Consider the following 72,089-nt stretch of genomic DNA (forward strand, 5'->3'; position numbering starts at 1 on the left):
CATTCAGCACGCATCGACCCAGTATCGCCGTGTAAATGTACTCAACACACTTGAATTCAGAACACAGACGCGTGCATTAATATTCATAAATATTGATTCAAAAGAGCATATCGTGACCTAACCCAAATGCCGATTTTGAATAAGATTTGGTCATAGTCCGTGATATAGTCTTACAATTCTTCCAACAGCAAGAATGAATGCCATATTCTACCCTAAGTAGAGAAGAAACGGCATAAGCCTATAACAAAGACAAGTAGCTCTGCAAAACTGTACTAAGAGCAAACGAGACAGACAGTAAAGTGCACATTGGGATTGGTTTCATTTCTCGGAATTCAGCCCCCATGAAGAAATTGGATCAATTTTCTGAGAGCGTGGGTGTTTCAGCAGAAAGCAACTGACGGATATGTATTCTGGGTGAATTGATATTACACAAACATAAGTTTCTTTAGTGGGGTCTCTGTGTACTGTGAGCTGTTAGAAAGTTTCAAGACGTGTGAATCCATAAACTAAAACTGGACACACTTCCCTCCGTTTGTACTGTATATACAGATCTGAACCAAAGGAAAGAGGGAAGATAAAAGGACAATGGCACGCTAGTGGATAGAATCACATTTAACTTAGGAACCTCTCGTTTGATGCAGCCCCTCCCCCAACACTGACAATATTCAGCAACCATTGGGGATGGCAGTTACCGGTTGGATTCTAGGTGGAATATTGGTGTGTACCGCGAGGCTTGTTGTGGCTGGTGGATCCAAGGTAACTGGTCAGAATTCTGTGGGTGGATCAGTGTGATGGAGGGGCTGCCGCCCTTTGTGGCGTTTGGCTTCGGTCTATTGTTCGGGACGCTGTGTAAGTTCGAGATAATGCTGCTGCCCAAAGACCTAAGTTCACGAGTAATTTTCCAGAACCTGACAGGGCAGACAGTGGAAGATCTGCCTGTCATCAGCTTACTGGTGAGTCTCCGAGGTACTTTCATACTTGCCCAGTCCTGTTGACGTCGACTTTATGGGAGACACGAAGAGAAGCTGGCGGAAAATTTGGCTGCACAGATTGAAGAGAGATGCGAAAATATTGATGAGAGTTCTTCCGCTACAATGGAGAATACCGGCATGGAGACATCTCTAGAGAATACCAGGCTCGAAAGACATTCATGAGGCCTACTGAACCTCTGTGATACTGGCAGAAACATTCGGAGTGTCAACGTGCACTTGAGAAAGTCACTCAATTCTCTGCTCCAAGAACAGCTCCACGATTCCTGACGTCTAAAAGAGAAGAGATGGCAGAGATGATAAAAGCGCTCATGTTCTTGGAAGAGGTCATGAGAATCCACAGGTCCCAAGGGGCATTTACAAACCATTCAGACCAAAATGCACCAAGCCCAGGTAAGCCTTTTCCCAGGTTTGGGCCTTGCTATCAAGCACATGCTCTTCCCTCCCCTCCACCAGGCATCCATTTTAAAGGATGAGAACCTGAGCTGCAATGAAGCCAGTAGGAGAAGAGCAAGCCCCTCCTAGAATCAGAGTTCCTCCATCTTCACCCTCTGTGAACAATAGTGAAATCTTTAAAGGTCAAATACTCTCGCCTAAAATAGTTAGGATTTGGATACTTAGGTCACACAAAGAAATGATGACCTTCCCCTAGATGCAGCATATGCTGGGTTTATGTCTTGTCTGGGGTGAAGGGAGTGTGGTAAGTGAGAGGAATCTTTGACTGAACTTGAATATGTACTAGCCCTCAGTTTTTCAAGAGAGTATATGTAAACATTATGTCAGACAGTGACCTGAACTCTAAAAGTCGTGAAAGACTTTAAAGACACAGGTTTTGTGGACCGTCTTACTCTTCAGTCAAGCACCGGGTGCACGATATTTTGGGGGTGCACACTTGGTTGTGTTAAATTGCTTTACCCAACATGATCGGAAGATTAAGCGTTCTCATCACTGATAGAAGAACACCTGCTTTTCAATAGCCTAGCATAGCTGCAGCAGGGTTCTCATAGCTAAAATGCCTGTATGTGCTTTGGAATCAAGCCTAAATGTATACATTTTGTTTGGTTTTTCTTGTACTTTCCTAGAGAGGAATGTTACCCCTTGAAATGCCAACATTGGCCAGTATGTGTCATTGGGACTATAGGTCACCACATGCACAATGTAAACCCAGGTTCTCGGTTATTTCATGGTTTCAATAGGTACTTCATGTTTCCTGTTGGTGTTGGAGGCTTCAACAATAAAGAGTTGACATGTCCCCTTCAACATTTTGGACTGCGATTTTACTTTCTATCTGTCTACATTTTTCTTAGAGCTGACGTGATGTTACAAACATTGACAAGTCTGACTTCTAGGTTAATTTAGTACGTTTCAAACACTAACTTCATTTTCATATAAATCCCAAAACATGTAAATCAATTCTATTAACCTTCCTAAAAACTGCAACTGTGTTATCAACACAATGTCAAAATTGGAGTCTTCGGACAATCCCTCCAACCATGGCTTTATGTAAAACAGAGCTAAACAAACATCACATTTCTGTGAATTACATCTGGAAAGTGTTGATTTATCGATGCCCAGTTGGCAGAGAACCAGTGCAACCTGCGCTCACTCCCTCCCATGTACACAGCAATGTAAACTTCCACTCACCCAGCCCTTGGCACAGGACACTTTCCGAAGAGTGGTCTGTTACTTCCAAAGACAGGCTGAGGCCTCAGATAACCTGGAAGCAGGAGAAGGCAAAGTAGAGAATGGAAATCTGTGCTGGATCTGACCTCTGTTGATGGAGCAGCAAAGGTGAAACTCTGTTTTACTTGGACGCACACTCTCAAGCGGACAGCACACATGGGACTGTAGGTAATGCGCTGAGTGTTAGAAGAGTGCACAGCAGATGCTTGGCTTACATAACTCATAGAAATCAGCACAAAATATCCCCACAATTGATTCTGAGTCCAAGATCCGATCTGCCAAATTTGAGCTAGCAGAGGCAGCGGAAAATGAGGTATAGAGCTACAGATAATGGCACACGCTGAGTCTCAGGGATCTGGAGTTCATTGTGGGGTGTGGTGGGTTCTATCAAGAGAGCAAACCGACCTGTTACCCCAGTAAGAAAGCAACCACATTGGCGTGTGAGGTTGAGTTTTTCGATATGTGCCATGGCCACATCCACTGCATCTTGCAGGCCCAGGATCAATTTGGCATTTTGCCAATAGAGCACGTGTGGGGCTCAACTAGAGAAGCCGTGCATCTGGTCTGAGGGATTCAGTGGCCCTTGGGTTTGAAATCAGTATTAAAAGCTTTAGGATCTGCTACAGTCAGAAACTGGACAGGGATTAAGGATTGGTTTGAGGAAGAGAATTCGGTACAGCTCTGTGGTTGCATTCGTGCACCCATGACCCAAGGATGAGGGATCAAGGAAGAGTGGTCAAATTCCACAACGTGAGAAGTTGAAGCATTTCTTTCAGCATTATCTCCCAAATGCAGATGCTACATTTCGGATGGCACTGACATGGTACTGCCCAGAGGACACAAAGATCGGTCTGCGGGATCATTCCAGCAGGCCCTGATGTATGACATCCATACATATTTTTCCACTGGTGTTTCTTTAGACAGAGAAGCTCTGGGAAGAACTGGTAACATTGGGACATTCCCATGGCAATAGAAAGCAGAAGCGCACTCTCAGTTTGCTGTTTTGGATAGACTCCAATATGACGTACAGCAGAATGCCGAGCTGAAAAACTTTAAGCTTCAATTCCAGGAGAGGAAATGTACTCTGCACTTTCAGAATTGTGAGGTAAGTGCAATAAAACGAAGTTTTACTAATTGAAATAATATGGTGTGCTCATCACAACAAAGGAAACACCAGCAATTAAAGATATACCAGACAACACACACAGGAACAGGACATGGCATCAATGCCTAGGGAAAATTGTCCTCACAGTAATATCATGGAACTTTGTACACCCAATGGTCTAAAATTTTCACTTAACAAAGCCCTATAAATCTACATTAGATACCTGATATTACTTGACCAGTAGAGATAAAGAAGTAGAGTAAAAGAAACAGGAAGTACCATTTTCAGTTCCAAAGAGTTTGAAGGCCCAAAAAATAAGCTTTCAAACATCTAGAATTCAAAACGCTACCAGAGCAAGTATTGAAAACAAAGGGGAGGAAAACATGAATACAACAGTGTCTCAGAATCACAAAAGGCAGTATACCAGGAAAGGGGAAGAGATATTCTAAAAACGAGCAAATAATATCAGAAAACCCAAGGATGAGACAATACCAGGGCTAAAGTCAGTCCTAAGCAAACTTGATAATGCAGATGGACTCGTGAAAGGCTGTGAATACAGGGGAACAAAAAACCCTCGATCAAAACAATACATAGAAAAAGTAGTGCAAACCAATGCAAACATTGCTGTTGAAGCCTGGGGTAAGACAAAGCATGAAAGAGTATGATTCGTAAGAGTCCCAGATGGAAAAGCAAGATTAACAAAAAAAAAGCCTGAAAAGATAATTGTAGAAAAGTGAGACTGAAACTTGCTGAAAGACAAGAAAGGATCATCTATACGATTTCAGGAACTACACAGCGTCCAAAGGAGCTGGAATACCAATAGACCAACTTGCAGCTGTATAATTCAAATCAACAAAGTTCATGATCACCCCAGTGATTTAAAATGCATCTAGAGGAAAGCAATTTAGTCACAACAGAACCTCCAGTGGGCTTTCAGCTCATATCTCGGCAGAAATATTGCAGAACAGGGAGGAGTGCAAGGACATAGGCCATATCCTGAATGAGAAAAAGCTGTAATCATGGGTAGCCTATGCCACATGACTGCCATTTCTAATAACGGCAGACCTAGGGAAATTCACAGACCAGCAAAGCTTAAAAGAATTCAGCAGTTCAAAACATATCCTAAAAGAAAGATTGTGAATTCTACCCTGAATAGAAAAGTAGCAAGATGAAATGGAAATAAGAAAAACCATTATTGGAAGTGCACGAAGAGCGTTCGTTACAAACATGAAACAAGAAGGCAAGGAGGACATCAAAGCCATAAGATGGGAGAGGGTAGCAGGAAATCATAGGTGATTTTAAGCACTATCTTAAGTGATTCACATATATGACTCTCTGATTGAAGCAAACCAAGTGATGCATGGCCTAATGTGTTTGCAAAACCAACCACAAGCAAACAAACACACAATCAAACAAAAAAACCGACACCAAAACGGTACGGTTGGCTGACATATACCAGAGAAACCATGAGTATTCAAAACAAAATACTCAAAGTGATGTCAAGGATCATTCAGCACGCATCGACCCAGTATCGCCGTGTAAATGTACTCAACACACTTGAATTCAGAACACAGACGCGTGCATTAATATTCATAAATATTGATTCAAAAGAGCATATCGTGACCTAACCCAAATGCCGATTTTGAATAAGATTTGGTCATAGTCCGTGATATAGTCTTACAATTCTTCCAACAGCAAGAATGAATGCCATATTCTACCCTAAGTAGAGAAGAAACGGCATAAGCCTATAACAAAGACAAGTAGCTCTGCAAAACTGTACTAAGAGCAAACGAGACAGACAGTAAAGTGCACATTGGGATTGGTTTCATTTCTCGGAATTCAGCCCCCATGAAGAAATTGGATCAATTTTCTGAGAGCGTGGGTGTTTCAGCAGAAAGCAACTGACGGATATGTATTCTGGGTGAATTGATATTACACAAACATAAGTTTCTTTAGTGGGGTCTCTGTGTACTGTGAGCTGTTAGAAAGTTTCAAGACGTGTGAATCCATAAACTAAAACTGGACACACTTCCCTCCGTTTGTACTGTATATACAGATCTGAACCAAAGGAAAGAGGGAAGATAAAAGGACAATGGCACGCTAGTGGATAGAATCACATTTAACTTAGGAACCTCTCGTTTGATGCAGCCCCTCCCCCAACACTGACAATATTCAGCAACCATTGGGGATGGCAGTTACCGGTTGGATTCTAGGTGGAATATTGGTGTGTACCGCGAGGCTTGTTGTGGCTGGTGGATCCAAGGTAACTGGTCAGAATTCTGTGGGTGGATCAGTGTGATGGAGGGGCTGCCGACCTTTGTGGCATTTGGCTTCGGTCTATTGTTCGGGACGCTGTGTAAGTTCGAGATAATGCTGCTGCCCAAAGACCTAAGTTCACGAGTAATTTTCCAGAACCTGACAGGGCAGACAGTGGAAGATCTGCCTGTCATCAGCTTACTGGTGAGTCTCCGAGGTACTTTCATACTTGCCCAGTCCTGTTGACGTCGACTTTATGGGAGACACGAAGAGAAGCTGGCGGAAAACTTGGCTGCACAGATTGAAGAGAGATGCGAAAATATTGATGAGAGTTCTTCCGCTACAATGGAGAATACCGGCATGGAGACATCTCTAGAGAATACCAGGCTCGAAAGACATTCATGAGGCCTACTGAACCTCTGTGATACTGGCAGAAACATTCGGAGTGTCAACGTGCACTTGAGAAAGTCACTCAATTCTCTGCTCCAAGAACAGCTCCACGATTCCTGACGTCTAAAAGAGAAGAGATGGCAGAGATGATAAAAGCGCTCATGTTCTTGGAAGAGGTCATGAGAATCCACAGGTCCCAAGGGGCATTTACAAACCATTCAGACCAAAATGCACCAAGCCCAGGTAAGCCTTTTCCCAGGTTTGGGCCTTGCTATCAAGCACATGCTCTTCCCTCCCCTCCACCAGGCATCCATTTTAAAGGATGAGAACCTGAGCTGCAATGAAGCCAGTAGGAGAAGAGCAAGCCCCTCCTAGAATCAGAGTTCCTCCATCTTCATCCTCTGTGAACAACAGTGAACTCCTTAAAGGTCAAATACTCTCGCCTAAAATAGTTAGGAATTGGATACTTAGCTCACAGAAAGAAATGATGACCTTCCCCTAGATGCAGCATATGCTGGGTTTATGTCTTCTCTGGGATGAAGGGAGTGTGGTAAGTGAGAGGAAACTTTGACTGAACTTGAATATGTACTAGCCCTCAGTTTTTCAAGAGAGTATAGGTAAATATTAAGTCAGACAGTGACCTGAACTCTAAAAGTCGTGAAAGACTTTAAAGAGATAGATTTTGTGGACCCTTCTATCTCTTCAGTCAAGCAACGGGTGCACGATATTTTGGGGGTGCACACTTGGTTGTGTTAAATTGCTTTACCCAACATGATCGGATGATTAAGCGTTTTCATCACTGATAGAAGAACACCTGCTTTTCAATAGCCTAGCACAGCTGCAGCAGGGTTCTCATAGCTAAAATGCCTGTATGTGCTTTTGGAATCAAGCCTAAATGTATACATTTTGTTTGGTTTTTCTTGTACTTTCCTAGAGAGGAATGTTACCCCTTGAAATGCCAACATTGGCCAGTATGTGTCATTGGGAGTATAGGGCACCACATGCACAATGGAATCCCAGGATCTCGGTTATTTCATGGTTTCAATAGGTAATTCATGTTTCCTGTTGGTGTTGGAGGCTTCAACAGTAAAGAGTTGACATGTCCCCTTCAACATTTTGGACTGCGATTTTACTTTCTATCTGTCTACATTTTTCTTAGAGCTGACATGATGTTACAAAAATTGACAAGTCTGACTTCTAGGTAAATTTAGTACGTTTCAAACACTAACTACATTTTCATATAAATCCCAAAACATGTAAATCAATTCTATTAACCTTCCTAAAAACTGCAACTGTGTTATCAACACAATGTCAACATTGGAGTCTTCGGGCAATCCCTCCAACCATGGCTTTAGTAAAACAGAGCTAAACAAACATCACATATCTGTGAATTACATCTGGATAGTGTTGATTTATCGATGCCCAGGTGGCAGAGAACCAGTGCAACCTGCCCTCACTCCCTCCCATGTACACAGCAATGTAAATTTCCACTCACCCAGCCCTTGGCACAGGACACTTTCCGAAGAGTGGTCTGTTACTTCCAAAACAGGCTGAGGCCTCAGATAACCTGGAAGCAGGAGAAGGCAAAGTAGAGAATGGAAATCTGTGCAGGATCTGACCTCTGCTGATGGAGCAGCAAAGGTGAAACTCTGTTTTACTTGGACGCACACTCTCAAGTAGACAGCACACATGGGACTGTAGGTAATGCGCTGAGTGTTAGAAGAGTGCACAGCAGATGCTTGGCTGACATAACTCATAGAAATCAGCACAAAATATCCCCAAAATTGATTCTGAGACCAAGATCCGATCTGCCAAATTTGAGCTGGCAGTGGCAGTGGATATTGAGGTATAGAGCTACAGATAATGACACACGCTGAGTCTCAGGGATCTGGAGTGCATTATGGGGTATGGTGGGTTCTATCAACAGAGCAAACCGACCTGGTACCCCAGTAAGAAAGCAACCACATTGGCGTGTGTGGTTTAGTTTTTCAATATGTGCCATGGCCACATCCACTGCACCTTGCAGGCCCAGGATCAATTTGGCATTTTGCCAATAGAGCACGTGTGGGGCTCAACTAGAGAAGCCGTGCATCTGGTCTGAGGGATTCAGTGGCCCTTGGGTTTGAAATCAGTATTAAAAGCTTTAGGATCTGCTACAGTCCGAACCTGGACAGGGATTACGGATTGGTTTGAGGAAGAGAATTCGGTACAGCTCTGTGGTTGCATTCGTGCACCATTGACCCAAGGATGAGGGATCAAGGAAGAGTGGTCAAGGTCCACAACGTGAGAAGTTGAAGCATTTCCTTCAGCATTATCTCCCAAATGCAGATGCTACATTTTGGATGGCACTGACATGGTACTGCCCAGAGGACAAAAAGATCGGTCTGCCGGATCATTCCAGCAGTCCCTGATATATGACATCCATACATATGTTTCCACTGGTGTTTCTTTAGACAGAGAAACTCTGGGAAGTACTGGTAACATTGGGACATTCCCATGGCAATACAAAGCACAAGCGCACTCTCAGTTTGCTGTTTTGGAAAGACTCCAATATGACGTACAGCAGAATGCCGAGCTGAAAAACTTTAAGCTTCAATTCCAGGAGAGGCAATGTACTCTGCACTTTCAGAATTGTGAGGTAAGTGCAATAAAACGAAGTTTTACTAATTGAAATAATATGGTGTGCTCATCACAACAAAGGAAACACCAGCAATTAAAGATATACCAGACAACACACACAGGAACAGGACATGGCATCAATGCCTAGGGAAAATTGTCCTCACAGAAATATCATGGAACTTTGTACACCCAATGGTCTAAAATTTTCTCTTAACAAAGCCCTATAAATCTACATTAGATACCTGATATTACTTGACCAGTAGAGATAAAGAAGTAGAGTAAAAGAAACAGGAAGTACCATTTTCAGTTCCAAAGAGTTTGAAGGCCCAAAAAATAAGCTTTCAAACATCTAGAATTCAAAACGCTACCAGAGCAAGTATTGAAAACAAAGGGGAGGAAAACATGAATACAACAGTGTCTCAGAATCACAAAAGGCAGTATACCAGGAAAGGGGAAGAGATATTCTAAAAACGAGCAAATAATATCAGAAAACACAAGGATGAGACAATACCAGGGCTAAAGTCAGTCCAAAGCAGACTTGATAATGCAGATGGACTCGTGAAAGACTGTGAAGACAGGGGAACAAAAAACCCTCGATCAAAAAAATACATAGAAAAAGTAGTGCAAACCAATGCAAACATTGCTGTTGAAGCCTGGGGTAAGACAAAGCATGAAAGAGTATGATTCGTAAGAGTCCCAGATGGAAAAGCAAGATTAACAAAAAAAAGCCTGAAAAGATAATTGTAGAAAAGTGAGACTGAAACTTGCTGAAAGACAAGAAAGAATCATCTATACGATTTCAGGAACTACACAGCGTCCAAAGAGTTGGAATACCAATAGACCAACTTGCAGCTGTATAATTCAAATCAACAAAGTTCATGATCACTCCAGTGATTTAAAATGCATCTAGAGGAAAGCAATTTAGTCACAACAGAACCTCCAGTGGGCTTTCAGCTCATATCTCGGCAGAAATATTGCAGAACAGGGAGGAGTGCAAGGACATTGGCCATATCCTGAATGAGAAAAAGCTGTAATCATGGGTAGCCTATGCCACATGACTGCCATTTCTAATAACGGCAGACCTAGGGAAATTCACAGACCAGCAAAGCTTAAAAGAATTCAGCAGTTCAAAACTTATCCTAAAAGAAAGATTGTGAATTCTACCCTGAAAAGAAAAGTAGCAAGATGAAATGGAAATAAGAAAAACCATTATTGGAAGTGCACGAAGAGCGTTCGTTACAAACAAGAAACAAGAAGAAGGCAAGGAGGACATGAAAGCCATAAGATGGGAGAGGGTAGCAGGAAATCATAGGTGATTTTAAGCACTATCTTAAGTGATTCACATATATGACTCTCTGATTGAAGCAAACGGAGTGATGCATGGCCTAATGTGTTTGCAAAACCAACCACAAGCAAACAAACAAACAATCAAACAAAAAAACCGACACCAAAACGATACGGTTGGCTGACATATACCAGAGAAACCATGAGTATTCAAAACAAAATACTCAAAGTGATGTCAAGGATCATTCAGCACGCATCGACCCAGTATCGCCGCTTAAATGTACTCAACACACTTGAATTCAGAACACAGACGCGTGCATTAATATTCATAAATATTGATTAAAAAGAGCATATCGTGACCTAACCCAAATGCCGATTTTGAATAAGATTTGGTCATAGTCCTTGATATAGTCTTACAATTCTTCCAACAGCAAGAATGAATGCCATATTCTACCCTAAGTAGAGAAGAAACGGCATAAGCCTATAACAAAGGCAAGTATCTCTTCAAAACTGTACTAAGAGCAAACGAGACAGACAGTAAAGTGCACATTGGGATTGGTTTCATTTCTCGGAATTTCAGCCCTCATGAAAAAAATGGATCCATTTTCTGAGAGCATGGGTCTTTCAGCAGAAAGCAACTGACGGATATGTATTTTGGGTGAATGGATATTACACAAACATGAGTTTCCTTTAGTGGGGTCTCTGTGTACTGTGAGCTGTTAGAAAGTTTCAAGACGTGTGAAACCATAAACTAAAACTGTACACACTTCCCTCCGTTTGTACTGTATATACAGATCTGAACCAAAGGAAAGAGGGAAGATAAAAGGACAATGGCACGCTAGTGGATAGAATCACATTTAACTTAGGAACCTCTCGTGTGATGCAGCCCCTCCCCCAACAGTGACAATATTCAGCAACCATTGGGGATGGCAGTTACCGGTTGGATTCTAGGTGGAATCTTGGTGTGTACCGCGAGGCTTGTTGTGGCTGGTGGATACAAGGTAACTGGGCAGAATTCTGTGGGTGGATCAGTGTGATGGAGGGGCTGCCGCCCTTTGTGGAGTTTGGCTTAGGTCTTTTGTTCGGGACGCTGTGTAAGTTCGAGATAATGCTGCTGCCCAAAGACCTAAGTTCACGGGTAAGTTTCCAGAATCTGACAGGGCAGACAGTGGAAGATCTGCCTGTCATCAGCTTACTGGTGAGGCTCCGAGGTACTTTCAGACTTGCCCAGTCCTGTTGACGTCGACTTTATGGGAGACACGAAGAGAAGCTGGCAGAAAAGTTGGCTGCACAGATTGAAGAGAGATGCGAACATATTGATGAGAGTTGTTCCGCTACAATGGAGAATACCGGCATGGAGACAACTCTAGAGAATACCAGGCTCGAAAGGCATTCTTGAGACCTACTGAACCTCTGTGATACTTGCAGAAACATTCGGAGTGTCAACGTGCAATTGAGAAAGTCACTCAATTCTCTGCTCCAAGAACGGCTCCACGATTCCTGACGTCTAAAAGAGAAGAGATGGCAGAGATGATAAAAGCGCTCATGTTCTTGGAACAGGTCATGTGAATCCACAGGCCCCAAGGGGCATTTACAAACCATTCAGACCAAAATGCACCAAGCCCAGGTAAGCCTTTTCCCAGGTTTGGTCCTTGCTATCAAGCACATGCTCTTCCCTCCCCTCCACCAGGCATCCATTTTAAAGGATGAGAACTTGAGCTGCAATGAAGCCAGTAGGAGAAGAGCAAGCCCCTCCTAGAATCAGAGTTCCTCCATCTTCACCCTCTGTGAACAATAGTGAAATCTTTAAAGGTCAAATACTCTCGCCTAAAATAGTTAGGTATTGGATACTTAGGTCAAACAAAGAAATGATCACCTTCCCCTAGATGCAGCATATGCTGGGTTTATGTCTTGTCTGGGGTGAAGGGAGTGTGGTAAGTGAGAGGAATCTTTGACCGAACTTGAATATGTACTAGCCCTCAGTTTTTCAAGAGAGTATATGTAAACCTTATGTCAGAGAGTGACCTAAACTCTAAAAGTCGTGAAAGACTTTAAAGACACAGGTTTTGTGGTCCGTCTTTCTCTTCAGTCAAGCACCGGGTGCACAATATTTTTGGGGTGCACACTTGGTTGTGTTAAATTGCTTTACCCAACATGATCGGATGATTAAGCGTTCTCATCACTGATAGAAGAACACCTGCTTTTCAATAGCCTAGCATAGCTGCAGCAGGTTTCTCATAGCTAAAATGCCTATATGTGCTTTTGGAATCAAGCCTAAATGTATACATTTTGTTTGGTTTTTCTTGTACTTTCCTAGAGAGTAATGTTACCCCTTGAAATGCCAACTTTGGCCAGTATGTGTCTTTGGGAGTATAGGTCACCACATGAACAATGGAAACCCAGGTTCTCGGTTATTTCATGGTTTCAATAGGTACTTCATGTTTCCTGTTGGTGTTGGGGGCTTCAACAATAAAGAGTTGACATGTCCCCTTCAACATTTTGGACTGCAATTTTACTTTCTATCTGTCTACATTTTTCTTAGAGCTGACATGATGTTACAAAAGCTGACAAGTCTGACTTCTAGGTAAATGTAGTACGTTTCAAACACTAACTTCATTTTCATATAAATCCCAAAACATGTAAATCAATTCTATTAACCTTCCTAAAAACTGCAACTGTGTTATCAACACAATGTCAAAATTGGAGTCTTCGGACAATCCCTCCAACCATGGCTTTATGTAAAACAGAGCTAAACAAACATCACATTTCTGTGAATTACTTCTGGAAAGTGTTGATTTATTGATGCCCAGTTGGCAGAGAACCAGTGCAACCTGCGCTCACTCCCTCCCATGTACACAGCAATGTAAACTTCCACTCACCCAGCCCTTGGCACAGGACACTTTCCGAAGAATGGTCTGTTACTTCCAAAGACAGGCTGAGGCCTCAGATAACCTGGAAGCAGGAGAAGGCAAAGTAGAGAATGGAAATCTGTGCAGGATCTGACCTCTGCTGATGGAGCAGCAAAGGTGAAACTCTGTTTTACTTGGACGCACACTCTCAAGCGGACAGCACACATGGGACTGTAGGTAATGCGCTGAGTGTTAGAAGAGTGCACAGCAGATGCTTGGCTGACATATCTCATAGAAATCAGCACAAAATATCCCCACAATTGATTCTGAGACCAAGATCCGATCTGCCAAATTTGAGCTAGCAGAGGCAGTGGAAAATGAGATATAGAGCTACAGATAATGGCACACGCTGAGTCTCAGGGATCTGGAGTGCATTGTGGGGTGTGGTGGGTTCTATCAAGAGAGCAAACCGACCTGTTACCCCAGTAAGAAAGCAACCACATTGGCGTGTGAGGTTGAGTTTTTCGATATGTGCCATGGCCACATCCACTGCATCTTGCAGGCCCAGGATCAATTTGGCATTTTGCCAATAGAGCACGTGTGGGGCTCAACTAGAGAAGCCGTGCATCTGGTCTGAGGGATTCAGTCGCCCTTGGGTTTGAAATCAGTATTAAAAGCTTTAGGATCTGCTACAGTCAGAACCTGGACAGGGATTACGGATTGGTTTGAGGAAGAGAATTCGGTACAGCTCTGTGGTTGCATTCGGGCACCCATGACCCAAGGATGAGGGATCAAGGAAGAGTGGTCAAAGTCCACAACGTGAGAAGTTGAAGCATTTCCTTCAGCATTATCTCCCAAATGCAGATGCTACATTTTGGATGGCACTGACATGGTACTGCCCAGAGGACACAAAGATCGGTCTGCGGGATCATTCCAGCAGGCCCTGATGTATGACATCCATACATATGTTTCCACAGGTGTTTCTTTAGACAGAGAAGCTCTGGGAAGAACTGGTAACATTGGGACATTCCCATGGCAATAGAAAGCACAAGCGCACTCTCAGTTTGCTGTTTTGGAAAGATTACAATATGACGTACAGCAGAATGCCGAGCTGAAAAACTTTAAGCTTCATTTCCAGAAGAGGAAGTGTACACTGCACTTTCAGAATTGTGAGGCAAGTGCAATAAAACGAAGTTTTACTAATTGAAATAATATGGTGTGCTCATCACAACAAAGGCAACACCAGCAATTAATGATATACCAGACAACACACACAGGAACAGGACATGGCATCAATGCCTAGGGAAAATTGTCCTCACAGAAATATCATGGAACTTTGTACACCCAACGGTCTAAAATTTTCACTTAACAAAGCCCTATAAATCTACATTAGATACCTGATATTACTTGACCAGTAGAGATAAAGAAGTAGAGTAAAAGAAACAGGAATTACCATTTTCAGATCCAAAGAATTTGAAGGCCCAAAAAATAAGCCTTCAAACATCTAGAATACAAAATGCTACCAGAGCAAGTATTGCAAACTGAGTTGAGGAAAACATGAACTACAACAGTGTCTCAGAATCACAAAAGGCAGTATACAAGGAAAGCGGAAGAGATATTCTAAAAACGAGCAAATAATATCAGAAAACCCAAGGATGAGACAATACCAGTGCTAATATCAGTCCAAAGCAGACTTGATAATGCAGATGGACTCGTGAAAGCCTGTGAAGACAGGGTAACAAAAAACCCTCGATCAAAAAAATACATAGAAAAAGTAGTGCAAACCAATGCAAACATTGCTGTTGAAGCCTGGCGTAAGACAAAGCATGAAAGAGTATGATTCGTAAGAGTCCCAGATGGAAAAGCAAGATTAAAAAAAAAAGCCTGAAAAGATAATTGTAGAAAAGTCAGACTGAAAATTGCTGAAAGACAAGAAAGAATCATCTATACGATTTCAGGATCTACACAGTGTCCAAAGGAATTGGAATCCCAATAGACCTACTTGCAGCTGTATAATTCAAATCAACAAAGTTCATGATCACCCCAGTGATTTAAAATGCATCTAGAGGAAAGCAATTTAGTCAAAACAGAACCTTCAGTGGGCTTTCAGCTCATATCTCGGCAGAAATATTGCAGAACAGGGAGGAGTGCAAGGACATTGGCCATATCCTGAATGAGAAAAAGCTGTAATCATGGGTAGCCTATTCCACATGACTGCCATTTCTAATAACGGCAGAGCTAGGGAAATTCACAGACCAGCAAAGCTTAAAAGAATTCAGCAGTTCAAAACTTATCCTAAAAGAAAGATTGAGAATTCTACCCTGAATAGAAAAGTAGCAAGATGAAATGGAAACAAGATAAACCATTATTGGAAGTGCACGAAGAGCGTTCGTTACAAACAAGAAACAAGAAGAAGGCAAGGAGGACATCAAAGCCATAAGATGGGAGAGGTTAGCAGGAAATAATAGGTGATTTTAAGCACTATCTTAAGTGATTCACATATATGACTCTCTGATTGAAGCAAACGGAGTGATGCATGGCCTAATGTGATTGCAAAACCAACCACAAGCAAACAAACAAACAATCAAACAAAAAAACCGACACCAAAACGGTACGGTTGGCTGACATATACCAGAGAAACCATGATTATTCAAAACAAAATACTCTAAGTGATGTCAAGTATCATTCAGCACACATCGACAGAGTATCGCAGCTTAAATATACTCAACACACTTGTATTCAGAACACAGACGCGTGCATTAATATTCATAAATATTGATTCAAAAGAGCATATCGTGACTTAACCCAAATGCCGATTTTGAAAAAAATTTCGTCATAGTCGGTGATATACTCTTACAATTCTACCAACAGCAAGAATGAATGCCATATTCTACCCTAAGTAGTGAAGAAACGGCATAAGCCTATAACAAAGACAAGAAGCTCTGCAAAACTGTACTAAGAGCAAACGAGACAGACAGTAAAATGCACATTGGGATTGGATTCTTTTCTCGGAATTTCAGCCCCCATGAAAGAAATGGATCCATCATCTGAGAACGTGGGTGTTTCAGCAGAAAGCAACAGACGGATATGTCTTCTGGGTGAATGGATATTACACAATCATGAGTTTCCTTTAGTGGGGTCTCTGTGTACTGTGAGCTGTTAGAAAGTTTCAAGAAGTGTGAAACCATAAACTAAAACTGGACTCACTTCCCTCCGTTTGTACTGTATATACAGATTTGAACCAAAGGAAAGAGGGAAGATAAAAGGACAATGGCACGCTAGTGGATAGAATCACATTTAACTTAGGAACCTCTCAATTGATGCAGCCCCTCCCCCAACACTGACAATATTCAGCAACCATTGGGGATGGCAGTTACCGGTTGGATTCTAGGTGGAATCTTGGTGTGTACCGCGAGGCTTGTTGTGGCTGGTGGATCCAAGGTAACTGGGCAGAATTCTGTGGGTGGATCAGTGTGATGGAGGGGCTGCCGCCCTTTGTGGAGTTTGGCTTAGGTCTTTTGATCGGGACGCTGTGTAAGTTCGAGATAATGCTGCTGCCCAAAGACCTAAGTTCACGGGTATGTTTCCAGAATCTGACAGAGCAGACAGTGGAAGATCTGCCTGTCATCAGCTTACTGGTGAGTCTCTGAGGTACTTTCAGACTTGCCCAGTCCTGTTGATGTCGACTTTATGGGAGACACGAAGAGAAGCTGGCAGAAAAGTTGGCTGCACGGATTGAGGAGAGATGCGAACATATCGATGAGAGTTGTTCCGCTACAATGGAGAATACCGGCATGGAGACATCTCTAGAGAATTCCAGGCTCGAAAGACATTCATGAGACCTACTGAACCTCTGTGTTCCTGCAGAAACATTCGGAGTGTCAACGTGCACTTGAGAAAGTCACTCAATTCTCTTCTCCAAGAATGGCTCCACGATTCCTGACGTCTAAAAGAGAAGAGATGGCAGAGATGATAAAAGCACTCATGTTCTTTGAAGAGGTCATGAGAATCCACAGGTCCCAAGGGGCATTTACAAGCCATTCAGACCAAAATGCACCAAGCCCAGGTAAGCCTTTTCCCAGGTTTGGTCCTTGCTATCAAGCACATGCTCTTCCCTCCCCTCCACTCAGGCATCCATTTTAAAGGATCAGAACCTGAGCTGCAATGAAGCCAGTAGGAGAAGAGCAAGCCCCTTCTAGAATCAGAGTTCCTCCATCTTCACACTCTGTGAACAACAGTGAACTCCTTAAAGGTCAAATACTCTCGCCTAAATTAGTTAGGTATTGGATACTTCGCTCACACAAAGAAATGTTGACCTTCCGCTAGATTCAGCAAATGCTGGGTTTATGTCTTGTCTGGGGTGAAGGGAGTGTGGTAAGTGAGAGGAATCTTTGACTGAACTCGAAAATGTACTAGCAATCTGTTTTTCAAGAGAGTATAGGTAAATATTATGTCAGACAGTGACCTGAACTCTAAAATTCGTGAAAGACTTTAAAGACACAGGTTTTGTGGACCGTCTTTCTCTTCAGTCAAGCACCGCGTGCACGATATTTTGGGGGTGCACACTTGGTTGTGTTAAATTGCTTTACCCAACATGATCGGAAGATTAAGCGTTCTCATCACTGATAGAAGAACACCTGCTTTTCAATAGCCTAGCATAGCTGCAGCAGGGTTCTCATAGCTAAAATGCCTGTATGTACTTTTGGAATCAAGCCTAAATATATACATTTTGTTTGGTTTTTCTTGCAGTTTCCGAGAGAGGAATGTTACCCCTTGAAATGCCAACATTGGCCAGTATGTGTCATTGGGATTATAGGGCACCCACATGCACAATGGAAACCCAGGTTCTCGGTTATTTCATGGTTTCAATAGGTACTTCACGTTTCATGTTGGTGTTGGAGGCTTCAACAGTAAAGAGTTGACATGTCCCCTTCAACATTTTGGACTGCGATTTTACTATCTGTCTACATTTTTCTTAGAGCTGACATGATGTTAAAAAATTGACAAGTCTGACTTCTAGGTAAATTTAGTACGTTTCAAACACTAACTACATTTTCATATAAATCCCAAAACATGTAAATCAATTCTATTAACCTTCCTAAAAACTGCAACTGTGTTATCAACACAATGTCAAAATTGGTGTCTTCGGACAATCCCTCCAACCATGGCTTTATGTAAAACAGAGCTAAACAAATATCACATTTCTGTGAATTACATCTGGAAAGTGTTGATTTATCGATGCCCAGTTGGCAGAGAACCAGTGCAACCTGCGCTCACTCCCTCCCATGTACACAGCAAAGTAAACTTCCACTCACCCAGCCCTTGGCACAGAACAATTTCCGAAAAGTGGTCTGTTACTTCCAAAGACAGGCTGAGGCCTCAGATAAACTGGAAGCAGGAGAAGGCAAAGTAGAGAATGGAAATCTGTGCAGGATCTGACCTCTGCTGATGGAGCAACAAAGGTGAAACTCTGTTTTACTTGGACGCACACTCTCAAGCGGACAGCACACATGGGACTGTAGGTAATGCGCTGAGAGTTAGAAGAGTGCACAGCAGATTCTTGGCTGACATAACTCATAGAAATCAGCACAAAATATCCCCACAATTGATTCTGAGACCAAGATCCGATCTGCCAAATTTGAGCTAGCAGAGGCAGCGGAAAATGAGGTATAGAGCTACAGATAATGACACACGCTGAATCTCAGGGATCTGGAGTGCATTATGGGGTGTGGTGGTTTCTATCAAGAGAGCAAACCGACCTGTTACCCCAGTAAGAAAGCAACCACATTGGTGTGTGAGGTTGAGTTTTTCGATATGTGCCATGGCCACATCCACTGCATCTTGCAGGCCCAGGATCAATTTGGCATTTTGCCAATAGAGCACGTGTGGGGCTCAACTAGAGAAGCCGTGCATCTGGTCTGAGGGATTCAGTGGCCCTTGGGTTTGAAATCAGTATTAAAAGTTTTAGGATCTGCTACAGTCAGAACCTGGACAGGGATTACGGATTGGTTTGAGGAAGAGAATTCGGTACAGCTCTGTGGTTGCATTCGGGCACCCATGACCCAAGGATGAGGGATCAAGGAAGAGTGGTCAAAGTCCACAACGTGAGAAGTTGAAGCATTACCTTCAGCATTATCTCCCAAATTCAGATGCTACATTTTGGATGGCACTGACATGGTACTGCCCAGAGGACACAAAGTTCGGTCTGCGGGATCATTCCAGCAGGCCCTGATATATGACATCCATACATATGTTTCCACTGGTGTTTCTTTAGACAGAGAAGCTCTGGGAAGAACTGGTAACATTGGGACATTCCCATGGCAATAGAAAGCACAAGCGCACTCTCAGTTTGCTGTTTTGGAAAGACTCCAATATGACGTACAGCAGAATGCTGAGCTGAAAAACTTTAAGCTTCATTTCCAGAAGAGGAAGTGTACACTGCCCTTTCAGAATTGTTAGGTAAGTGCAATAAAACGAAGTTTTACTAATTGAAATAATATGGTGTGCTCATCACAACAAAGGCAACACCAGCAATTAGAGATATACCAGACAACACACACAGGAACAGGACATGGCATCAATGCCTAGGGAAAATTGTCCTCACAGAAATATCTTGGAACTTTGTACACCCAATGGTCTAAAATTTTCACTTAACAAAGCCCTATAAATCTATATTAGATACCTGATAGTACTTGACCAGTAGAGATAAAGAAGTAGACTAAAAGAAACAGGAAGTACCATTTTCAGTTCCAAAGATTCTGAAGGCCCAAAAATAAGCTTTCAAACATCTAGACTGCAAAACGCTACCAGAGCATGTATTGAAAACTGAGGTGTGGAAAACATGAAGTACAACAGTGTCTCAGAATCACAAAAGGCAGTATACCTGGAAAGGGGAAGAGAAACTCTAAAAACGAGCCAAATAATATCAGAAAACCCAAGGATGAGACAATACCAGGGCTAAAGTCAGTCCAAAGCAGACTTGATAATGCAGACGGACTCGTGAAAGACTATGAAGGCAGGGGAACAGAAATCCCTCGATCAGAAGAAGACATAGGAAAAGAAGTGCAAACCAATGCAAACATTGCTGTTGAAGCCTGGGGTAAGACAAAGCATGAAAGGGTATGATTCGTAAGAGTCCCAGATGGAAAAGCAAGATTAACAAAAAAAAGCCTGAAAAGATAATTGTAGAAAAGTCAGACTGAAACTTGCTGAATGACAAGAAATAATGAGGTATACGAATTCAGAAAGTACACATACTAAAAAGTTGGAAACCCAATTCATCTACATTCAGCAGTATTATTCAAATCAACAAAGTTCATGATCAACCCAGTGATTTTAAATGCACCTACAGGAAGTTAACTTATTCACAACACTACCTCCAGGTGGGTTTCATCTTATATGTCGTGAGGAATATTGCAGGATAGGAAGGAGTGACAGGACTTATACCAAATCCTGAATAAGAAAAAGCTGCAATCTATGGTAGCCTATGCTACAAGATTGCCATTCCTATTATACGCAGAGCTAGATAATTTCTCAGACCAGCAAATCTTAGAAGAATTCAGCAGTTAGGAATTTATCCTTAAAGGAATATTGAGAATTCCACCCTGAATCGAAAAGTAGCAAGTAGAAATGTAAATAAGAAAACCATTATTGGAAATGCAAGAAGAGCAATGAGTTGCAAAGAATAAACAAGAAGGCAATGAGGAAATGAAAATCCTGAAGATGGGAGTGGGGAGCAGGAAATCATAGGTGATTTTCAGCACTATACTAAGTTAATCAGCTTACATGACTCTCTGAAGCAAACGGAGAGATGCATGGCTTAATGTGTTTGCAAAACAAACAACAAGCAAACAAACAATGAAACAAATAAACACAAAAAGTGTACGGTTGTCTGACATCTATCCAAATGAAACATGATAATTCAAAATAAATTACTCAAATTGATGTCAAGGATCATTCAGCCTGCATTGACCCAGTATCGAGGCTTGCATGTAATCAACACACATGTATTCAGAAAACAGATGCATGAATTAATTTTCATAAATATTGATTCGTAAGAGCATATCGTGGCCTAACCCAAATGCCGATTTTGAATAAGATGGAGTCATAGTCCGTGATATAGTATTACAAGACTTCCAACAGAATCAATGAATGGCATATTCAACCCTACGTAGAGAATAAATGGCATACACCTATAACAAAGACAAGTAGCTCTGCAAAACTGTACTAAGAGCAAAAGAGACAGACAGGAAAGTGCACATTGGGATTGGTTTCACTTCTAGGAATTTCAGCCCCCATGAAACAAATGGATCCATGTTCTGGGAGTGTGTTATTTCAGCAGAAAACAACAGATGGATATGCATTGTGGGTGAATGGATATTACACAAACAAAAGATTCTTATAGTGGGTCTTTGTGTAATGTTAACTGTTAGAAAGTTTAAAGACGTGTGAAACCATAAACTTAACATGGACAGAATTCCCTCCATTTGTACTGTGTATACAGATCTGTACAAAAGGATAGAGGGAAGAAAAAACGGATCATGGGACACTAATGGAGAGAATCACATTTACTTTTGGAACCTCTCGTCTGATGCAGCCCCTCCCCCAACACTGACAAGATGCAGTAACCATTGGTGATGGTAGTTACCGGTTGCATTCCAGGTGGAATCTTGGTGTGTTCCACCAGGATTGTTGTGGCTGGTGGATCCAAGGTAACTGGGTAGAATTCTGTGGGTGGATCAGTGTCATGGAGGTGGTACCGCCCTCTATGAAGCTTGGCTTAAGTCTCTTTTTCGGGAATCTGTGTAAGTTCGAGATACTCGTGCTGCGCAATTGCCTGAGTTCACGGGTCAGTTTCCAGAACCTGAAAGGGCATACAGTGGAAGATCTGCCTGTCATCAGCTTACAGGTGAGGCTCCGAGGTACTTTCAGACTTGCCCTGTCCTTTAGAATTTGACTTTATAGGAGACATGAAGGAAGCTGGCAGAAAAGCTGGCTGCACGATTTGAGGTGAGATGCAAACACATTGATGAGAGTTGTTCTGCTACAATGGAGAATACTGGCATGGAGACTTCTGTTGAGAATACCAGGCTCGAAAGACATTCATGAGACAAATTGAACCTCCCTGATACTGGCAGAAACTTATGGAGTGTCAACGTGAACTTGAGAAAGTCACTCAATTCTCTGCTCCAAGAACTGGTCCAAGATTCCTGACATCTAAAAGAGAAGAAATGGCAGAGATGATAAAAGCGCTCATGTTCTTGGAAGAGGTCGTGAGAATCCACACGTCTCAAGGGGCATTTATACACCACTCAGACGACCAAGCACAAGGCACAGGTAAGACTTTTCCCAGGGATGGCCCTTGGTATCAATCACTTACTCTTCCCTCCCCTCCCTTCATGTATCCATTTCAAAGAATCAGCACTTGAGTTGCAATGAAGCCAGTAGGAGCTGAGCAAGCCCCTCCTAGTATCAGAGTTCCTCCTCCTTCACATTCTGTGCACAACAGTGAACTCCTCCTTTGTCAACTACTCTCGACTAAAATAGATTGGTATTGAATTCTTCGCTCACACCTTGAAATGATGATCTTCCCCTAGATTCAGCAAATGCTGGGCTTATGTCTACTTTGGTGTGAAGGGAGTTTTGTAAGTGAGTGAATTTTTTGCCTGAATATGGATATTTATTTATCCTAATTTTTTCAAAACAGTATTTGTAACTATTATAATTCAGTTATTGAAATGAAGTGTAATTGTTGGGATAGATATGTAGTGACACTTTTTTTGTGGACCATCTTTTCCCTTCTGTCAAGTCCCAGGAGCAGGATATAATGTGATTGCTGTATTTTTTGGGTTAAATTGCTTTTCTCAACATAATTAGTCGATTAAACATTCTCATCTTTGATAGACGAGCACATGATTCTCAATAGCCTAGCAAAGCTGCGGCAGTGTTCTCATATCTATAATATCTCTAAGTGCTATTGAAACCAAGCCTATGTAAAAATACATTGTTTGGGTTTCTTTGTGGTTTCCTAAATAATAATTTTTCCCCTTGAATCGCCAACATTGACCAGTATGTGTCATTATTAGGAAAGGGCACCACATGCACAATGGAAACCTAGGGTTGTGGTTGTTAATGGTTCTAAGAATTATTTCACTGTTTCTGTTAGTGCTGGAGGCACCAAGAGAAAACTGTTGACCTGCCTCCTTCTTGACTTTTGGCTGCTAAATTATATTTTCTGTGCATTTTTCTTATTTGGATATTTCATGCTGGTACCTAAATTTGGCAACACTGTCTTATAGTTAGATTTAGTATGTTTCTAAAACTGTCTTTATTTTGATACGTTTCCCATGTATGTAATTCAATTCTGTTTATTATTTGAAAGTCTGCAACTGAGGTATGAACACATTGTCAGACCTGGAGTTTTCGGACACATCCTCCCACAACTGATATACAGAAAAATAGCTAAACAAGAATCAAGTGTCTGTGAGTTATGACTAAATTGTGTTAATTTATCCATGCCAAACTGGCAGAGTACCAGTGCAAACTTCGCTCACTATCTCCCATGTATACAGCAAGATAAACATACACTCTCCCAGCCCTTGGCTCAGGAACCCTGCTGAAAAATGCCCAAACATCTCTTACTTCAAAAGTCAGAAAATTCTCACATAACCTGGAAAGAGTAGAAGGCAAATTAGAGAATGGAAATCAGTGCAGGACCTGACCTTTGTTGAGGGAACAGTAAAGGGGAAACTGTGTTTTACTGGAATGCACACTCTAAAGTGGACAGGTCATTTGAGATGGAAGACAATGTGCTGAGGGTTAAAAGAGTGCATAGTGGACGTTTGGTTGACATATCTGAAAGCAATAATCACAAAATTTCTCTGCAATTCATTCCCAGACCAATACTCCACCTGTTAATTTTGAGCTAGGAGTGCCTGTGGAATCTGTGTGTTAGGGCTGTGGCTGATGTCACAAATTTATTCCCAGGGGTTTGGAGATTGTTTTGGGCTGTGGTTGGTACTATCTAGAGAACAGATCTGCCTGGGTCCTCTCTTAATATTAAATCTGCTGGCATATGTGTTGTGGATTAGCTTAGTAACCCAGGGCCTTAGTCACAGTCTTTCCACATCCATGGTATAATTGCTCATTTTCTCCATAAAGGAGAAATGGGTCTCATTCAGAGCCATCTTCATCTAGTTTCTAGAATCCAGGGCAATTTATTGTTGAAATCAGATTCTATAGCCCAAGGATCTGAAACTTTCATAGGCAGGATTGAAATTTCTTATTGTCCAAAGCAGAGGTTTTTGAAATGCCTCATGTTTGCCTTTGAGTTCCAATGCCTTATTGCAAGAGTTCTTGGAGCAGAGATCTGCTGAACAATATGTGAATTTGAAGCCTTTCCATCAGACTTGACTACCACATGCTAATGCAACAATAGTTGTGGTGCTGACCCAGTACTACACTAAGGACCCAACTGTGGCACTGCACGCTTCAACAGGTTCTAATGTGTGACATCATTAGATTTGTTTCCACTTTTGTTTTTGTTTGCAGAGAACGTGAGGGAACCCATTATAAAATTTTGACTTTTCCGTGGCAATAGTAAGGATGAATGCACTTTCATGAGAGTGTATTGGAACCATTCCCTATCCACATATCCAGCCGGCAGCCCAGAAACCATTTGGAAGCCTGTATTCCAGCAAAAATTACTAGTCCCAGCACTGTCAGAGCTATGATAAGCATTTAACCAAAATGACACTCTGCTAACTTTACTAGAGTAGGTTGTATTCACCACAACAAAAACCACACTAACAATCATAGATATAACAGGCAACAGACACAGAAGGATTGCATGGCATCATTACATACCAAAAACAATCCTCAAAGCATTAATACTAAATGTGCACAGAAATGATTTCACTTACAAAAGCTGTTCAAGTCTATAATAGATAACTGATAATCCTTAACCCATAGCGATAGAGAGATATAATAAAGTTAAAAGAACCATTCCAAATTTTCAAAAGACAGGAGTCTCCTAAAAGAACATCCAATGTATTAGACCACCAAAATTTACTAGAACATGACTTGAAAAGGGAGGACATAAAAACACTGAAGGAAATCTTGAGTCTATGAATACAAATGCAGGCTAGTATAAATGGAAAGAGAAACACTTTAGATGAGCCAAATAGAATCAGAAAACTCAACGGTGAGAAGAGCTAAGCTAAAGACAGTCCAAATCGGACTAGATAATGCAGAGGAACAAATAAGTGACTTCGAAAGCAGGATAACCGCAATCACTCAGTCAGAACACGACATAGAAAAGCAAGTGAAAACCAATGTAAGCAAAGCAACTGAAACCTGGGATAAGTGAAAACATACCAGTCTATGACTCATAGGGATCCCACATGGAAAAGAAGAAAGACAAATGGTTTGAAAAGATATTTGAAGAAATCAGACTGAAATTTTCTTAAACCAAAGATAGAACCAGCTATCTCAACACAGGAAGCACAGAGGGTCCAAGCATAATGAACCCCAGTAGGCCTACAATAATATATATTCTAATTTAAATGGCCAAAGTTGATAATAAAGAAATGATTCTAAATGCACCAAAATAGAAACAAGTGCATTGCAAGAGAAATTTCTAATGTCTTCAGCTGATTTCTCAATAGATAGATTGGTAATTTTTTCTTCCCTCTTTCATTTTGTGTTGATCTCTATTCCAAGAACTGATGAAAGGCAGATTCCTTCAGTCTAAACAAGATGAGTTGGCAGAGATTCTAAAAGTGTTCAAGTTCTTGGAAGAGGTCATCAGAATCAACACATCTCAAGGGGCTTTTTCAGACAATACAAGAGACCATGCACCAAGCCCTGTTTATACTTTTCCCAGGAGTGGGCCAATGTATTAAGACTTGCTGTTCCTTCACACTAAACCAGCCATGCAGGTATACCCTCATTCTGCTACTGCAGTTGAATTAGAGCCAGGTCCAATTTTACCAACACTGTAGGGAGAACCTGAGCCTGCTACTGCAAGAGACACAGCACTGTGTCCCATTTCACCAATCTTTCAAGGAGACCCTGAGCCTATTCCTGCAGGTGACTCAGAGCCAAATCACATTCCACCAGCTGTGTAGGAAGAACCCCAAGCCTTCACTTACAATGGATCCAGGAATGTGTCCAATTCCACTAGCCTTGTAGGGAGACCTTGAGCCTATTCCTGCAGGAGAACCAGATCTCTGTCATATTCCACCATCCCTCCAGGAAGATGCAGGGCCTCCTCCTGCAGGAGACTCAGGAATGGGTCCAATTTCACCAGTCCTGCAGGGAGACTGAGCCAATTCCTGCAGGAGACCCAGGACTGGGTCCCATTCCATCAACCCTGCACTAAGACCTTGAAGTGGGTCCAATTCCACTAGCCTTGCTGGGTGACCCACAAGCTTGATCCTGCAGGAAAATTAGAGATATGTCATATTCCAGAAGCCCTGCAGGAAGACTGAAAACCTGCTCCTGCAGGAGACCCAGGAATGGGTCCAAATCCACCAGCCTTGCTGGGAGAGCACAAACCTGATCCTGCAGGTGATACAGAGCAAGGTACAATTCCAACAGCCCTACAGGGATATCCTGAGGCCACTTCAGCAGGAAACACATGACTGGGTCACATTCCAATACCCCAGAAGGGAGACTGTGAGCCTGCTACTCCAGGAAAACTAGGACTTCGTCCCATTCCACCAAACCTGCAGTCAAACACTGAGACTGCATCTGCAGAAAACACAGAGCGGGTCACATAACACCAGCCCTGTAGTGAGACTACAAACCTGCTCCTGGGGGAGACCAAGCCCTTCACAGAGAACATGAGCCAGCTCCTACAGAAGAACAAGAGTTGTGTGACATTCTACCAGCTCTGCAGGTAATCCCTAGGCTTGCTCCTGCAGGAGACAGACATCCCAGTCCAATTCCATCAGCCTTTCCAGGGAGAACCCCAGCTTCCTCCTGTAGAAGAGCCAGAACTAGATCTCATTCCACCAACCGTGCATGGAAACACTGAGCTTGCTCCTGCAGGATACCCACAGCCAAGTCATATTCCACAAACCCTGCAGGGAGACACTGAGCCTGCAATTGCAAGAGATCGAGGACTGGGACGAATTCCACCAGCTCTGCAGGGAATCCCTCACCTGCTCCCATAGGAGACTAAGAGCCATCAGTTCTGGTGGGGTCCCTAAGCCTGCATCTGCAAAAAATACTACAGAGTGGAGTCACATTCCACCAGCCCTGCAAAGAGAACAGAACCTGCTGCTGCAGGAGACACAGGACTAGGTCCCATTCCACCAACCTTGCAAGGATACCCTGAGCCTTGGACCAAGGAATGGGACAAATTCTGCTAACCTTCTAGGGAGACCATGAGCCTCTCCTGCAAGAGAACCAGAGATGGGTCATATTACAGTATTCTTCCAGGAAGACCCAAGGCCTGTTCCTGCAGGAAATGCAAGAACAGGCCCAATTCCTCCAGCCTGAAGGTAGAGTCCAAATCTGTTCTGGCAGGTGACCCAGAGATGGGTCCCATTCCATCAGCCCTGCAGGGAGACTCTGAGCCTTCTTCTACAGGAGACCCAGGAATGGGTCCCATTAAACCAACCCTGAAGGGAGACACAGAACCTACACTTGCAGGAACCACAGAGCCAGGTCACATTCCATCAGCCCTGTAGTGACCCCTGAGCTGGGTCCAATTACACTATCCTTGCAAGGAGACCCTGTGCCTATTCCTGAAGCAGAACAAGTGATGGGGTCATGTTCCAACAGCCCTGCAGGAAGGCCTGGAGCCTGCTTCTGCAGAAGACCCAGGACAGGGTCTGATTCAACCATCCCAGCAGGGAGAAAACTAGCCTGCTCCTGCAAGTGACCAAGGTCTGAGTCATATTCCACTAGCCCTGTAGGAAGAACATAAGACTGCTGTTACAGGAAACTCAGAGCCATGTGCCATTCCAGCAACACTGCAAGGAGAGTCTGAGCCAGCCCCTGAAGGAAACAGAAACCCAGTCACATTCCACAAGCCCTGCAGGGATACCTGAGCCTGCACATGCAGGAGACCCAGGCCTGGGGCCAATTCTACCAGCCCTGTGGAAAGACCCTGAATCAGCTCTGGCAGGAGACTAAGAGCCATGTCACATTCCACCAGCCCTACAGGTAATTTATCAGCCTGCTCCTGCAGAAGACCCAGAGCCAGGTCACATTCCATGAGCAATGCAGGGAGACTTAGAACCTACACCTTCAAAAGACCCAAGAATTGGACCAATTCCAACAGCACTGCAGGGAGACCATTAGCCAGGTCCAATTCCACTAGCCCTGCATAGAGACCCCGAGCATGCTCCTGTAGGGGACCCAGCACTGGGTCTCATTCCACAAGGCTTGCAGGGAGAAACTCTGCCTGTTTCTGCAGGAGACCAACAGCTGAGTCACATTTCACCAGCCCTGAAAGAAGACCCCAATCCTGCACCTGCAAGGGACCTAGGACTGGAACAAAATTGACTAGCCCTGTAGAGGGACCCTGAGCCTGCTTCTGCAAGAGAATCAGAGATGGGTCATATTCCATCAACCCAGCAGGGACAGTCTGAGCCTGCTCCTGCAGGTGATACACAGTAGGGTGAAATTGCAAAACCTCACAGGGACACCATGAATCTGCTGCTGCAGGAGAAAAAGGATGGGGTCTCATTCCACAAGCCTTACAAGGAGACCCTGAGCCTGGTCTTGCATTAGATCCTGAGCTGGATCCTGCATGAGACACAGGACTGGGTCCCATTCTACCAACCCTGCAGGGGAACCCGAACCTGCACCTGCAAAAAACACAGAACCGTGTCACATCTCACCAGCTCTGCAGGGAGACTGTAAGACTAGCCCTACAGGAGACCTAGAGACAGGTTACTTTACCAGTCCTGCAGGGAGACCCTGAGCCTGATCTTGTAGCTCCTCCTGCACTTACACACACACTTCTATGAAACCCAGAGCCAATTCAGGCATCACCACCACTACGGGCTGAGATGCCTCTGCAAACACCAACACTGTCATCTAATTCTCAGAATCAACCCACTCCCAGACCCGAACTTTACTTCCCTTCTCCTGGAATCATTTTTGTTTGTTTTTTCTTGTAATTTCCTTGTTTTCTTTCATGTCATTTAGAGTATCATCTATTTTTATGTTTTAAGTTTACAATAATAAAATTTAGATGTTTTTTCCATTTTAAATTGTGCAATTCAGGAGCATTAAGTGCATTCACAATGCTGTGTAACCATCATCACTGTCTAGTTTCAGACTGTTTCTTTCCTCATAATAAAACCCTTTATCCAAAGCACACATTCTCTTTTCTCCCTCCCCCAGCCCCTGACAAGCCCTAATCCTATTTCTTTCTGTGTGTCTTTCCCTACCCTGGATGTTCCCTATCAATGAAATCATACAAAAGGTGGCTGTTTGTGTCTGCTCTCATATTTTAACAAGGGACTGGTTTTTTTTTTTTAACTTGAAGTAGCATTTTGGTTATTTGAAAGGGAAACCCAGGGGGATTAAACATGAGATGTACAAAATGAAAATTTTAGTAACTATGTGCATAATCTCGAGATAGGCACTGCTATTCTATGTGTGAAACCAGAGCCAGAAGGGAGATGCTTAGCTGTTCCTGTGGCAAAACATAAACTACAAAATAAAAAATAATAATATTCAAAAGCCATGAAAGTCAAACCACAACCTGGAAAAATCATTTTTCATAACCTAAAGTCAGAGAAAGGTTTCACATCCCTGTGGTCCAAAAACTTCTTGAAACACTGTGTTCTAAACAGAAACAGAACAAACACATGCAATTCCAACAAGAGGCAATGCAGGTGGCCAGTGTATATTAGAGGTGCTTGACCTCTCACGTGAGGATGCACACAGATGTACACACTTTGGAGACAGCATTGGTCACCATCACACTGGCAGGAATTTAGCCTGGTGACAACCAGCTCTAGTGACATGAGGAGGCAGAGGCCACAGTAGATCCCCTGGAGGGAAGAGTGAGCAGACAATCCTCTCTGGGAGAACAGTATGCAGGATGAATTACAGTTCCACAAGTTCACCACTTTCCGAGTAGTGCTGATGCTTAGTGTTGATCATACTAAAATTCTTGCACAATTTTTCAAAGACGTCTTTTCAAGGATGTTCATCACAGTTCTGGTTTAACTAGTAGGAGATTGGAAGCAACACTAATGTTCATGGAGAGGGGGTGGGATTCATCAGTTCTGGTTCACATGGAGGAATGATTGTTGTGCAGCTGGAAAAATGACTGCTAGGTCTTTACCTGATGTCAAGGAAGCCCTCAGTTTGGATGCTTGTTAATCCATCATCTACATCCCAGATGCCATCTATGACCACATATGTGTCAAATCATCATAGATGTAAATGAATCTTGTGGTGTGTGAGAGACAGAGGCAGAGAGAATAAGAGAGATAGAGACTGAGAGATGTTCAACAAGCCATTCATGACGGTCACTTCTGGGGGTGGGATTTGCAAATCTCTGCACTTTTCCTTTAGGCAACATTTCAAGTGTTCATAATGTATCTATATTGCTTTACTAATTCTAAGGTATTTAAAGCATATGTTACTTGAGATTCATTCATATTGCATCCACAGCATAAAGTTTATTATTTTTATTTTAAAGTATTTGTTACAAGTACCATCAGCATTTATGAGAGTAAAATGATAAATTCTAAAGAATTAAGAATCAGATAAAGAACAAAACCTTTTGGTGACTCAGACACAGGCCAGCTAGTTGGCAGCAAATGGCAGGGTGGGACAGGTTTCTCTAGAAGGTTGTGTATGTTCTGAATCAGCATCCAATAGAGGCAAGGAAAAATTACGACATGTACGCTGGAAACTACAACAGCTTGTTGAGAGTAATTAAGAAAGACCTAGCCCTATTTTAAAATTTGAAGGAGCCAAAGTGACAGAGTAGACAGTCTCACAGCTTGACCTCTCCCACAAATACACAAAGAATTACATCTAAAAAACATTGAATTGCACAGAAGCCTCCTGAATTCTGGCAGAGTGTCTCTCATTTTGAAATACAGGAAGATTCTCACAAAATATGGTAAGGAATAAAAAGAATAAAGACAAATTCTGTGCAGGACTGATCCTGCAGGGAAAAAGTAGCATAGGAAGAAAGGCACCCTCACACTGGGACACAACCTCTCTAGCTGGGAGATCAGCTAGAAAAGAAGCAGAGCTTCCAAGGTTTGGAGGAGACAGTGGCAACTGCATGGCAGGCAGAACTGGGGAATACTGACACAGAGGGTCCCTGTGATGACGAGCCCTAGACATGAACTAGCAGGGATGAGCCAGGACTGGCTACTGGAGTCAGTGAAGAGCCCAGGCAGAGGGCTGGGTCACACTGCAGAGAGGCAGCATCAGGAAACTAGAGGGCAGTGTGAGCTCTGGCTGTGTGTGTGTGTGTGTGTGGAACAGAACAGACTGAAACTCTCATAAAAAAGCACCAATGTTGGTATAATGGGGGAGGAATGACGCATGGCTGTGCCAAAGTTACTTTCTCCACTTGGCTCCATTGTTGGTGTGTTCTCATGAGAAGAGAAATGGGGCTTGGTCATAGCCAACACTGCTGCACAAAGGCAGAGCTGAATGTTGAATCCATATCCTGTGCCATTGCAACTTCACAGGCGGGACTGAGATTTGTTTACAGCCCCAGGCAGAGAGGGTGGATTTGCTCTCTCTGGTCACTTTGTGGATCCACACCTCTGGGACTTACAGGCAGTGAGTGGAGTTCTGACTCAAGAAGGGTGGCCAGTGAGGGTATTTACAACAGGGTGGTGTATGGTTCCATATGTGGATGCAGGATTGGGGTTTGAGCTGAGCCTGTAGTGGACCACAAATTCATGTGTGTGACTACACACTTGCTAAGGCAGGTCCAAGGGACTGACACTGCTGGATCTGCACTGATGTTTCCTGGGGCTCAGAACCTGAGGGGTACCAGAGTAGGTGGCTGACATTCCCATAGCTAAAGCAGGGATAAAGCCAACATCAACAAATAGTACTTTGTAAATCTGCATAACAAGTGACAGACAACACCACAGAGGGAACTCCCCAGTGGAAATCTCCTGCCTATTTTTCTTCACAACTGAAGTGCTCCCACCTTGCCTACTACACACCACAGCTCAGAAACGGGTCTAGAAGAAATACATAGAGCCAGAGAAATATAAGTAAATAAAGAAGCCGAGGAACCACTTTCAATTAAAAGAACAAGAGAAATCCCCTGAAAGAACAAACAGTAAAATAGACTGATAGTCTACTAGACTTCAAAAAGGGAATGATCAACACACTGAAAGAACTAAAAGAGATTATCAATAGAGACAGAAAACTTTGAAAAGAAAATTTAAACTATAAAGAAGAGCTAGTTAAAAATAGAAAATTCAACTACAGGCAATCAAAAACAGACTAGATAATGCAGAGGAATGAATAAATGAATTAGGAGACAAGATAAAAGAAATAACCCAATACAGCAGACATAAAAGCCAATAAAAACCAATTAAAGCAAGATAATATAAAGTGCGCCAGCCTATGCATAATAGTGGGTCCCAGAAGGAGAAGAAAGAGAAAAGGGGATTGAAAATATAGTTAAAGAAATCATGACTGAAAACTTTCCAAACCTTAAGAAGGAAAGAATTATCCAAGTACAGGAGGCACAGAGGGTCCCAAACAAGAAGAAACCAAACAGACCTACACCAAGACATATTATAATTAAAATGGTTAAAGTTAAAGATAAAGAAAATATTCTAAAGGCAGTGAGAGAAAAACAAAATGTTAGTTACAGGGAGCCCCATAAGCATTCAGCAGTTTTCTCTACATAAAAACTTCTGGCCAGAAGGGAGTGGCAATATATATTCAAAGTCCTGAATGAGAAAAGGCTGCAAACTAGGATATTCTATCTAGAAAGACTCTCCTTTAGAACAGAAAGAGAGAGAAAGAATTTCACAGACAAGCAAAACTAAAAGAATTCAGCAGTACTAAATCTATGCTAAAAAAAAATTGAAAGTTCTAATCTAAATAAAACATAAACAGGAAGCTATAGAAATTAGGAAACCATAATTGGAAATGCAATAAATACAGTGAATTGCAAGGGAAAACATGAAGATATAAATAAGTCAGTAAGTCAATAAAGAAAGCAAGAAAGAAAGAGAGAATAGCAAAATCATAAAAGGTGAAAGAGGAGAGCAAGAGAATATAGATTTTGTTCCCTTTCTTTTTTTTTTTTTCTTCTTTCTTTTTGTCTTCTTTCTTTTTAGGATGCACTTGAGCCTAAATGACTATCAACTAAAACCAAACAGATGAAGTAAGGGGTTACCATACTTGAAAGACAAGATAAACACAAATCAGAAGTATATAAAGAGTCATAAAACCCAAAAAGAAACCAAGCTTATAGAAAAGAAATTTATCATATGACAAAAATGAAAAAAAAAATTAAAAGAAAGAAACAAATAAGAAATAACAAATCAACTGGAAAACAAATTTCAAAATGACAATAAAACCACATCTATAAAATAACTACTATAAATGTCAATGGACTAAGTGTTCCAATCAAAAGAAAAAGTGAAGGAGGAGGAAAGATGGAGTAAAAAAGATGCTCAGAGCTCACCCTCTCCCACAAATTCACCAAGAGTGACATCCACAGACACACCCACCACCCAGAACACCTGCTGAACTTTGACAGAATATTGCCTTCTTCAAAAGATAAAATCTTCCACAAATCTGGTAGAAGAAAAGAAGAAAAAGGAAAATAGTTCAGGACCATTCCTATGAGGAGGGAGCTGCAAAGGAGTAATAGCATTAATACACTGGGTCTACCCAACTCCAATGGCGAGTTCAGCAAGATGGAGAGGGAACATCTGCGGCTCGGATCTGTACAGAATAGCCTTTGACTGACAGAACTAAGTTAATTGGGCACAAAGAGCCCCAACGATCCCCAGCCCTAGACGTGAACCAGCAGAGGTGGGATGGGACAGGCTGTCTAAGTCGAGCAGAGGACTCAGGCTGACTGTACAGAGGAAACCTTGGGGGACTGCAATGTTCTGTGTGCCATGGCTGGGAGAGTATACAGATTAGAACAGCCTGGGTCCCCTATAAAATCCAAAAAAAAAAAAAAAAGCAAAGCAACACTGCTGGTGTGCCCTGGGGGGAAGGGGATCCGTAGCCTTTGTGTCCACAGACCCACAGTGCCATTATTGGAGACTTCTTGGGAGAAGAGTGTCAAGGCTCAGCCATAGCCACCATATTTTCTGGTTCATGGTTCCCAGGTGAAGGAGGGGTCAAAAGCCGAATCCCTACCTAGGGGCTCCACAACCTCATAGGTGGGACTGAGATTTGTTTACAGTCCCAAGCAGAGGGGACCATTACACACCGATGCCTCTCTGAATTGGCTTTTCTAAGACAAATGGACAAGAAGCAGTGTTCTGGAACAGAGCAGGGGTGATGGCTAGTGCAGCTGTTTTCTCTGAGTCCACCTATGAAGCATGGACCTAATGCGGCAGGGGAGCTACCTGCCAACTACCTTGCACAAGTGTGGTGCTGGGACCAGGCATCTGGTGGGGGTGCAGACCACCCACAAACTGATGCTGGGACACAGACCAGGAGCACGACTGGAGGGCCTCTGGAACCAGCAAGTGGAGTTTTCACAGCAGGATATGGGCAGGAGTGTGACAACCACAGGAAAAAAAGGAGCTCCTGCTCAATAGCCAGGGCAGACTCAGGCCACCAGAACACCAGCCACACCACCAACAAAGGGGATAACAGGCAAAAGGCATGGAAGGAAGACTTGGCAACCACCCATAATTAAAAACAACCTTATGACAAAATTATTAAGAGTGCATATTCTTGGAGAAAGGCCAAGATAGTGGAGTAGAAGGATACTTGTATCTTATCCTCTCCAATAAATACACCAAGACTGACATTCACAGACACACCCATCCACTCAGAACATCTGCTGAACTTTGATAAAACATTGCCATCTTCAAAAGACGAAATGTGCCACCAATCTGGTAGGAGAAACGGAAAAAAGAAGGAAGAAATGCAAAATGGCTTGGGGTTGGTCCTTTGAAGAGGGAGCAGCAAAGGAGGGATAGTGCTGGTTGACTGGGTCTCCCCCTTTCCAACGGAGAGGTCAGCAGGATGGACAGGGAACCTCTGAGGCTCAGATGTGTACAGAACCACCCTTGACAGACAGAATTAAGTTACATGGGCACAAAGTGTGTCAACAACCCCCAAACCTAGAAGTGAATCAGGGATGGGAAGGGACAGGCTGCTGGATCCAAGCAGACTCTGGTTGACTGTACAGAGGTAACCCTGGGGGACTACAGTGTGCTGTGGACAACTGCTTGGATTGTATACAGATCAGAACGGCCTGGGCCCCCCATAAAATAAGAAAAAATAAATAAAGCAAAGCAACATTGCTGGCTTGCCTGAGGGAAGGGGAGTTTTGTCCTTTGTCTCTGCTGACCCACAGCAACATAACTGGTGATTTCCCAGAAGAAGAGAGATGAGGCTCAGCCACAGCCATCATACCCACCCAGGCAGAGGCAGGGTTGAAACCTGAATATGTACCTGGCAGTTCTGCAGCCTCATAGGTGGGACTGAGACTTGTTTACATCCCCAGACATATAGGAAGGTTCTGTCCTGGTGCGTCTATGAACTCGCACCTCTAAGACAAATGAACAAGGAGCAGAGTTCTGGCAAAGAGCAGGGACTAGGGCTGGTGTGGCCATTTGCCTCAAGCCCACCTACAGAGTGTGGAACAGATGTGGAGTGGGGAGTAGCACTGAACAGGGGAGCAACCAACCCAACTACCGTGCAGGACTGCTGCATCTGGACACGGCATTGGGAAGGGGCACACCCTGCCCACCTACCATGCAGGAGAGCAGCACCAAGATGCAGCATTGGGAGGAGATGTGACATGTCTACCTACAGGCACTGGGAGCAGCACAGACCAAGGGTGTGACCAGAGGGTTTCTGGAACCAATGAGCTGAGTTCATGAAACAAGGCAGGGGCTGGAGCTGTGACAACCACAAAACAAATAGGAGTCCCCATTCAATAGCAAGGGTAGGCTCTGGTTAACAGGTTAACGGCCACATCCGTAACCAAAGGGATAACAGACAAAAGGCACAACCACACTTATTTAAGAAAGACCTCTTGATAAAATTATTAAGGGCACACAATCTCCACGGGAACATCCTCTCTTCTTTTTCTGTTCCATTTTCTTTTACTTTTTAAATGTTACTTCTTAAATAATTTTTATATTTCTATTTTTAATCCCTTTTAAAATTTTCTTTTAAAATACTAATATTATTATCTTTCAATTTGTCCAATTTCATTTTTATCTTTGTTTTGTTCTTCTGTTATGATTATACTCTGTTCTCAAATATTTTCCTTCCTTTAATGTTTTAAAAATTCATCCCAACTCAATAGTTATCTTGTTTCAATATGTTCTTCTGTTATTGATTATACTGCTTTTAAAACTAATTTCTTTGTTCTTAGTTTTATTTCTGCATCCACTTTATATAAATAAATAAACTCCTAAAGGACGACAGTAGATAACTGATACTCCATAAGCCATAGTGCCAGAGAGATATAAGCAAGATGAAGAAGCAGAGCCACCTCTCTCAATTAAAAGAACAAGATAAATCCCCTGAAAGAACAATCAATGAAATAGACATTGATAGTCTACTAGATGATATCAAGAAAGGAGTGATCAAAGTACTGAAGAAACTAAAAGAGATTGTCTATAGAGACAGAGAATATGTCAAAAAACGAAATTGAAACTCTAAAGAGGAGCCAGTGAAAATTGGAAAACTCATTTGCTGAGATGAGAGTTGAGCTAAAGGCTGTAAAATGTAGGCTAGATAATTGAGAGGAATGAATATGTGACTTAGAAGACAGGACAACAGAACAGCTGAGAGAAAACAAATAAAAACCAATGAAAGCAATATAAGGGGCCTATGGAATAACATAATACATGCCAACCTACTCATAATGGGGGTCCCAGAAGGAGAAGAAAGAACAAAGGGGATTGAAAAGGTATTTGAAGAAATCATGACTGAAAACTTCCCAAACCTAAAGAAGGAATCAGATATCCAAGTACAGGAAGCACAGAGCGTCCCAAACAAGGAGGTCCCAAACAGACCCACACCAAGACATATTACAATTAGGATGACCAGGGTTGAGAATAGGAAATGATTCTAAAGGCAGCAAGAGAAAAACAAAGAATGAGATACAAGGGAACCCCCATAAGATTTTCAGCTGATTTCTCTACACAAACAGTACAGGCCAGAAGGGAGGGGCAAGGAATATTCAAAGTCCTGAATGAAAAAATGATGCAGCCTACGATACTTTATCCAGCAAGGCTATCCTTTAGAATAGAAGGAGAGATAAATATCTTCACAGACAAGCAAAAACTATAAGAATTTAGCAACACTAAACCTATGCTAAAGGAAATATTGAAAGACCTACTCTAAACAGAAAAGAAGCAGGATGCTACAAAAAGGAGAAAACCATGATTGGAAAGGTGATTGCTACAATGAATTACAACAGAATAAACATGAAATCATAAAAGAGGACATCTAAATCATTAAAGGTGGGGGAGGAGAACAAGAAAATGTACAGGTTTCTCTCTCTCTCTCTCTCTCTCTCTCTCTCTCTTTTGTTCTTGGTAGGATGAGTTTGAGCTTATATTACTATCTGTTTAAAACAAACAGATATAGTAATGGGTTAATATATGTACAAAGTAGGGTAACCACAAGCCAAAAAGTTACAATAGAGTCACAAAACTAAGAAGACACCAAGATAATAAAAAGGAAAATTATCAAACCACAAAAAGAAAATGAAAGGAACAAAGAGGAAATACAAAATCAACTGCAAAACAATGTTCAAAATATAATAAACACATATGTATCAATAATTATTATAAATGTCAATGGACTAAATGCTTTAATCAAAGGATATAGAGTGCAGAGTGGATAATAAAGCAAGTATCTACAATACACTGTATACAAGAGACCCACGTTAGGGAGAAGGACACACATAGATTGAAAGTGAGAGGATTGAAAAAGATATTCCACAAAAATGGAAATGACAAGAAAGCAGGAATATCAACAGTGATTTCAAATAAAATAGACTTTAAAACAAAGATTATAAAGAAAGATTAAGAAGGACATTTTATAATGATTAAAGGAGTCATAGATGAAGATATTACACTCATTAACATATATGAACCCAACATAGGAGCACCTAAATACATAACAGATAAAAAGGGAAAATTTGATCTGAATACAGTCATGGTAGAAGACTTTAACTATCCATTAACATCACTGGACAGATCTTCCATACATAAAATTAATAAGACAACATAGAAATTAAATGATAAAATAGAACAATTTGTCTTGGTTAATATTTTCAGAACATTATATTTCCCTAAAATAGAATATACATTCTTCCCAAGCACACGTACCACATTTTCTAGGATAGATCATATACTTTGGCACAAAAGAAGCATTAACAATTTGAAGAAGATAGAAAATATTTGAAGCAACTTTTTCTGAACACAATACCATAAAAGTAGAAATTAACTACAGAAAAATAAAGGAGAAATAAATGACAGCATGGAGATTAAACAACATACTACTTTAAAAAAAAAATGGGTGGATGATGAAATCAAAGAAGAAATAAAAAAACACAGTGAGACAAATGATGATGAAAACACAACCACACAGAACCTATGGGATCCAGAAAAGGCAGTGCTTAGAGGGAAGTTTATAGCGAGAGAATCAGGTCTACCTCAAAAAAGAGGAACAACTGCAATAAACAATCAAACTTACCACCTAAAAGAATTAGAAAAAGAAGAGCAAAAAATAACAAAAGTAAGCAGAAGGAAGGAAATAATAAAGATCAGGGAGGAAATAAATAAAATAGAGATATTAGAAACATTTGAAAAAATCAAGCCAAGAGATGGTTTCTTGAAAGAGTAAACACAATTGACAAAATTATGCTCTATGCTGGAAATTGACACAACAATGCAAACTGACTATAACTCAATAAAATAAAAATTAAAAAATAAATATATTAACAAAAGAAAAAAGAAAAGGTAGTTTCTACTCACCAGACTGGAGGAGGGGACTGCACCCCATGCGGGGTCACACCCCATGGGAAAGCCTGGGGTCAGGATCGGAGGAGCAGGGTGCTGTGGACAGGATATGTCACAGGGTTTCTGCAGGAGGGGAGGGTGAGGCATGTAAGCAGGCTGAGGACTGGCCATTTGAGTAAGTTCATGGGCTCTGGGGTGGAGGGGCTCCCCCAAGTGTCTGGACTTGACTCTGGGTGAGTTGGGCAGGTGGACAGTGGCTCAGTGTGAGTCCAAGTCCAGTGGAGGGGGTAGTGTGTTAGATCTAGAAGGACTGCTTCTGGGGTGGGAGGGCCCAAAAGGGAGGCAGGAGGCCAAGTCCAGTTGACTGAGAACAGGGTGTGTCCTGCATAGGCCTGCAGGGCAGACGAAAGCATCCAGTCTACAGAAGGTGGAAACACGGTCCATACAAGGGCTCAGCTCAGATGTCACCCCCTCAGAGGAGCCTTCCCTGCCTGCACAGTCTACAGGGACAGCCTCCTCCATGCACATCTCCCCAGCAGACAACTTCTCCATTTCCTGCATAGCATTCAGGACCCGGGCCCCTTCTCCACGCCCAGCCATGGTTCCACTGCCCTGAGGAAAAGCCCTCACAGGAGCCATCAAGCCCTGCAAGACCTGGGCCCCACCTCTCTGTCTCTTCTGCCACCACTGTCTCCACCTCGCCCTCTTCTCCTCCACTCCTGCACTCCTGACTTCCCCCAGCCCTGTGTGCTGTCCAGAGCACGTGTCCCTCCTAACATGCTGTGTGTGCTCACTGTGTCTCATCCACTGCATGCCTCCCACCCAGGTCAGTATCCAGTGCACAGTAGGGCTCAGTAAGTAGAGAATGAATGACTCTTACCATCACTGCTGGGAAAACTTTTGTCTGTGGCCTACTGTGATCACACACCCGTCACACATTCGCTGACGTCCTACTGTGTGTTGGGCGGGTTCCAGATACCGGGCACAGCAGGTAGTGAAGCAGGCAGGTCTCCATTCTCATGCAGCAGACAGCCTGGTGGGGGACACAGAGAAAATTAAGTAAAATATGCACAGTGTCCGGAGGTGATATGTTCCATGGAGAAAAATAAGGTCAGGGAGGACATTTGAGCAGATTCCTGGAGGTGTTTAAGAAGCAGGCAGAGAGAGATCCTGGCTGAAACAGCAGCCAGCGCAAAGGCCCTGAGGCCACAGTGGGATGCGCGTGGAGGGTCTTAGTTATCCGTGTGAGTTCTTAGTCCTGCCGTGAGTATGTATGTTGCTTTTATTTGTAAACCTTGATTTCACCTTTATAGCAAATTAACCTGCATCATCAATCTGCATAATTTAGCCAATTCTGTTTCAGGTGTTGTGGGCACAATGGCGGGCTAGTTACTAGGGTTGGTAAAGAATTACCAGCATCTGAGAAGGGTTTAGGAAAGTTTAATAGGGACACTGCTATAGGCAACATCAAGCCACACAGGCAAGAGGTGCCTACACGAGGGCCAAGGTTGAGTTTGTGGGGTCTGTTATTGGGGGGGTGCTGTGCACACAAGGAGGAGGGGGCTGCATGATCAATTCTTGCACAGGTACCTGGTTGGTTGTGAGATCTGACAGGGGCTTCTCTGAACAACAGGCTTTACCACTTTAATAAGGGCAGGATGTGAGGCCTCTCTTCCTAGGGCAATGAGTTTTCATAGGGTAAACACACAGCAAGAGAAGATGTTTTATAGCTTGTGGAAATGCAGGTGTGCAAAGGGTCCTGCAGTGGGGAGTGGGAGGTAAGGTGCCACTGGGCTCTAGGCACACAGAGAGCCCAGGGGTGAGGGTGTATGACTCTAAAGAGTGCCAGCTGGCTTCACACCAGGGACTTTATGTGGAAACAGGAGACTCTAGGTTGTCAGCACGTGTCTACTCAGTGAGCTCCCTAAGTCTAGCTCTGTCAGGCACCATGTGAAATGAACATGAAGGTCCCCACCCTGAGGACCCCAATGAATGAACATCTTGACATCCTCAAGCCCCTTACCCTGCACCACCGCCCCACCTCATCTGGGTCTCAGGCTCTGACCCTGACATCAGTGGCAACTTTGTTCCCTATATCCAGCTCCTCTGGACGTCTCTGTGATGAGCTGTTCCATGTCAGCGAGCCCCAAACTGAGCTCTGCCTTTACCCCATGAATGCTTCCTCCCTGTGAAGCCCCTTGTGAAGGAGCCACCACTAGCAGGATCCTTCAGCCCTGAGTCTCTTCCTTCCCCACCCCTCCGATTTCCCCCAGCCCATGATCCCCTCTGGAGGTCCCTATTATCCTCTCCCTCCCACTTCAGTCTTGGGCTGCACACCAAATCCCTCTTCACAATCTCCCACAAGACAGGTCCAGGTCCACTTGGGGACACTGAGGTGACACAGGTGGGTGTTGCTGGGAATGAAGAGCAGGATCCTGGAGCAGAGGAGAGGCAAGGGCTCCCAATCCACCAGAACACAGGCTAAAGTGGGGGCAAGACACCCATAAAGGGTGAGGCAGGCATCACACTGCAGCCCCGCCCTTTGCTCCCCCAGGGTGCCCTGTGTTTCCTGCTTTGGCCTGGGGGACTTCCCCCCTCACTCTCTGTTAGAGGGGTGCCCATTCATTCATTCACACCCTCATTCACCATGTACATGGGTCCTGCTCAGTGCCAGGCCTCAGCTGGATGACAGCTCATCCTTGGGGACACAGCTCAGATCTCACCTCCTCCATGAAGCACTTCTGGATTCCCACACCTCCTGAAGTTCCTCTGGCCTCAGTTGGGACCACTAGGGCTGAGACCACACTCTGATTACCTCCCAAGTCTGTGATCTCTGTGAAAGCCCTGGGCTCAATGTGGAAAGAGACTCAGAAAAATGGGGCCAAAAGGGGCTAAGAAAAATGTTACTAGTTCTCTATTACAGAGAAGGGCACTGAGCAGAGAGAGGGCAGTGTCCAACCAAAGCCACAGAGGAGGGTCTCAGTGAGCCCTCCCATTGCCCTGTTACTAGTTCTCTGTTACAAATGAGGACACTGAGCCACAGAGAGGGAGCAGAGCCCTGCTATAGCCTTGGCCCCACAGCCTGTGTCCTTTATGACTAGCTCCATGCTGCCAGCAGGGGTATGGGCCTGGAATGGAGGTTGAAAGCAGCCTGACCCCCAGGACCCCTTCATACACAAAGTCAGTCTCAGGAAACACCCCTCATGACCTACACTACACCCCTGTGATTGGGACCTGATTGCTGTTCCTGGAAGCTGGCTGGGCTTCCCTGTGAATTGGCCCAGGAGTTGCTTGGGACAGACACAGGGCCCCTGAGGCTCCCTGTCCCCAGATGAGCAGCTCTGGGCCCCTTGACTGTCCCTGGCAGAGGCCTGATGACATAAGGTGTTGGCCGGGTAGCCAGCTGTGGAGATGAGGAAATGGGAGCAACATGCAGGTACATGCAGAGGTTCAGGTATTCACTCAACAATCATTGATTCAGGCCTTGCAGTGTGGCTAGCCTGGGCCCAGGCCTGGGTGTCCAGTAGTGAATACAGTCAACCCCTTGAGACTTCTGGGAAAGCAGTGCTCAGAGAAACGGGCCCTCAGTGCCCCATCCTGCTCCCCTTGAACAATCACACTGAGATGAGGCTGCAGCCATGGGTCCCAGTGGAGGGTGAAGGGAGGAAGGAAACCCAGAGTGGGCACTGACCATGAGCCTGGACACTGGAACCAGATGACCTGGGCTCTGTAATCTGGGGTGGTCACCTCCCATGTTCTCTCTGTGCCTCAGTTACTTCTTCTGCAGAAATGTGTGATAATGCCTGTCCCTGCCCCACAGATTTTCATGAGTCAGTGATCTTCTCTTATGCGTGTAGGACAGTGCCTGGCTATGGGTCAGGATCCTGCTCACCTCACAATAGTCTGTCCCACTTTAAAGATGAGAAAGCCAAGGCTAAGGGGGTTATGAGACCAGCCTGGGCTAGCCCCCTTCTCATGCTCTGCTGTCCAGGTCTCCTGCTTTTACATCATCCCTCTGCCACCATATCCACCCAGCAAAGTAGGTGCTGAGAATCTGAGCAAATCAGAGTATGAACGGAGGCACACCCTCTCCCCAACTTGGGCTCTTGGGGCGGTGGGCAGGATGGGGATATCGGGCTCCCCCAGACTGTCCAGGAGGCCCAGCATGTCCGTCACCTCATTTCCACTCAACACGGAGTAGGTGTGTGTCCAAGGGCCAGAGGGCGATGGAGTAACCCAGGGTGGGTGGATGCTAGGTAGGTGTGGGAGGCACAGATTGGCCCCTGGAAGACAGTGTCCAGGCAGCCAAGGTGTAGGGAATGAGGGTGCCCAGAAGGGGCAGAGGACAGAGTCCAGCCTGGACACCACCCCCTGCTGGACCCTGATCTGGGGTGAGAATTGGGACAAGCCAGGGCCCCGCTAGGACTCCTCATCCAGCAAAGAGGTGAGGAAAAGTTAAGGAGACAATGGAGGCTGACCCCACCATGCTCCCTGTGTGAGGGCGCTGCTTCCAGGATCCTGGAGGTTCCTTAGACCCTTGTGAAGTGGCTGCTGTTTCCAGCCCCATGTGGGCAGAAGAACTGAGGCAGGGAGGACAGAGTGACTCAGGACAGAGCTAGGATTCATCCAAGAGTGTGTGCTGGGCCTCTCACTGAGAGCAGCCTCTGGGCATCATGGACTCAGGAAGTGTCTTGTCCTTCCTCTTAAGGCTCCTGGCATCTTAGGCAGGAAAGATCCCAGTGCCCATACCTGGGCCTCTCTGGGTGATGCTGACATGTGGGATCATGATGGTCCTGGGAAAGGAGAGAGAATGTAGGCTGGGCGTCAGGTCTGCATCAGACCCTAATGATGCCCCTAATATTGTGTGACCTGGAAACTCCCTGACCTCTCTGTGCCTGGCTTTCCAGCTCTGACTCAGAGGACTGCTGTGCTTGGCACACAGTAGGACCTCAATCAGAGGAAAAAGCCAGCCCTTCCCCAGGAACCTCTCCTCTTACATGCCCAAAGCTAAGCCCATGTGCCACACATCACCAGAGCTGATACTTGACAAACAGGGCAAGTGAAATCCAGCAACCCCTCCCTCCTGCCTGAGGCCCTTCCCTTCTCAGTGACAGTGGCTCAGAGCAGGTCTCTGCATCCCAGAAGTCTGAACTGAGCCTTGTGACCTGGAGGAGTCCCTGTTCCACACAACTTTGTTTCCAGGTCCTTCCAACAAGACACAAGAGCACCTGGTCAGTCTCTTAGCTGCAAGGTCCTCCCTTTGCAAATTCCCCCATCACATCCGGGCTAGAAGATGTGAGTTCCAGGGCACATGACCATCCAAATGATGACTTCAGGGAAACATCCCTGCCCACACTGCACTCTTCAGAGCCCACCTTCTAAAAGAAGGGGTAGTGACCCACAGTTGTGCACAGTTTTATCACAACACAGCCCTCACCCACCCACCATTGGAAACATGTGAGAAGCAGAGATTCCCAAGTGCCTGGACCCCTGTCATCCAGAAAGCAGAGGTTAGGGTAACAGACAGAAGGGGAGAAAGTACTTTCATACTATATATCTGATAAGGGGTTAACACCCAAAACATATAAATAACTCTTACAATTCAACAGCAAAAAAACAAGCAATCTGATTTAAAAAATGGGCAGAGGAACTGAATAGACATTTTTCCAAAGAAGACACACAGATGTCTAACAGGTACATGAAAAGGTGCTCAACATCACTCACCATCAGGGAAATGCAAATCAAAACCACAATGAGATATCCCCTCCCACCTGTCAGGGTGGGTGTTATCAAAATACAAGAGATAACAAGTGATGGTGGTGGTGTGAAGAAAAGGGAAACTTCTGCAATGTTGGTGGGAATGTAAATTGGTGCCATCACTCTGGAAAAGAGTAAGAAGACTCCCCCAAAATTTAAAATTAGAACTTCCATATGATCCAGCAAGTCCACTGCTGGGAATATATCCAAAGGAAATGAAATCACTATGTCAATGAGACAACTGCACCCTCACGTTCACTGTATCATTATTTACAATAACCAAGATATGTAAACAACCTAAGTGTCCATCAACAGATGAATGGATACAGAAAACGTGACGCATATATATGTATATATAATGGAATCTTATTCAGACATTAAAAAAATGAAATCCTGCCATTTGTGACAACTTGGATGGACCTTCAGGGTATTATGCTAAGTGAAAGAAATAAGACAGAGAAAGACAAATACCTATGATCTCATTTACATGTGGAATCTACAAAATAAACCGAAACCCATAGAAACAGAGATCAGGTTGGTGGTTGCCAGAGGTGAGTCAGGGGGTGATTGAAATTCGGGAAGATAATCAAAATGTACAAACTTCCAGTTAGAAGATAAACAAGTCCTGGGGACATAATGTACTGCAAGGTGACTGTAGTTAACAACACTGCGTTGTGCATTTGATAGTTGTTAAGATAGTACCTCTTAAAATTTCTGATCACAAGGAAAATAGTGTGTGACTATGGGTGATGACAGACGTCAAGTAAACATAATGCAGTGATCATTTCACAATATGCACATGTAACAAGTCATTATGCTGCACACCTAAAGCCAACAAAGTTATGTGACAATTGTATCTCAGGAATAATTATCCCAGGAAGCGGGGGTGCAAGCCTGGATTACCTACTGCAGGAGCTGCCTTTGCCCTCCAACAGCAGAGAGTGGTAGTTGTGACAGGGACTGTAGGTCCCTCAAAGCCTAGAATGTTTACTGTCTGGACCTTCACAGGGAGAGTGTGCAGACCCTGCCCTGGAAGACGGTGGTCATGGCAGCAACAACGGCCTGCCTGTGTGCAGGCTCAGCCCAGACAGCTCCTGTGCTCTGCTGTCACCGCATTTACTTCCCTCCACACCCTCAGAGGGAGAGGCTTCAATGTTCCGATTTTACACATGAGAAAACTGAGGCTCATTTGCTTTGAATTATTGACCAAGTGGTGGGGGAAGCTTTGAACCCCAGTGTTCTGATTTCAAAGCCACATCTCAGTCCTGATTTTTAGAAGGTGGAGGTCCAGGCACTGGGGACCCTCCACCTTCCTCACTTGTAGTCTTACTCCAGGGCTGCCATCCCCGAGGCGTCTGGGTGAACACATTTAATCCGCTTACTCTGCACCAGCTGAGCCCTTGGCTGCCAGTCTGTTGTCGCTGCCTGACACCAGCTGAGTTTTACAAGTGAACCATCACCCCCTGCCAGCCCACCTGCCCTGCTATGTGGGGCAGACCACTCCTAGCCTGGTCATTCTAAACCCTTAGCTCACACATTTGCACAACTGCATCGAAAGGGCCCTACTCCCTGTGTGGAGGTATCGACAAGGGGAAGGGAGGGGAGTTTTGGGTGGCCCCTTACTCTGAAGGTGACACATGACAGGACATGTTCATGTCCATAATGGCACTCAATTTGAAGCTAAGAACATGGTCACAGCGAGGGGTAAAAGCTGAGAGGCTACAAGGCTGCTGAGAAAGGGGCTTGACTATTGAATTGTAAATGTGTAATTTAATTTAAAAATTAGCCCCCTGGGTGATAAGAATTTGCCCCTAAGGGCAAAATTGGCCACCTGACCCCTGGGAACCCCTCAATTCCAGGATGTAATCATCTGAGCATGGAGGGGGCTTAAATTGGGGTGCTGTCCTCTCAGTCATGGTGCACCTGCCCATGTATGCACCCATGAACTGCAGTTCTCACACATCAAGGCACCTCTCATGCCCTGCCAAGGAGGTCCAGGTCATAAGGAAGGGATGACAGACTGTGAGGTCACACGTGTGCCCCTGCAGGGGTGAATGTTGTATAGGGAAGAGCCACCCCCCACTCTCACCTCCAGGAGGGGTGCTGGAGGGAGGACTCCTGAGCCCCTAGGCTTAGCAAGCATCCTGGCTGAGGGTGGGGAGGCTGTCCACTCTGAAGTCATAGGTCAGATGGTAGATTGGGGTCCCACCCCCACAGCTCACCAGTGAGACCGTCTAGTCTGTTTTCTCTGTAAACTGGAACCCAGTCACCCTCACCCTCAGAAGTGGGGGCAGCCTGTGTAAATTACAACACAAAGCCCTGGGCTGTTTCAGGTGCCCGGGGGTGTCCAGCCCCCCTAGGCCGGGCAGGTGGGAGAGGAGATATATGAGTTAGCAGGTGTGAGAGCAGAGTTGAGACTTGGCTGAGTGCATGCACTCTAATATCCAGGAACTGCGAGCTACAACTAGCAAATCTGTTCACTGAGGCCATGTGTACTCTCCCTTGTCATTTACAATCCCCTGTTTGAACAGAGGCCTCTGGAGTCTATTAGCCACATTGTTGCCTGTCACCACACTGTTTGAGTTCCAGGGTCTCCATTTAGCCAGCTTGAAGGAATAGTCAAACTTTTTCTTAAAACCAGTGACAGAAAACCAAAGTGGCTTAAAGAAGCAAACAGGGCAGGAGAGAATGACTTACCTAACTGAGACATCCACAGGGAGATAGCTTCAGGCAGGGCTGTACCTGGTGCTCAGTGACATCAGCAGAAGTCATCCTTCCCCACCTCTGGGCTCTGCCACTGGTGTCATCTTCACATGGCTCTGCCTTTATGAGAGCAAGATAGTCACCAACTGCCACAGGCTGACATCATCACCCCTCAACTCCCAACTGAAATAGAACTTCTCTGCTCCCAGGATTCCAGTAACTAGGCCTGACCTCCGTGGAGCCTGATAGGGCTGGTGCCCAGCCCTGAGCCAATCACCGTGGCCAGGGAGGATGGAAAATGCTGATTGGCCAGATCAAGGCCATGTGACCATCCTCTCCAGGAAACCTGTGAGCTGTTCACCTGTTTTCAGGTTGGGAGAGTGTGATGTCTCCCAGAGGATCCTGCTACTAGTACAACCTGCAGGTGGCACAATGAGCTGAAATGAGCCTGTCTGCTTGGTGACAAGTGACAGGTCACTTAGTGGTTCCCTGCTCCAGGGAGGGAGGCATGTCCAAACAGTATTGGGGCTTCAGAGCCAGAATGTAGTAGAAAAGCCTCCCAGTCTCCCAAAAGGTGGGAAAGTGAGCAGTGACACTGGAAAGGCACTCCTCTCTGTGGCCCTTGGCTTTCTCCTTGTTACAGTGGAGAGTGCAGTGTTGCCCCTGACAGCCCACTTCCCTGCTGGGAGGCCTTTGCAACAGGTGGAGAGTGCTTGGAAAAGCCCACTTATTCTGAGGAACTGTTATTGCTCCTGGTGGCATTATTATTTTCATGTCACTTGTGAGGTGGGCCCTGAGGGGTCCCTGATCTGGGGGCACAGACACCCACAGAAACTTGGCCCAGTATTGCTGTTCATTCAACAATGACTTACCGAGCACCTACTGTGTGTCAGATTCCCAGGGTAGAGCAGTGGTGTTGACAGCACAAGCCCCTGCCTCACCTCATCTCTGCATCCCAGGTGGGGTCACCAGAATGGGAGTTCAGGAAGCAGAGGACGTGGCCGAAGCCTTGTGGGAACCCCTGGGTTTTTCTCTGTGCTGAGGGCACTAGCAGCACACCGATTGTGGGACTCAGTACCCGCAGGACCTAGCATTGATGGGTAAAGGAGAGAGGCATTTCTACAAGCCCATCCTCACTAACCCCAGGCTCCAGAGGGCAGCTCCACTCTGCTCAACCCAAGGGGGCATCTTCCACCATCCTGATCACCCTCTGGTATTACTCCCCGCTCAGATACACTTTTCCCTGTGGCAGCTACACTCAGAATATGTGTTTGTTTCTCTCCCATGTGGTTAAGTGGACTTCAGACACATGATAGTGATGGAGTGGCTAAGCCTCTGGGCAGATTGCTGGGTGACCCGTGGAAATTGCTGCACATGGTGAGCTCCCTTCTGCCAACCAATGGGCCAGGCCCCACCACTTCTGTCTGTTCTACCTCACTTAATCTGCACAGACACTCTGTGCAGGACATCCTGTTATCCCCCATCTCTGATGACCTTGGGTGGACAAAGCTTGGATTTGAGAAAGTTGCCCAGGTCACATTGTTGACAAGTGGGGAGCTGGGGATTTGCACCCTGGTCCCAGGATTCTGGATCATGGAAAGGCCTGGGTGGGGCAGCTTATTGCCAAGGGAAGTCCTGCCCAAGCCTCTCCCATGAGAGCCCACCCAACAGCACATCTAGCAGAGTCAGCATTTCCTGGACCAGATGGACAGAACCTCAAAACTTCTTTGCAGATTGTTTCCATGTTCTTTTGCAAACACAGAAAGGCCACAGGCCAGGGAAGGATAAGGCCAAGAGTGTTTTCATTGGGGAGAGTGAAGGACAAGTGTGAAGACACACAGCACTCCCAGCAGCCTTCTCGGCAGAGCCTGCCACTGGGTGAGCAGCTACCATGACTACCTATCATAACACTGTGATGTTCATGCCTGTACAACCCTGCCTGTGAGAAGAGCAAAGTGAAGCTCAGAGAGGTGTGGGGACACTCCAAAGACAAACAGATAAGGTGGGATCATCACCACCATGCTGTGCTGGGACAGGCAGTCACCTGTCACACTGCTCATGCATGGCCTGCTGGGAGTAGTGAAGGCCTGATAGGAGCACAGGAACACTGTGGTGAAGGTGATGTTTCTACCTGGGACAGCTGGTACCGGGGACTCTAGCTGATTCTTCATTGTGCCTGCTTTGAGTGTCAGAATGTTGCAGCCTCATGTAGGGGAAGGGCTGTCTCCTTTCCACACCGGTGCACAAGGAAGAGCATGCACACACTGGCATCACCATAGACCACCGGCAGGATCAGGATCTGGAGCTCAGAGCAGAAACTGCCAACACCAGGAACTGGTGCAAGAGGAGGACCTGAGTGCCCCCTGAAACATTTCTAATTTTAAAAACATACTTAATTAGGGGGAAGTGATAAACAGTTGATCCCTTCAAAATATTCTGTTTTCCAAGGAACAATAGCACCTCAGCATTATAAGAGGATTAACTCAGTCGTCAATAACCATCACTATAGGTATGAGAAAACAGTGTTAGGAGTTACAAAAGGGTCTCAAGATCATGCAGGTCATAACTGAGAACCGTCCAAAGCATGTGCTGCATGATAGCCTCTCTAAGCTACCTGAGGCTTGGTCTGCTCCTGACACAGGGCAGATGGTTCTGAGAAAACTACACTCCTCAGGGGACCCCAGGGAGTTGACAGAGTTGAGTTTGGGTTCCTGATCATCTTCTAAGTCTGGAATTTTGAGATTCTTCTGCACCTGTCCTTCCTCCAGAACAGAATCTGATTCAGGCGGGATTCCAAAGACTGAGGCATGTGCCAGGCAAGAGAGCAGGCGTGGCTGGATGAGCGCATCGCCAGTGCCACCAACAAAGAGGCCAGGGCACTGAGATTTCCAGTGATTTAGCATCCTGGCTGGGAGGGGTCATGTGTTCTACAGTGAGTTCTGAGTATACTGCACCGACCTCGAGGACCTGCAGGGGGCGCGCGAAGCCAGCGTGTCTTAGGTGGCGGTGCGCATGCGCAGTCCGCGTCAGCAGCCAGCATCTTCCCTGGGGGCGGAGCTTGTTTTCCTCAGCACTGAGCGGGCGGCGCCATGGAGGCCTCAGGACAGCGCTGCCTGCGTGTCCGCGGGAGGAGGACGCTCCCCGCCCGCTGTCTGAAGTTACTCCGGTTTCCCACGGCCTGAGCCCGCTTCCTGCCGGGGTGTGTGTGGACCTGACCGAGCTAGGGCCCCGGCCGGCTGGGCAGGAGGGGACGGGTGTGCTGGCGTGCCCGCTTCGACTATTCTCGCCCGCCGAGAGCGGGTGAGTGTCCTCGTCCCTGGTCCTCACTGCCCGGGTCCCCGCTCCCCCGTGTGATCGGGGGTGTGTACACCGCGGGTCAGGAGCGGGGACGCAGGTGTAATGGGAAAGGGGCTGAGAAAGTACTGAAAGAGTTAAAGAGAAGTGTGTAAATCACATTATGTTAATTTTTATATTTTAAGTGTGTCAAAGTCAGAGTTTATCATGCTTTTACTTTCTTGTCTTTAAAGGCATGCAATCATTTATTTTATACTTAAAATATGCTTCTCAGCTTGTCTCGTTTTCAAGTCAAAATACTGCCATGGTTGACATTTTCTCATAATATAGTGACAATCTTCAACATGTGTGAATATAAACTCATCGAAAAAATCTTGCACAATTCCATGGTGAGTAGTCTTGTTAAAAATAATATCCGGGCCATTACTAAATTATTACAAAAATATAAATTTTTTGAATCACTTTTAGAAGTTCCACACACAGTGGTATTTTTAAAACACCAACCACTGCATAGTGCTTAAGACCATTTAAGATGAAATATATTCAAACCTAAAACTTTAGAATACTCAAAAGGCAGGATAATGGCTGTTTTTTCATTGCAAATACATTTTTTCTTCGTAAGTGCAAAATACGAAGGTATTCAGCTAAATTTTGTATATCTTTATTCAAAAGGTGAAATTAGAATATAATCTCATTTTTTATTTTAAGGCTATATTTCCCATAAAAATTGGTATTTTTATCTGTAGGATTTTAATTGTCCATTCATTTGTTTTTTCTTTTGGTTTATTTTCTTTAACAGAGAGTGCATTTTTGTGTCTTGTTAAGAGTTTTTAATTCTCCTAACTTATTCCAAGAGACTTTCTCACACTGATAGTAAATAAGGGGAGAGCCCTTATAGTAACTGTGCATCTTTTCATGTAGTCAGGATTTTTTTTTTTTTGGATGACTTTTTTTTTACAACTTCCACTTGGTTCACAATATTCCTATTATGACAACTCAATAAAAAATTGTAATCTATTTACACCAAGATACTTATGTCAGCACAGTGCTTTTGCTGATATGATTTTACATTAGATTATAATATTTTATTTGATTTACATATATACTAATACATATTTTACATATGTACACACATATATGAATATCTCCTAAATGCCATTAATTTGCATGGGGTGGTAGCTGGTAACATGTGATCTTTCTGACCATTGGTTATTCTTATGTGTGTCTAACGTACTTCTTAGAACAGATACTAGAACATCACACCTCTCATTATACAATATTTTAAAGGTTATCTTTTTTTAATTATTTTTAAACATTTTTTATTGAGTAATAGTCATTTTACAATGTTATGACAAATTCCAGTGTAGAACACAATTTTTCAGTTATACATGAACGTACATACATTCATTGTCACTTTTTTTTTTTTTGCTGTGAGTTACCACAAGATCTTGCATATATTTAAGATTCCACACATGAGTGATCTCATATGGTATTCCTCTTTCTCTTTCTGTTCTGCTCCACCTAGAATAACATTCTCCAGGAGCATCCATGTCTCTGCAAATGGCGTTATGTTGTCAGTTTTTGTGGCTGAATAGTATCCCATCATATAAATATCCCACATCTTTATCCAGTCATCTGTTGATGGACATTTTAGGCTGTTTCCATGTCTTAGCTGTTGTAAATAGTGTAGAGAAATCAGCTGAAAACCTTATGGGTGTTCCCTTGTAACTCACTCTTTGTTTTTCTCTCGCTTCCTTTAGGATCATTTCTTTATCCTTGACTCTGGCTATCTTGATTAAGATATGCCTTGGTGTGGGTATGTTTGGGTTCTTCCTGTTTGGGAACCTCTGAGCCTCCTGTGCTTGGATATGATTCCTTCTTTAGGTCTGGGAAGTTTTCAGTCATGAATCCTTCCCATACCTTTTCAATCCCCTTTGTTCTTTTTCCCCTTCTGGAACTCCTATTATGCATAGATTGGCACACTTTATATTACACCATAGGTCCCGTATATTGTTTTCATTGTTTTTTATTTGTTTTTCTCTCAGCTGTTCTGATTGGGTGCTTCCTGTTGTCCTGTCTTCTAGATCACATATTTGTTCTTCTGTATTTTCTAGTCTGCTTTGCACAGCCTTTAGGTCAGCTCTCATCTCAGACAATGAGTTTACTAATTCTACTTGGTTCTTCTTTATAGTTTCTATTTCATTTTTGACATATTTTATATCCCTAAACACTATTTTTTTTAGTTCCTTCAGTACTTTGATCACTCTTTTTTTGAAACCTTGATCTAGTAGGCCATCAATGTCTTTTTCCTTGATCATGCTTTCAGGGGATTTCTCTTGATCTTTTAATTGGGAGTGGTTTCTCTGCTTCTTCACATTGCTCATATCTCTCTGGCACCGTGGCTTAAGGAGTATCACTTACCTACTTAACCTGGAGATGGTGTGCCCTTAATGATTTGATCGACAGGTCTTTGTGTCTTCGCCCTGCTTCGCGAACTCAGCTTGCTGTTTCATAGGCCTTCTGTTGGCGCCCTCATCTGTGCTGCTCTCAGTGGCTGTTGCCTAGCAGATTGTGTCCCCTCCTAACACTAGGTCAGGAGCTGAGCTCTTACCCGGTGGGCGGGCAGGTCACTCCCCCTCCTGATGCCACAGTCAGATGCTGTGATCAGGGGGAGGCAGGTGGGCAGATCACACCCCGTCCCAGCACCGTGTTCAGGTGCTGTGTTCCTGCCAGGAAGGTGGGTGGCTGCCCACCTGCCCTCTCCTCGTGCTGGTCACTCTGCTGCTCTGTGCAGCTGCCTGCTCTGCCTCGGGTAGGCGGTCTGTAGGTGGGCTCGGGGAAGACTGCGGAACAGCCCCAACTATGCTCTGTGCCAAATCTGAGCTCCTTGTTTCTCTTGGCAGCACAAGTTCTCTGAGGTGTCAGGGTAGAAAGATCATCTCTGCCTCGGGCTATAAACAAGTCTCAGTCCTGCCTAGGAGGTTGTGGAGCCCCCACGTGCAGATTCAGGCCTCAGCCCCGCCCCCGCCCAGGCACTATGCACAGGAGGAGATGGTAGCTGTGGCTGAGCCCTGCCTCTCTTCTTGCGAGATGTGCCAGTAATGGCACAGGTCTGAGGAGACAAAGGCTACAGCACCCCTCCCCCCAGGGCACATGCCTGTTTACAGTTTTGTTTACCTTCTGAGTTAAAATTTACCTGACAATGAAATGTATAAATTAGGCTTTTGAGGTTCATCCTTGTATCAGTAGTTGATTCTTTTTTATTGTTGAGTAGTATTTCATTGTTTGAATATACTATCATTTGTTTTATCCATTCTCCTACTGATAAATACTTGGGCTTTGGATATCTTTTTTTGCAAGCAAAATTTTTTTTAAAAAATGCAAATATAGTATACATGCTTAAATGTGAACACATCTTAAATATACAGCTCAGTGATTTTTCACAAAGTAAACACATCTATGTAACCTTCATCCAGTCAAGAAACAGGACATTGCTGTTCCACTTTGGGTTTCTTCCCAGTTACTACGGCACCCCTTTGATGGACTCACCATCCTAAATTCAGCCACCATGGATTGGTTTTTTTGCTTTTGAAATTTTTGGTCCCGTACTTTCCACTCAACATTATGTAAGATTCATCCACTAGTGTTTTCTGTAAACTAGTATATTTTTTTATTGCTTTAAAGTATACAACTTGTATGCATGTGCCACCACTTATGGTTATGTATTTATTGTTGACAAGTGTTTGGGTCATTTTCTATTTGGGGGTATAACAAATAGTGATTATGAGAATTTTCTGGATGTCCTTTGGTGCTCAGATGTAGAAGTTTCTGAAGGGTACACACATGGGTTACCCTTGGTAATAGGGTGTGGGTGTGTGTGTATGTGTATGTGTGTGTGTGTACATATATACACACACACACACACACACATATATAACTTTCATTCAAAAAGCCTATTTCCAAAGTATATGTAAGAATCTATATTCCCCCTGGCCATGTGTAAGAGTCCCCATTGCTTGTTGCCCTCACCAATGCTTCATATCACTTAACAACTAACTATTGTAGTGGATGTCTAATGGTGTTCCAAGTGTGGTTTTAGTACGTATTTCCATTATTACTAAAGAGGTCAGCCCCTTTTCATAGCTTATGTGGATTTTTTTGTGTGTTTGTGAAGCACCTGTTCAATTATTTTGCATATTTTAATATTGAGGTTCTGCCTTTTTCTCCACTGGTTTTTGTTCTTTATATGCTCTAGATACAAGTCTTTTGTTGGATATAGGTATAGTAAATATATTTTCCCACCGTGTGGCTTAGCTTTTCACTTTCTTAATGGTATCTCTTGATAAAAATAATTCTTAATTTTACTGAAGTCCAACTTAAAACTCTTCTTTTATGTTTCATGCTTTGTCTGGTTTAAGAAATCTTTGCCACTTCAAAGTCATTAAACTATCTCCTACACTATTTTCTAGATGCTTTATTTTGGTGGGGGATTAGGTTATTTATTTTTATGGAGGTACTGGGAGTTGAACCCAAGACCTTATGCATGCTAAGCACACATTCCACCTGAGCTTTACCCTCCCCCAGATGCTTTGCTTTATGTTTCAAATATATTAGATTTATAATCTATCTAAAGTTACTGTTCATGTATGGTACAGGGTTTAATTCAATGCTGTTCCATTGGTCTATATGTCTAACTTTAGGTAGTTATCACATAGACTTAATATTGTTTTATAAGTCCTTTAACATTGTTCTTTAATATCATCTTGGCTATTGTTGGCCCTTCACGCTTCTCTATGTATTTAGAATCAGCTTGTCAAGTTCTACAAAAAAACAGTAACAACAATTAACTGTTGGGGATTTTGATGTGCACATATAAAACTTTGAATCAGTTGAAGGGGAACTGACATCTTTAAAATGCTGAGCCCTCCAATCCATAAAGTTGGATTAACTCCCCTATATTTATTTTTATCACTGCTGTAACAAATTATCACAAATTTTGCAGCTTAAAGCAACACAAGCTTATTATTTTATGGTTCTGTAGGTCAAGTCAGGAACAGGTATCATTTGGCTAAAAATCAAGATGTCAGCAGGGCTGTATGCCCTTCTGTAGGTCAAAGGAAGAATATATTTCCTTGTCTTTTCCAGCTTCTAGAGTTCACCCACATTTCTTTACCCATGGCCCTTCCTCTATCTTCAAAGCTAACAGCTTTACAGCTTTCTAATCCTTCTTCCAAAGTCATATCTTTCTGACCACAGCTGGGAAAGATTTTCAATTTTTAAGGACTCCTGTTGTTAGACTAGGCCCATGTAGATAATCCAGGCTAATCTCCCTGTCTCAGAGTCCTTAACCTGATACATCTGCAAAATCCCCTTTGCCATGTAAAATAACATATTCACAGATTTCAGGATTAGAGCATGGATATAGGTAGGGGTCAGTGTGGTGCACTATTCTGCTTATCAAACTGTTTAACATTTGACGCTTTCTGACAAACGTACAAGATAGAAGATCCTGATCATGTTTAGAGTGCTTCCTCTGCAAAATATTGGGCACTGAGTTTATTTGAAAGGACTGAAAACAATATTACCACAGGAATGGTTTCCTAATTCTACTGACATTTACTTACTTTATACTTAAATACCCAAAATGGTCAGCCAGGAGTGGGATCTTGGCAAATAAAATAAAAGTATAATTCAAGCTTTTATCACTGAATTTACTAGCTAATTCTATTTTAGAAACAGACAGAAAATAAAACAATTTAGAGTAAGTCTGATTACTTATATATTAAGTGAAAATTAAGTTTTAAAAGCATGTCTGAATATGGGATAAAGTAAGCATCATAAAATGTAATGTTAATATTTAGTACCTGCAAATCTCAAACTCCCAATTTATAAACAAGTTCATACTGTATAGCACAAGGAACTATATCCAATACTGTTTTGTAGTAACTTATGGTGAAAAAGAGTATGAAAATTAATATATGTATGTTCATGTATGACTGAAGCATTGTGCTGTACACCAGAAATTGACACATTGTAAACTGACTACATATATATATATTTGAAAGGGCTGAAAGGACTATATATACCAAGAAAAAAAATTAGATTGATAACCAACAAAAAAATCTGTCAGTAATATAATGCTAGAAACACAGACACAAAAGAAAATCTCAGGCATACAACTGTTTATAGAGTCCTAGAAAAAATAGTGCCTATGCAAGCCCCTGAATAACATGAGAAAATAGGAAAGGCAATATAAAAGTTCAAAATGCTTTGCTATGTAAGAGCTGCAAGGTGACTCAGACACAAACTTAAGTGGTCAAAATGTTTATATAATTAATGATAACTTAAAGTAATTGAGGACATCATTTTAAATGAGATAAAAATAGCTGCTTAATTTCCATATTACTAAGCAAGTCATTTCTGTTTATAGTAGGTTTATATTATTTTTATATGTATTTATATTTTATAAAGACATCAACTTAGATCCTGGCTGATAACTGACAGTGGAGCAACTGATTGATTTAAATAGGTATCATAGACTTATCAGATTTCATATGCTTTAAATATACATTAATTATTAGCTGTCAGGAAGAGTTCAATTTTCATTTATTCTAACACAGCTGTGTCACAGGCAGGTTACTCTGTATTTACAATGGAGAATCATGATAGATATAAAGATATCAAGCCTTATTGAACTTCATAGGGGTGCTTTTATAAGAAAAGGAGAATAAAATAAGAAAAATCTAAAATACTACTTTTTTTATAGTGTTCTAACAGTTTTATCTTATTTTTATTTTTTTACTGAGTTATAGTCCGTTTACAATGTTGTGTCAATTTCTGGTGTACAGCACAATTTTTCAGTACTTTACGAATATACGTATATTTGTTTTCATATTTTTCCCCATGAGCTACTACAAAATTTTGAATATATTTCCCTGTGCTATACAGTATAAACTTGTTTATCTATTCTATATATACCTGTCAGTATTTACAAATCTTGAACTTCCAGTCTGTCCCTACTCACACCCTGTAAAATACTATTAAATCAACATATATTTATGAAGAACTATGAAAAATGGGAAACTATAAGTTGTTTCTTTAAATTGGAGCAAAGAGAACTACTTTAACTGGAAAATAGTTAAAATCTGGCAAGTTTTATGATTTCATGTTCACCCCTGACAGCTTTTTTTCCTCCTTTCTCCTTCAATCTTTTTTGGACCTTCTAAAGAATTAAATTAAAAAAAAGAAAGAAAGAAAGAAAGAAAGAAAGAATAAAAGAAAATTAAGAAACAGATTTGCATCTAAAATAACCTCCTAACTGGAAAGATTGTATACTTTGTGAAAAATTTACAGCTGCCGACTTATGATCTATGTCTCTGTCCACACTGCCTTACTTGTTAGGAAGGGTCTTAAAAAAAAAAAAAAGTAAAGAAAAATAGCAAATTATAATGGCTTTTACTTTTTAAATTCTTTTCTATGTGTCTACAATCTGCTCTATCATGAGTTATTAAGATAAACATTATCAGCTATACTCTACTTTCCTATCATGCACATTGTGACTCTGAGAAGCATGCACGCTCTAACTTACCATCTGCAGGTGGTGTACAGGTTAATGCAGTTCTTTTGACAATATATGGTTTTGTAGTCTAGTTGTCTAACTACTACATAATGGAAAAGATGTAGAACTACTGGTACCACTGCCCTCGGTCTCTGTCATTTACCTTAAACATACCTGGAAAAGTAGATTCAAAAACTCATTGGCAAGAACATTTTTCACACTCCAGATATGATATTCCTCTAGAGTTAAGATGGCCATTCTGAAAGAGAAACTATATTTAAGAATATCTTAAATCTTCATCTTCTTATATTATTTGAATAAAATCTGTTTTATTAAACTTGCAATGGTCATTTGTCTGAAAGAAAACTAATGATTTAATGTAGATGCTATGTGTTCATCTGAAAGTAGGCCAGCAAGAATAAGTTCAAAAGTAACCAAACTCTGAAGTAGTCAGTCACAACGTGGGCAATTTATCACCAAAAATCTTCTTCCTCCAGTAAGACCTGGGAAATAACTCACAGTATCTTCTGGTTCAAGGTGAAGTTTACTAACAGAACCCACAAAAGGTTCTGGTTAGAGAAAAAGGACTATTTACTAACTTTGAAAGCATCTTTCCAAACTCTCTGGATTATGCCCTTTGACCCTAACAATTTTCTAAGATCTTCTTTAAAACATCTGGCAATATTATTAGACTTCTTAAGAGATTTAAAAGAACTAAATATATATAATAAATGAGTATCTATATTAACATTTCCTCAAAATAAAATTTAACATTGCTTTCACAAGTTGAATAAAGCAGTATTTTTTTTTTTGGTGTCAAAGTGTACCAAAAATTACATTTATATACAGTAGGCAATATTTCTTGGCAGGCAAAAATATAACCAAATGCTTCTTACTTCATGTTTTGAACAATCACCTTAACAATCCTAGATGAATAATAATGTTCTTAGCTTTTATTACTTAATTATATTTTTATTATTTAATGATTTATTATTTAATGATATTTAATATTTATTATTAATGATATTCATGTATTCATTCAATATATAATACCATTTATTATAAGAAAAGATTTTAAAGCACTATGATGGTAATTATTGGCTTTCATGATGCAACTTCCATAAAAGTATATTAATACCAATGTAATGGTACAAAATAATGGGTAATATTGTCACAGTCTAGTCACCAGTGAATATGGGTAATAGGTTTGTTTGAAAGATCCAAATTCTATTCTAAATTTTTACCATTTCATTATTATGGTTACACGGAGATGGAGCAGCTAAATGATCTTTTTTTTTAATGTTCAAAAGTACAGCCATAAGAAGAAACACGGTCTTACATAAAAATAGACAGCGATGATAACTTCCATATTTATCAAACACCCAGAAAAAAGGCAATGGAAATTGTATCTCTACATAAGGTATTTCCTAACAGAAACTTTCCTATGTTTCTGTATTCATATATACCAAATAGAAATGGCTACCTTAGTTTTGGGCAGAAAAGTAAATGAAGACAGTTATCTGAATTGCCAAACAAAGATCAAGCCCAGAAAAATTCATTTCTATTATTTATTTCTGTTGAGTGTCAGTTAATAAGACTATGATGATTTCTTCTGGATTTGTGATTGAAAAAAAAAGTTACTTATTTTTCTAAGCCTGTATAAGACCACTGTGGTCTACATCCTTCCATCTGCTACTTGGTACATGTCAACATTTGAATAGAAAGGGTCAAATTAACTCATATGTGTCTCACATATATGGATTATCTTCAGTTTCACAGGGATACATAGACATTAAGGCAAACCTATTATAATATCTTTAATAAATGTTGTGAAACTAAAAAAAATTCAAGGCTTTATTCTTAGTAAAGTACATGTTTGTTTCTGCTATTATACACTTATTCTGGCTGCTATTAAAAAACTTAGAACAGACCCTCACCAATATTATTGAAAAAAAAAATTTAAAACTATATACACCACCCAGATTGAGATAAAAAATAATTCCCATCATCCCAGATATCCTATGGTCCTTCCCAGTTAAATCACCCATCTCCAAAATCACTATTGTAACACTTATTAACATGAGTTGTCTCTGTTCTAGAACTTCATATAAATTGAATTGTACAATGTGTTCTTTTATTCTATGGCTTCTTTTGCTCAATATAAGCTTTGTCTTACCATAATGTAATAAAATGGGAGAAGTAAAGATTATAAACTACAGATGGCAAGGGCTGTCTCTACTTAATTTTTATAAAATGCCTAGCTTATAAAATATAATGTTTTTATGTAAATAACACTTAATGGAGTTGTTTAAAGGTGGAATGGGATTTCCTTAGGGACAACTTGGAGGAATTGTAACCACAGGTCCAAATAAGCTTTTAGCAGGGATGATGTAGAAGAGATTCAAGTATGTACATGTAAGGTATGTATAACAATTCAGAATATAATGTATTTTTAGAAAAGAATAAATTAGTCTCTGCTAGACTCACCTTTGTGGTGTCATGTGCATTCTATGTATCTTCTACAATGTTGGATACATCCACATGTAATTCCTTTAAAACCAGAAACCCAAATCAGTAGTTAGGATAGAGAAGGTATAATTTAATTAGCCAGTAGCTGAAGTATAAAGTATTTTCGGTCAACTTTTTTTTTCTTTTTTTAATTACAGAAATAGATTGCTTGTTTGCCTTAAAAATTTATGACAATTTTCCAGTGGTTTCATTTTTTTAATATAATACATTCAGCTTATTAAATTTTCTAAGGCAAATTCTCTTCCCAATTTTGCATCTTTGGCTATGAATATTTTGAGTAGCATAATATAGAACCTAGAAGTAGTAAGAAATCTTTTTCTCAACCTCTTTTAAAAAATTCTTCACTCTATGTTCCTGTTGGAAGTTTACATTCAAGAAGATGTATACAATCAGACTTTACCAGGGTATCATCGGTGCAGTTGTCCTTCCAGACCTCTAAATGTGCAACCACGTGTCTCTCAGTTCAACCCTAGAGAGAACTCCATCACCGTCAACATCAAATACCTTGAAGCAAACTAAAGAAAAGAAACTCTTATGGAGGGAAATTACTTTCATATTCTGAAGTATAATACATTTTATTACAAGCTGCCCTAGTAAAATTACTTAGTTCCTCAAACAATTACATTCTGGATTAAGTTCTTATTTGGAGGAGATTGTGTCATTAAAGTCCTTTGAACTTGTAGGAATTCCTGTACACTTCACAAGTCTCTCTCCTTATATCACTAGCCAGCTTAGAGAACTCTATCCTTCACCTAAATCTAAAGTTAAATTTCTTGCAAACTGAAAAAGAAGGGCCAAGTTACTATAGAATATCTCACAGATTTTGAGAAGGTAATTCAAGCTTTTAAATTAATTTCTAATATTTAAAACTGATCACTTCAGAGTTGATTCTTACAATGTTGAAAATATTCCATCTATATTAAGAATCAACAAAAAGCTGGTACAGTCAGCCCCCTGTATCCATTGGTTCTGCATTCACAGGTATAAACAATAGATCAAAAATTATATATATATATATATAAATTTTCCCAGAAAGTTCTCAAAAGCAAAACTTGAATTTGCTATTCACTGACAACTATTTACATATCATTTACATTGTATTTACAAATAATTACATTGTATTAGGTATTACAAGTAACCTAGAGATGATTGAAAGTATACAGGAGGATGTGCATAGGTTATATGCAAATACTATGCCATTTTACATAAGGACTTGAGCATCCATGGATTTGGTATCTGAAGGGGTCTCAGAACCAATCCTCAGCAGATAATGAGAGATGACTGTATAAAGATTTTGCCTCTCCAGTGTAATTAATGTGCACCCAATATTTTTGCCTAAGAACAATCTCAAATCTTCAATGAAGTTTATATACAACAAGCTAAAAATCCAAAATATCAGCACTTTGCTAATTAACATCAATATCAGCAAAATTGCTAGTTAGTCTAGTTGGTTAACTTCCACTAGTCCACTGGCAAAAAATAAATTAAAAAAAAATTTAAGAAAATAATTAAACTCAATTGAGAAACAAAGACTTCAGCCTCTTTAATACCAGAACTTTAATGTGAACAAATAATCTATCATAAAGCCAGGTTAGAGTAATGGTATACTATCAGGGAAGATAAAAGAAATCTAAAGTTTTAAGATTAAATAATTATCTACTTCACACACCCGTGTAACAATTATGCTATTAAATTAACTGAGTGCATCACAGTACAACATTACAAAAGAATATTGAACTAATAAGTATCATACCCAAAATACGCAGTATTTGTGAAGCTGTATTTTAGAAATATGCAGAGATAATGACCCTAGTGAATATATAAGAATTAGGTTCCAATTAAATGTAAACTGCTGCATTTTCCTAACCAAATATGGTTAAGATTTATTAATGTAATATGCTTATAAATTACGCTATAATATTTTAGCTAGGTTTAAAAGATAAATTTAGTATTTAATAAAATTGTTTTATCATAAATTTAATTTTGCTAATATCAATATACACAGTGCTAGAAAATAAGTTGGAATTCAAGTTAAGCTAGACAAATTTTCTACATAGACTACCAGAAAATATTTTCTATATGCTTAACATTTTCAAACACATCATGAATGATGTAGTTCATTTATCATGAATTGTACATTCATCTGGAAAATCAACCATTATTAATAACAAAGATCTTAAATTACTCCACAGTAAAAAAGAATAGATGATTGAACCTTTACACTGACCTCAGTAAAACCTCAGCAAGAGATTGCTATTTGCGAAAGGGATGAAAATTCAAGCCTTAATCAGATGATTTTTTACATGAATGGATGCTAATTTTTTTCTCTGTATAGCTTCCAAATTTTGTGATGTTTAACACACTTACATTTCTGTCTTTCAGCCAGAGGTCCTCTGCAACAAGCTGATAACCCACAGGATATCTCCTTAAAATCTATGTGGCTGTCATGATTTTCACCAAAAGCATTAAATAAACCTGTAAAATAGGAACACAGAATAAATCACAGCCAACAAACTTCCTGTTAATAATGACATGCTTATGAAAGGAGGCATGACTCGCATAAACTGACTTAGTTTTTAAAAGTTATCAGTAGTTTCCACTGTCTTAGGAAGTTTTTTTTTTTCCCCTGGAATAATTATAACCAAAATTTAACTTCCTAGAAGAAAATACTATCATTTAGTGTTTGGTTTTGTCTGCCTACCTGTCTCTATCTTATATTAATTCCAAAAGTCAAAAGCGATTGTAGAATGTAAAAAATAAAAATATATTTTAAAAATTTAACTGGAAAAAAGTCAGAGACCACAATTATCCTAATTTGGAAAGACTAAGAAGAAAAAAGAAAAAAGAAGAAGAAAAGTTGAACTCTATCAAAGATATACTGTGTTGTTATTAACAAGCTTCATACAACTCCTTCATGAAGCAAAGAAAACTAACACACTATATTATAAGAGAAAGAAATTCTGTACTGCAGTCTTCATTGTACCACTTAATCTGTATAAATAAATATATTAAATTTCAGAAATAAAGGGCAATTTATAATCTAATCTTGTGGTTTTTAAACTTTTCATAAAAAATAAATGGAATCATTTTGTTTTCAAATGAAATGATTTCTCAATCTCTAATTCTAAAAAGGTAAAAACATAACTGCACTGCTGAAGTGGAAGCCCTGTCTGTTCTAGCTCCCCTAACAAATATTACTAAAACACACTAGAAACCTGAAGAATAGACTGTCTATTTCAAGAATCTAATTCTGTGCCCTCAAAGAGCAGAAAATTGAAGCTAAGAAGTAGTTAAATGACTTGCTAAAAGTAAGAAATTTTTTTAAAAAGGTCTGAATCAGAAGCAGAACCCAAGCTTTCAGATTTCAAATAGTTTTTGTGATTATCAGCCACAACTACTCCTTGTAAACCTCATTTAATATATATATATATATACTATACATATATATATATATATAGTAGTGGAAAGTTTAGAGCTAAGTGGGGACCTTAGAGATGGTCTAGTCCAGTGGTTTCTTAATTTTTTAAGGGTGGGGGAAGGATACAGCAGTGGAACCTTCTTCTATATAAAAGAAATACAATAGACACTACTCAGCTGAGGAAGAGGTGAGGTCACGTGTGGAAGCTAGAGCTTTGCCTATTCAGTGTCCACCACCCTGACCTTGCACCAGATGCTGAGGCACCGCACTGGAGCACAGTTTCATAATGATTGTCTTGGTCAAACTGATTTTATATATGAGAATATTCAGGTGCAGAAAGGTAAACCAACTTACACAAGGCTCCAAAGGTGGAACAAGGCTCACGTGTTTACCAAAGAACATTTGTAGAAAATAGAAGGATTCCCATCTTCACTCAGAGATGGACAAATTGGTGGTGAAGCCAATGGGCCAAATGTCTCTAAATCAAATCATCCAGTTCGGGATTGAGCCCTCAGCAACCAACAGCATTTCTCCAGATGAATGATGTCTGATTCCTCCACTGACAATCAAATCAAAAAAGATTATAAAATCTCACTCTTCTCTTCTGGACAATTAATTAGTTCATCCTGATAATGTAACTTCTAAAGATACATTTTAATTTCCCAGTTAAACTGTTAAAAAAACTACCTAAAACAAAAACTCTGAAAGACAAATATACTGTATCTAATACAAGTGGCATGCAAAGTAAATTCAAATTAACATAAAAGAGGCTTTAAAATTGGAAAAAAAATTGCAATTTCCCATTAAGCAGGCTGTTTAATTCCAACATGTAAAATAATAAACTAAGATATTTATTTTTTGCTTCCCACACTTTTATCTGTATTCACTTTGGTGATTTTAATCTCTATCTTGGATTTGAAAATTCTTGATCATAGTCTCTCCTGGCTACACAGGTAACACACTAATAGCAGAATCTCTGTTTGATCTATCCTGTCATTATGGTAACCACTTACACATTTAATACTTATTAAATAAATGTACAAAGGGGATAGACCTAAGCTTCTCCTTCTTGGTCCTAAAATTCTTACTACCCCTCCTATAAAGGCAGGAGCCTCCTCTGTAGGACAGAGTGTAAATGTATCTCCTGAGAAGGATTCCCCAACAAGGGCTGTCTTTACAGCGTGCTTTTAGATAAGATGTTTTTATGGGACATTTCAATAAAAGGATCAAGGACCTAAGCTTCCCAGTATGGTGGGAGTTGTGATGGGCATGGGAGGATGCTCACTTGGGAGGATGAGGTGTTAAAGACACTAACAGTGAAAAGGACAGGGCAAGATGAAGGGCGATTGGGAAACAGGACCACAGAGATGTGACATCTACTTCCCACTGTCATCTAAGTGATACCTACTTGAAAGAAACATTTCTACAGTTAAATTCTATAATGGGGGGTTATTTAAATGAAGCACACATATTCTCAATGAGTAGATCACATAATTTTTAGAGATTCAGAGTGCATTAGCATTTTCAGAGTACTTTTTACATCAATAACTAGTATTTATAAATTCCTGTGCGCTAAATAAGTATGTGGAATTATTTCCATTTTGCTTTTAGGCTTACTACAGCTTAACCTATTCACTGCACTGATACAGAGTAATTTTTCTAATGAATAAAAATGATAATGTACAAACTTGTTAAAGATTCTTTAATTTCTCCATCACCAGATTTATGAACATTTAGGCCTATGTGTCAGTTTCTTACCAGCTTTTTCACCAAAACCTTACATTTAGGTTATATTGCATTACCCAGAGGTCAGGAAATGTTCTTTCACACATCCATGTCTTTATTAGCTCTTGTGTCCTCTGAGGAGAAACCTTCTCCCCACTTTCACATCCTTCCATTTTACAGCCTAACCACTAATCCTTCTGTGAACACCTTCTAATGCTTTCCAACCTCACCAGCTACCCCAGGGTCTTAGCTTCTCTCTTCCGCAATTGTTCTCCACTGTATATAGTATCCAATATTCAAGTGAAGTATGAGTCCTCATTTACAGGTCTGTGGCCTCTCTAGATTACAAAGTATTTGGATTCAGTAACCTTGTCCTTTTATCACTGTTGCTGCTAGAATTCATTTCATAGGACCTGATACATAGTAACCACATAATAAATACTTGCTGAATGAATGAATGAATGAATAGCCAAGGCAATCTTCACAGCCAAGGCTTCCCCATCCCAGCTCAGTATTCTTTCTGTTACATCAAAGAGACTCTGCCCCATGAAACAACAGACCCTGCACATTTTAACAAATGTATACAATTATTAGGAACTATTATTAGAACAGAGACTAGCACTACTGTTCTCATAGTTATGTCACATAAGAAGTGTATTAAAGCTCGTTCTGATTTGTTATTTATACAAATCAGCTATGTCTGTCACCAGTTTAAATATTAGTAATTTAGAAAACAAAAGTTATTGACTTATCTACTCATCAGAAAACATTATGACAGATCTATTTACATACCTCTTTTGTCAGTTTATATACCAACTGGAAAAGAAGAGGTGTACAGTCAACTCTGAGGGTATAATTGCCTGCAAAATAAATAAGAGAGTATTTTAATACCTCCAAATGGACTTCAAACCTGTATTTAATTCTAACTTTATTTTCTAATTATAAACAAGATATAACAGATTTCAAATTGAAGGCATCATTCCTGGAGAATTAAAAATAGGGTGGACCCTACAGATTATCATATTCAGTGAAGTATGTCAGACAGAGAAAGGCAAATATCAAATTATATCACTTATATGTGGAATGTAAACAAACAAAAAAATGATACAAATGAACTTATTTACAAACCAGAAATAGATTCACGACATAGAAAAGAAACTATGGTTACCCAAGGGGAAAGGGGGAAGGGAAGAGAGATGTTAGGAGTTCAGGATTAACAGATATACACTATTATATATGAAACAGATAAACAACAAGGACCTACTGTATAGCACAGGGAATTATATTCAGTATTTATATAACCTATAATGGAAAAGAATCTAAAAATGTATATGTATATGTATATGTATATGTATATAACTGTGTAACTTTGCTGTACACCTGAAACTAACATTATAAATCAAATGTACTTCAGTATAAAAAAATAAATAAGATTTTAGAATAGATAGATAGGTAGGTAGATAAATAGACAGACAGACAAACAGTCTGGCTAAAACTAAAACACAAGGTGGAAATAACTCTTCAGGAGCCAGAGAGGCTGCAGCACACACTCGGGATAGGAGACTGCAGAGGCGGACTCTGCTGCTAAGGCCGCAGCTCCTGCAGTAACAGTAAGGGCCATTGCTCATTACGGCAGCAGTACCTAGGGGTCTTTGGCAAAGGAAGTGGTAAGGCCATAATGTTCATGTTTTTATTCATTCATTCAATTCAATATCAAGACTTTAGACTAGAGCATGTCAGTAACTAACATGTGTCCTGTGACACTTACCTAGAAATAACCATAATATGATGAAAGCCTACAGATGCACATGCCACATGTCAGGGTCAAAAGGAAGTCTGTAGTGGGTGCTTATTTCAGAGTTGGTCCAATACATACAGGAACTATTTCTGTATGAAATACTTTACCCCAACTTTTAAAAATAGCTCCACAGGAAGAATGTCAAAAGTACTAAAGTTTTAAGTAGTAATCCAAGATAGGCCAATGGTAAATATACTAAAGAAATTAGGATCAATAGCTTAGTTATGAATCATATTGATTCATTTGAATCATAATAATGTTCTCTCTGGTAAAATGGAGAAATGGAGGTATTATTGAGGCATCTCATAGAAAGAGGATAATCCTAGTTTATGAGTTGGACTTGACAGACTTAAATACTGGTATACTATTTAATGACAATCTGAAATAAAATTTACCTTCTGTGTATGAGTCTGCATTGATATATGCAACCTCTCTCTCCTGGAGTGTTTTCACATTCTCCTGTAGTTGAAGAAAAGCAGTCACTTAACTCACAGCGTTTACAATTGTGGAAATACAAGCAAAACAAACAAATTAATTCAGTAAAAGAGTGGTTTGCAGATACCATTATAAATCAAACGCCTATGCCTTTGACCATAATTTTAAGAAAATGCTATTAACTGCTTGATAATATTAATGCAATTAAAACAAGAAAGAAAAATATTAGTGATGCTGTAGCCACTTTTCATAGCAACAGCACGGAGACCCAGAGGAAAACTGCCCCTGATCCCCTGCACCATAATATGAAGGGGGAAGGCTCGGAGATGCTCAGCCTCACCCTGGATCTACTGGAAGAGAACTGCTCAAAGTAAGGCCTGGAAATCTGTACTTTTAAAAGGTGTCCCTGGAAATCCTTACAGACATTAAATTATGAGATCCCTTGACGTTGGGGATCCAAGTAACTTTACCATATTAAAAGTGAGGAAGTTGGAAATTTGATTTATCAAGAATTTTTGGAAAGAGAAGATATTGATGAAAAAGAAAAAGAAAGGAGGGGAGGATAGAGAAAAAACTAGAGGGAGAGAAGAGTGGCTATTAGGACAAAGACAAGACATTTCTCTCTCACACATACATGCACACACGCACACACATTCTAGAAAAATACAGAAGAAGACTAATGCCATCACACACATGGGAATATGCGGAGAGAACTCTTTTCTTCTCTCTATTTCTCTCTCTCACTCTCTCTAGCTTGCTACCTTATAAGAGCAGTTACAGTAAAAACATTTAAAGCTGTGAGTGGTCATCCCACAAATGAGAATTCTCACCTCTGCACTTGGCCACACGGGATAGATGACAGCTGATTCTGCTGCAGAGTTTCCATTATGACAGAGCTACAGTAGAAATAAAAAAGATTCCTTAACTATATGTAAAGGTAAATGTGCTGCTGAATATGATCAAGAAGCTAGTAGAAAATGGGAAACAATATTCAAATTGTCTTTTAACTCACATGAATTTAAATTAATGCAAGGCATATTATCTTGTATCTTGGATTTTTTTTATCTGTATTCTAAGCTGCTTAAATTATAGAAAGACACATGTATTTCTATATACATGTATTCACAAGAAATTACATATTTCTAAAAGTAAATGACCTTAATGAATAAGATCTGATTCATCTAAATAAGTGTATTATGAAATGCATGTTCATAACACCAACATAATAATAAGACTTTGCAATATAAATGGAATCAAATGTGATACAAGTAACTGTGATTTTATTCCCATACTTATTTAATTCATATTATTATTTTAAAGTATGCAGAAATGAGTCAGAAGGAAAGCATTTTAAAAACCAGACACAATGATAAGAAAGATATGACATTCTTCAAATCAATTCTATAAAATTTGGACTCATAAATGATGAACAAAACAGAGGATAGTCACAGGAAAGTGCTTTTTGGTGCACCTGCCTTTAAAAAAAACACACAAGCCTACCATGAACATGTAAGAACTTAGAGTTACTGGACAGAGAGCCTAAGGGAAGAAGACGAAAGAAGGGGGCCTATGAAAGACACTTTAAAATAAAGCATTAAGAGCCAGTGACAAATGAAAATTAATCATAATTGAATTAAAAATAAATCCTTGAAATTTTAGAGTAATTCAATTTACAAAATCATTGTATTATACTTCCCAATCAGGCACTTTTGTAAATGGTAAAATATACCTATGGTTACAATTTAGTACGGAATCCATAAAGGAGAGACTATAATCAGAGTATAGTCATCTTAAAAGAGCATGTTGTTTTCCTAGATAGAAAAAATCCAAGGAAACTGTAAAAACTTGAAAATTAATGCCAAGGATCTATATCAGATTTTCAATAAGCTAATTCACTTGTCAGAAGCAGCTTCCTAGGTTTGACTATTTTCTGAGCTTACAGATTTTACTTACTTATCACAAAACAAATAGAAACTAAAATATTTTAAAAATAATGAAAAACTTGGTTTGTACTTAGTAATTAAGAGGTTGTTCTGTTTTAACAATCTGATGTAAAAGCAAAAGCAAACTCTATTTCTTAAATTTTCTTGAGTATTTATCCAAATTAAAACAATATCAGGTAATGGAACACATCTGTGATTACCCTGAGATACATGTTGACCAAGAAGATACGTTTTCTGTCTTAGTTACCTCAGCCCATTTGTGGAACCCAGAAGTCCAAATTTTTCTGCATCCCAGCTGGCAAAAATGGTAGTTCTTCTCGGTCTCCAGCCTGTAATCATTGTTAACATACATGGTTAGGTACATCTGCCTAAAAACAAAGGAAAATTCACTCAAGTCACTTTCTGTCATCACTTGCCAAGGAAACATTATTTACCTCTACTAATCAGTTTTCCAAAATTCTGGACAACTTCTTATAAATCAGCAGTTCCACTGGTTAGGTCAGTACCTCCAAACACCCAGAAGTCCTGATGATCTCCCAGAATAACACACCTGTTTGGAAAGGAAGGCATTCAAAAGAATGACAACTTAGAATGTATTATAAAGAGCAGTAATTTATGTTTTTAAATTAAACTTCCTCCTGCTTGAGTTTCCTCCATAGAAAACCATCAAGGTAGTGTCTCCTTTTAGAATTTACCTTTTTTCCCCACATTTAATTATATCACATCAACCAGGAAAAAAATATTAAGAGTTGATTAAAATTTATCTTCTCTTACTCCTGTAATCTTTGTAAAAACAAAATGTTTTAAGACATTTTAAAAAATCCACCAACTCAACAAGTTTCACAGATCCTCAGGTAGTTCTGATTACATCGTAAATGCTTGTGATTTTCTTGATGTTAAGAACATGCATTTTAACCTTCCTAGAATTTCACAAAGGGAACAAATTACTTCACATAGAGCATTATGTCTAACAGGTTCCTTCCAATGTTTTATTCTAAGTCTCAGAAGTACAGAAAACTGTTTAATAGGATGATAAATTCCCATATGCCCACCATCTAAATTCAATCATTGTTAATACTGTTGAACTATTTGCAAGCGAGTTGCGCAAATCATGACAGTTCTCTCCTATGTATTTAAGAATGCACCTTACGGTGAGATTAAAAAAAAAATCAGTATTTTATATTTTTCCTCCCTCATAGCTCTATTGTTGGTATTTATTTAAACTTCAAAATCATTATTCAACGTGAAAAAGAATCTTGTTCTTAGCAATTTAAAAAAAAAAATTGTGTATTTGTCCATTTAGAGCTCAAATCAATTAAAGGATATAAGCCCCAGATGCTTTTTTTGATATTTTGACCAGGGAAAATTTCTGTTTCTGACTTTTCTCTTAAACTGTTACTGAAGCTACATACTCTGTTTTCCTTGTGTCTGTATGTGTCTGTTTATAAATCACATTTTTCATTGTGTACCTCTAGAGGGTATTAATACATGAGATAATAAAGTCTATGTTAAAGGAACTCAGTTCTAATTGAGTTAAATAAACACTTTTTAAAAAATTCTTGTAAAATAAAACTGAACTTCTAATATCTTAAGAGTTTTGA

At 41.3% G+C, this 72,089-nt stretch overlaps 1 long non-coding RNA gene across 1 annotated transcript; it reads right to left on the reverse strand.

The window, feature by feature from the left end:
• Window positions 1-13,238: 13,238 nt before the first annotated feature.
• On the reverse strand, window positions 13,239-50,906 carry LOC135320783 (uncharacterized). Its single transcript, XR_010380116.1, has 5 exons — window positions 47,783-50,906; window positions 40,209-40,361; window positions 39,344-39,451; window positions 21,823-22,391; window positions 13,239-13,278 (listed from the first exon to the last, which is right to left on the reverse strand). It is a non-coding gene; the product is annotated as an uncharacterized LOC135320783 (long non-coding RNA).
• Between the last annotated feature and the right edge of the window lie 21,183 nt (window positions 50,907-72,089).

Source organism: Camelus dromedarius, unplaced genomic scaffold (assembly GCF_036321535.1).
Source record: "Camelus dromedarius isolate mCamDro1 unplaced genomic scaffold, mCamDro1.pat HAP1_SCAFFOLD_121, whole genome shotgun sequence".
NCBI lineage: Eukaryota > Metazoa > Chordata > Mammalia > Artiodactyla > Camelidae > Camelus > Camelus dromedarius.